Source organism: Ovis canadensis, chromosome 17 (genome assembly GCF_042477335.2).
Source record: "Ovis canadensis isolate MfBH-ARS-UI-01 breed Bighorn chromosome 17, ARS-UI_OviCan_v2, whole genome shotgun sequence".
In the NCBI taxonomy this organism is placed as follows: Eukaryota; Metazoa; Chordata; class Mammalia; order Artiodactyla; family Bovidae; genus Ovis; species Ovis canadensis.
This window is the reverse complement of record NC_091261.1, coordinates 3,842,131-3,911,990: the sequence shown is the minus strand read 5'-3', so window position 1 is coordinate 3,911,990 and position 69,860 is coordinate 3,842,131.

The window sequence follows — 69,860 nt, the reverse complement described above, 5'->3', positions numbered from 1 at the left end:
CTTTCCTGTGGAGAGCGCCTCCTCTTGAGATGCGACGGGAACGCCGGGAATTCTTTCCCTACGAAACAGGGAAAGGATCCCTCATCTCGAGCTAGGAGGCGGAAACGGGGCTCCCCTGGATGTGTGCTGGACCCACGTGCTTCCTCTAGAGTGGAGACGGGTATGTCGGGGAACTTCTTGAGTTGCAGCAAGGGTGTGAAGGACCCTTTGGAAGTTCCAGTGGTTAGACGTGATTAGCCTCGAGAAGCCTCAGCGGAAATGGGCCTCATCTCGCCTGGAGGGCAAAACCTCCTGGATTTCCTCGAGTTGCTGCAGGTGCTCTCGACTTACGACGGGGACCTCAGGGACCCGCTTTGGTGGCCTCAGGAAAGGCCAGTCCCCATGCGAGTTCCTCGGGGGCCTCTCGGGATTCCTCTCCCGTCGATGCCGGGGCCTAAGACCTTGTGTGGAGTCGGGGCCGGAACCTGAGGATTCCTCTCCAGTGCTGACATGGTTCTTGGGGTACTTCTGGAGTCTCCCCAGGGGAGTCAGTCCTCGTCTCGAATGCGGTCATGCACTTGCCCTTTCCTCCAGAGCGGTAGCAGCAGTGTCACGCAGTCCGCCGCGTGGATCAAAGGATCTATGGTTTTCCCTCGAGTCTTTCCCACGAGGCTTTCCCACGAGGCTTTCCCACAGGGCTGTCCCACGTGCACACGTGGTGGGAGTCGATCCTCGGCTTGAACGTCAAGGCAGTGCAGGGAAAACAGGTTCCTCTGGAATGGACTGACACATCTGGGGGACTCTTGGAATGGTGGCACGACCCTGGAGTTCCTCTCGCCTTTCCTGTGGAGAGCGCCTCCTCTTGAGATGCGACGGGAACGCCGGGAATTCTTTCCCTACGAAACAGGGAAAGGATCCCTCATCTCGAGCTAGGAGGCGGAAACGGGGCTCCCCTGGATGTGTGCGGGACCCACGTGCTTCCTCTCGAGTGGAGACGGGTATGTCGGGGAACTTCTTGAGTTGCAGCAAGGTTGTGAAGGACCCTTTGGAAGTTCCAGTCGTTAGACGTGATTAGCCTCGAGAAGCCTCAGCGGAAATGGGCCTCATCTCGCCTGGAGGGCAAAACCTCCTTGATTTCCTCGAGTTGCTGCAGGTGCTCTCGACTTACGACGGGGACCTCAGGGACCCGCTCTGGTGGTCTCAGGAAAGGCCAGTCCCCATGCGAGTTCCTCGGGGGCCTATGGGGATTCATCTCCCGTCGATGCCGGGTCCTAAGTCCATGTGTGGAGTCGGGGCCGGAACCTGAGGATTCCTCTCCAGTGCTGACATGGATCCTGGGGTACTTCTGGAGTCTCCCCAGGGGAGTCAGTCTTCGTCTCGAATGCCGGCATGCACTTGCGCTTTCCTCCAGAGCGGTAGCAGCAGTGTCACGCAGTCCGCCGCGTGGATCAAAGGATCTATGGTTTTCCCTCGAGTCTTTTCCACGAGGCTTTCCCACGAGGCTTTCCCACAGGGCTGTCCCACGTGCACACGTGATGGGAGTCGATCCTTGGCTTGAACGTCAAGGCAGTGCAGGGAAAACAGGTTCCTCTGGAATGGACTGACACATCTGGGGGACTCTTGGAATGGTGGCACGACCCTGGAGTTCCTCTCGCCTTTCCTGTGGAGAGCGCCTCCTCTTGAGATGCGACGGGAACGTCGGGAATTCATTCCCTACGAAACAGGGAAAGGATCCCTCATCTCGAGCTAGGAGGCGGAAACGGAGCTCCCCTGGATGTGGGCGGGACACCACGTGCTTCCATTCTAGTGGAGACGGGTATGTCGGGGAACTTCTTGAGTTGCAGCAATGGTGTGAAGGACCCTTTGGAAGTTCCAGTGGTTAGATGTGATTGGCCTCGAGAAGCCTCAGCGGAAATGGGCCTCATCTCGCCTGGAGGGCAAAACCTCCTGGATTTTCTCGAGTTGCGGCAGGTGCTCTCGACTTACGACGGGGACCTCAGGGACCCGCTCTGGTGGCCTCAGGAAAGGCCAGTCCCCATGCGAGTTCCTCGGGGGCCTCTCGGGATTCCTCTCCTGTCGATGCCGGGGCCTAAGACCTTGTGTGGAGTCGGGGCCGGAACCTGAGGATTCCTCTCCAGTGCTGACATGGATCTTGGGGTACTTCTGGAGTCTCCCCAGGGGAGTCAGTCCTCGTCTCGAATGCGGGCATGCACTTGCGCTTTCCTCCAGAGCGGTAGCAGCAGTGCCACGCAGTCCGCCGCGTGGATCAAAGGATCTATGGTTTTCCCTCGAGTCTTTCCCACGAGGCTTTCCCACGAGGCTTTCCCACAGGGCTGTCCCACGTGCACACGTGGTGGGAGTCGATCCTCGGCTTGAACGTCAAGGCAGTGCAGGGAAAACAGGTTCCTCTGGAATGGACTGACACATCTGGGGGACTCTTGGAATGGTGGCACGACCCTGGAGTTCCTCTCGCCTTTCCTGTGGAGAGCGCCTCCTCTTGAGATGCGACGGGAACGCCGGGAATTCTTTCCCTACGAAACAGGGAAAGGATCCCTCATCTCGAGCTAGGAGGCGGAAACGGGGCTCCCCTGGATGTGTGCGGGACCCCACGTGCTTCCTCTCGAGTGGAGACGGGTATGTCGGGGAACTTCTTGAGTTGCAGCAAGGGTGTGAAGGACCCTTTGGAAGTTCCAGTGGTTAGATGTGATTGGCCTCGAGAAGCCTCAGCGGAAATGGGCCTCATCTCGCCTGGAGGGCAAAACCTCCTGGATTTTCTCGAGTTGCGGCAGGTGCTCTCGACTTACGACGGGGACCTCAGGGACCCGCTCTGGTGGCCTCAGGAAAGGCCAGTCCCCATGCGAGTTCCTCGGGGGCCTCTGGGGATTCCTCTCCCGTCGATGCCGGAGCACACGTCCTTGTGTGGAGTCGGGGCCGGAACCTGAGGATTCCTCTCCAGTGCTGACATGGATCTTGGGGTACTTCTGGAGTCTCCCCAGGGGAGTCAGTCCTCGTCTCTAATGCAGGAATGCACTTGCGCTTTCCTCCAGAGCGGTAGCAGCAGTGTCACGCAGTCCGCCGCATGGATCATAGGATCTATGGTTTTCCCTCGAATCTTTCCCACGAGGCTTTCCCACGAGGCTTTCCCACAGGGCTGTCCCACGTGCACACGTGGTGGGAGTCGATCCTCGGCTTGAACGTCAAGGCAGTGCAGGGAAAACAGGTTCCTCTGGAATGGACTGACACATCTGGGGGACTCTTGGAATGGTGGCACGACCCTGGAGTTCCTCTCGCCTTTCCTGTGGAGAGCGCCTCCTCTTGAGATGCGACGGGAACGCCGGGAATTCTTTCCCTACGAAACAGGGAAAGGATCCCTCATCTCGAGCTAGTTGGCGGAAACGGGGCTCCCCTGGATGTGTGCGGGACCCCACGTGCTTCCTCTCGAGTGGAGACGGGTATGTCGGGGAACTTCTTGAGTTGCAGCAAGGGTGTGAAGGACCCTTTGGAAGTTCCAGTGGTTAGATGTGATTGGCCTCGAGAAGCCTCAGCGGAAATGGGCCTCATCTCGCCTGGAGGGCAAAACCTCCTGGATTTTCTCGAGTTGCGGCAGGTGCTCTCGACTTACGACGGGGACCTCAGGGACCCGCTCTGGTGGCCTCAGGAAAGGCCAGTCCCCATGCGAGTTCCTCGGGGGCCTCTCGGGATTCCTCTCCCGTCGATGCCGGGGCCTAAGACCTTGTGTGGAGTCGGGGCCGGAACCTGAGGATTCCTCTCCAGTGCTGACATGGATCTTGGGGTACTTCTGGAGTCTCACCAGGGGAGTCAGTCCTCGTCTCGAATGCGGGCATGCACTTGCGCTTTCCTCCAGAGCGGTAGCAGCAGTGTCACGCAGTCCGCCGCGTGGTTCAAAGGATCTATGGTTTTCCCTCGAGTCTTTCACACGAGGCGTTCCCACGAGGCTTTCCCACAGGGCTGTCCCAAGTGCACACGTGGTGGGAGTCGATCCTCGGCTTGAACGTCAAGGCAGTGCAGGGAAAACAGGTTCCTCTGGAATGGACTGGCACATCTGGGGGACTCTTGGAATGGTGTCACGACCCTGGAGTTCCTCTCGCCTTTCCTGTGGAGCGCGCCACCTCTTGAGATGCGACGGGAACGCCGGGAATTCTTTCCCTACGAAACAGGGAAAGGATCACTCATCTCGAGCTAGGAGGCGGAAACGGGGCTCCCCTGGATGTGTGCGGGACCCCACGTGCTTCCTCTCGAGTGGAGACGGGTATGTCGGGGAACTTCTTGAGTTGCAGCAAGGGTGTGAAGGACCCTTTGGAAGTTTCAGTGGTTAGACGTGATTGGCCTCGAGAAGCCTCAGCGGAAATGGGCCTCATCTCGCCTGGAGGGCAAAACCTCCTGGATTTTCTCGAGTTGCGGCAGGTGCTCTCGACTTCCGACGGGGACCTCAGGGACCCGCTCTGGTGGCCTCAGGAAAGGCCAGTCCCCAAACGAGTTCCTCGGGGGCCTCTGGGGATTCCTCTCCCGTCGATGCCAGGGCCTAAGTCCTTGTGTGGAGTCGGGGCCGGACCCTGAGGATTCCTCTCCAGTGCTGACATGGATCTTGGGGTACTTCTGGAGTCTCCCCAGGGGAGTCAGTCCTCGTCTCTAATGCAGGAATGCACTTGCGCTTTCCTCCAGAGCGGTAGCAGCAGTGTCACGCAGTCCGCCGCGTGGATCAAAGGATCTATGGTTTTCCCTCGAGTCTTTAACACGAGGCTTTCCCACGAGGCTTTCCCACAGGGCTGAAACACGTGCACACGTGGTGGGAGTCGATCCTCGGCTTGAACGTCAAGGCAGTGCAGGGAAAACAGGTTCCTCTGGAATGGACTGACACATCTGGGGGACTCTTGGAATGGTGGCACGACCCTGGGGTTCCTCTCCCCTTTCCTGTGGAGAGCGCCTCCTCTTGAGATGCGACGGGAACGCCGGGAATTCTTTCCCTACGAAACAGGGAAAGGATCCCTCATCTCGAGCTAGGAGGCGGAAACGGGTCTCCCCTGGATGTGTGCGGGACCCCACGTGCTTCCTCTCGAGTGGAGACGGGTATGTCGGGGAAGTTCCTGAGTTGCAGCAAGGGTGTGAAGGACCCTTTGGAAGTTCCAGTGGTTAGACGTGATTAGCCTCAAGAAGCCTCAGCGGAAATGGGCCTCATCTCGCCTGGAGGGCAAAACCTCCTGGATTTTTTCGAGTTGCGGCAGGTGCTCTCGACTTACGACGGGGACCTCAGGGACCCGCTCTGGTGGCCTCAGGAAAGGCCAGTCCCCATGCGAGTTCCTCGGGGGCCTCTGGGGATTCCTCTCCCGTCGATGCCGGAGCACACGTCCTTGTGTGGAGTCGGGGCCGGAACCTGAGGATTCCTCTCCAGTGCTGACATGGATCTTGGGGTACTTCTGGAGTCTCCCCAGGGGAGTCAGTCCTCATCTCGTTTGCGGGCATGCACTTGAGCTTTCCTCCAGAGCGGTAGCAGCAGTGTCACGCAGTCCGCCGCATGGATCAAAGGATCTATGTTTTTCCCTCGAATCTTTCCCACGAGGCTTTCCCACGAGGCTTTCCCACAGGGCTGTCCCACGTGCACACGTGGTGGGAGTCGATCCTCGGCTTGAACGTCAAGGCAGTGCAGGGAAAACAGTTTCCTCTGGAATGGACTGACACATCTGGGGGACTCTTGGAATGGTGGCACGACCCTGGAGTTCCTCTCGCCTTTCCTGTGGAGAGCGCCTCCTCTTGAAATGCGACGGGAACGCCGGGAATTCTTTCCCTACGAAACAGGGAAAGGATCCCTCATCTCGAGCTAGGAGGCGGAAACGGGGCTCCCCTGGATGTGTGCGGGACACCACGTGATTCCTCTCGAGTGGAGACGGGTATGTCGGGGAACTTCTTGAGTTGCAGCAAGGGTGTGAAGGACCCTTTGGAAGTTCCAGTGGTTAGATGTGATTGGCCTCGAGAAGCCTCAGCGGAAATGGGCCTCATCTCGCCTGGAGGGCAAAACCTCCTGGATTTTCTCGAGTTGCGGCAGGTGCTCTCGACTTACGACGGGGACCTCAGGGACCCGCTCTGGTGGCCTCAGGAAAGGCCAGTCCCCATGCGAGTTCCTCGGGGGCCTCTCGGGATTCCTCTCCCGTCGATGCCGTGGCATAAGACCTTGTGTGGAGTCGGGCCCGGAACCTGAGGATTCCTCTCCAGTGCTGACATGGATCTTGGGGTACTTCTGGAGTCTCCCCAGGCGAGTCAGTCCTCGTCTCGAATGCGGGCATGCACTTGCGCTTTCCTCCAGAGCGGTAGCAGCAGTGTCACGCAGTCCGCCGCGTGGATCAAAGGATCTATGTTTTTCCCTCGAGTATTTCCCACGAGGCTTTCCCACGAGGCTTTCCCACAGGGCTGTCCCACGTGCACACGTGGTGGGAGTCGATCCTCGGCTTAAACGTCAAGGCAGTGCAGGGAAAACAGGTTCCTCTGGAATGGACTGACACATCTGGGGGACTCTTGGAATGGTGTCACGACCCTGGAGTTCCTCTCGCCTTTCCTGTGGAGAGCGCCTCTTCTTGAGATGCGACGGGAACGCCGGGAATTCTTTCCCTACGAAACAGGGAAAGGATCCCTCATCTCGAGCTAGGAGGCGGAAACGGGGCTCCCCTGGATGTGTGCGGGACCCACGTGCTTCCTCTCGAGTGGAGACGGGTATGTCGGGGAACTTCTTGAGTTGCAGCAAGGGTGTGAAGGACCCTTTGGAAGTTCCGGTGGTTAGACGTGATTACCTCGAGAAGCCTCAGCGGAAATGGGCCTCATCTCGCCTGGAGGGCAAAACCTCCTGGATTTTCTCGAGTTGCGGCAGGTGCTCTCGACTTACGACGGGGACCTCAGGGACCCGCTCTGGTGGCCTCAGGAAAGGCCAGTCCCCATGCGAGTTCCTCGGGGGCCTCTCGGGATTCCTCTCCCGTCGATGCCGGGGCCTAAGACCTTGTGTGGAGTCGGGGCCGGAACCTGAGGATTCCTCTCCAGTGCTGACATGGATCTTGGGGTACTTCTGGAGTCTCCCCAGGGGAGTCAGTCCTCATCTCGAATGCGGACATGCACTTGCGCTTTCCTCCAGAGCGGTAGCAGCAGTGTCACGCAGTCCGCCGCGTGGATCAAAGGATCTATGGTTTTCCCTCGAGTCTTTCCCACGAGGCTTTCCCACGAGGCTTTCCCACAGGGCTGTCCCACGTGCACACGTGGTGGGAGTCGATCCTCGGCTTGAACGTCAAGGCAGTGCAGGGAAAACAGGTTCCTCTGGAATGGACTGACACATCTGGGGGACTCTTGGAATGGTGTCTCGACCCTGGAGTTCCTATCGCCTTTCCTGTGGAGAGCGCCTCCTCTTGAGATGCGACGGGAACGCCGGGAATTCTTTCCCTACGAAACAGGGAAAGGATCCCTCATCTCGAGCTAGGAGGCGGAAACGGGGCTCCCCTGGATGTGTGCGGGACCCACGTGCTTCCTCTCGCGTGGAGACGGGTATGTCGGGGAACTTCTTGAGTTGCAGCAAGGGTGTGAAGGACCCTTTGGAAGTTCCAGTGGTTAGATGTGATTGGCCTCGAGAAGCCTCAGCGGAAATGGGCCTCATCTCGCCTGGAGGGCAAAACCTCCTGGATTTTCTCGAGTTGCGGCAGGTGCTCTCGACTTACGACGGGGACCTCAGGGACCCGCTCTGGTGGCCTCAGGAAAGGCCAGTCCCCATGCGAGTTCCTCGGGGGCCTCTGGGGATTCCTCTCCCGTCGATGCCGGAGCACACGTCCTTGTGTGGAGTCGGGGCCGGAACCTGAGGATTCCTCTCCAGTGCTGACATGGATCTTGGGGTACTTCTGGAGTCTCCCCAGGGGAGTCAGTCCTCGTCTCTAATGCAGGAATGCACTTGCGCTTTCCTCCAGAGCGGTAGCAGCAGTGTCACGCAGTCCGCCGCATGGATCATAGGATCTATGGTTTTCCCTCGAATCTTTCCCACGAGGCTTTCCCACGAGGCTTTCCCACAGGGCTGTCCCACGTGCACACGTGGTGGGAGTCGATCCTCGGCTTGAACGTCAAGGCAGTGCAGGGAAAACAGGTTCCTCTGGAATGGACTGACACATCTGGGGGACTCTTGGAATGGTGGCACGACCCTGGAGTTCCTCTCGCCTTTCCTGTGGAGAGCGCCTCCTCTTGAGATGCGACGGGAACGCCGGGAATTCTTTCCCTACGAAACAGGGAAAGGATCCCTCATCTCGAGCTAGGAGGCGGAAACGGGGCTCCCCTGGATGTGTGCGGGACCCCACGTGCTTCCTCTCGAGTAGAGACGGGTATGTCGGGGAACTTCTTGAGTTGCAGCAAGGGTGTGAAGGACCCTTTGGAAGTTCCAGTGGTTAGATGTGATTGGCCTCGAGAAGCCTCAGCGGAAATGGGCCTCATCTCGCCTGGAGGGCAAAACCTCCTGGATTTTCTCGAGTTGCGGCAGGTGCTCTCGACTTACGACGGGGACCTCAGGGACCCGCTCTGGTGGCCTCAGGAAAGGCCAGTCCCCATGCGAGTTCCTCGGGGGCCTCTCGGGATTCCTCTCCCGTCGATGCCGGGGCCTAAGACCTTGTGTGGAGTCGGGGCCGGAACCTGAGGATTCCTCTCCAGTGCTGACATGGATCTTGGGGTACTTCTGGAGTCTCACCAGGGGAGTCAGTCCTCGTCTCGAATGCGGGCATGCACTTGCGCTTTCCTCCAGAGCGGTAGCAGCAGTGTCACGCAGTCCGCCGCGTGGTTCAAAGGATCTATGGTTTTCCCTCGAGTCTTTCACACGAGGCGTTCCCACGAGGCTTTCCCACAGGGCTGTCCCAAGTGCACACGTGGTGGGAGTCGATCCTCGGCTTGAACGTCAAGGCAGTGCAGGGAAAACAGGTTCCTCTGGAATGGACTGGCACATCTGGGGGACTCTTGGAATGGTGTCACGACCCTGGAGTTCCTCTCGCCTTTCCTGTGGAGCGCGCCACCTCTTGAGATGCGACGGGAACGCCGGGAATTCTTTCCCTACGAAACAGGGAAAGGATCACTCATCTCGAGCTAGGAGGCGGAAACGGGGCTCCCCTGGATGTGTGCGGGACCCCACGTGCTTCCTCTCGAGTGGAGACGGGTATGTCGGGGAACTTCTTGAGTTGCAGCAAGGGTGTGAAGGACCCTTTGGAAGTTTCAGTGGTTAGACGTGATTGGCCTCGAGAAGCCTCAGCGGAAATGGGCCTCATCTCGCCTGGAGGGCAAAACCTCCTGGATTTTCTCGAGTTGCGGCAGGTGCTCTCGACTTCCGACGGGGACCTCAGGGACCCGCTCTGGTGGCCTCAGGAAAGGCCAGTCCCCAAACGAGTTCCTCGGGGGCCTCTGGGGATTCCTCTCCCGTCGATGCCAGGGCCTAAGTCCTTGTGTGGAGTCGGGGCCGGACCCTGAGGATTCCTCTCCAGTGCTGACATGGATCTTGGGGTACTTCTGGAGTCTCCCCAGGGGAGTCAGTCCTCGTCTCTAATGCAGGAATGCACTTGCGCTTTCCTCCAGAGCGGTAGCAGCAGTGTCACGCAGTCCGCCGCGTGGATCAAAGGATCTATGGTTTTCCCTCGAGTCTTTAACACGAGGCTTTCCCACGAGGCTTTCCCACAGGGCTGAAACACGTGCACACGTGGTGGGAGTCGATCCTCGGCTTGAACGTCAAGGCAGTGCAGGGAAAACAGGTTCCTCTGGAATGGACTGACACATCTGGGGGACTCTTGGAATGGTGGCACGACCCTGGGGTTCCTCTCCCCTTTCCTGTGGAGAGCGCCTCCTCTTGAGATGCGACGGGAACGCCGGGAATTCTTTCCCTACGAAACAGGGAAAGGATCCCTCATCTCGAGCTAGGAGGCGGAAACGGGTCTCCCCTGGATGTGTGCGGGACCCCACGTGCTTCCTCTCGAGTGGAGACGGGTATGTCGGGGAAGTTCCTGAGTTGCAGCAAGGGTGTGAAGGACCCTTTGGAAGTTCCAGTGGTTAGACGTGATTAGCCTCAAGAAGCCTCAGCGGAAATGGGCCTCATCTCGCCTGGAGGGCAAAACCTCCTGGATTTTTTCGAGTTGCGGCAGGTGCTCTCGACTTACGACGGGGACCTCAGGGACCCGCTCTGGTGGCCTCAGGAAAGGCCAGTCCCCATGCGAGTTCCTCGGGGGCCTCTGGGGATTCCTCTCCCGTCGATGCCGGAGCACACGTCCTTGTGTGGAGTCGGGGCCGGAACCTGAGGATTCCTCTCCAGTGCTGACATGGATCTTGGGGTACTTCTGGAGTCTCCCCAGGGGAGTCAGTCCTCATCTCGTTTGCGGGCATGCACTTGAGCTTTCCTCCAGAGCGGTAGCAGCAGTGTCACGCAGTCCGCCGCATGGATCAAAGGATCTATGTTTTTCCCTCGAATCTTTCCCACGAGGCTTTCCCACGAGGCTTTCCCACAGGGCTGTCCCACGTGCACACGTGGTGGGAGTCGATCCTCGGCTTGAACGTCAAGGCAGTGCAGGGAAAACAGTTTCCTCTGGAATGGACTGACACATCTGGGGGACTCTTGGAATGGTGGCACGACCCTGGAGTTCCTCTCGCCTTTCCTGTGGAGAGCGCCTCCTCTTGAAATGCGACGGGAACGCCGGGAATTCTTTCCCTACGAAACAGGGAAAGGATCCCTCATCTCGAGCTAGGAGGCGGAAACGGGGATCCCCTGGATGTGTGCGGGACACCACGTGATTCCTCTCGAGTGGAGACGGGTATGTCGGGGAACTTCTTGAGTTGCAGCAAGGGTGTGAAGGACCCTTTGGAAGTTCCAGTGGTTAGATGTGATTGGCCTCGAGAAGCCTCAGCGGAAATGGGCCTCATCTCGCCTGGAGGGCAAAACCTCCTGGATTTTCTCGAGTTGCGGCAGGTGCTCTCGACTTACGACGGGGACCTCAGGGACCCGCTCTGGTGGCCTCAGGAAAGGCCAGTCCCCATGCGAGTTCCTCGGGGGCCTCTCGGGATTCCTCTCCCGTCGATGCCGTGGCATAAGACCTTGTGTGGAGTCGGGCCCGGAACCTGAGGATTCCTCTCCAGTGCTGACATGGATCTTGGGGTACTTCTGGAGTCTCCCCAGGCGAGTCAGTCCTCGTCTCGAATGCGGGCATGCACTTGCGCTTTCCTCCAGAGCGGTAGCAGCAGTGTCACGCAGTCCGCCGCGTGGATCAAAGGATCTATGTTTTTCCCTCGAGTATTTCCCACGAGGCTTTCCCACGAGGCTTTCCCACAGGGCTGTCCCACGTGCACACGTGGTGGGAGTCGATCCTCGGCTTAAACGTCAAGGCAGTGCAGGGAAAACAGGTTCCTCTGGAATGGACTGACACATCTGGGGGACTCTTGGAATGGTGTCACGACCCTGGAGTTCCTCTCGCCTTTCCTGTGGAGAGCGCCTCTTCTTGAGATGCGACGGGAACGCCGGGAATTCTTTCCCTACGAAACAGGGAAAGGATCCCTCATCTCGAGCTAGGAGGCGGAAACGGGGCTCCCCTGGATGTGTGCGGGACCCACGTGCTTCCTCTCGAGTGGAGACGGGTATGTCGGGGAACTTCTTGAGTTGCAGCAAGGGTGTGAAGGACCCTTTGGAAGTTCCGGTGGTTAGACGTGATTACCTCGAGAAGCCTCAGCGGAAATGGGCCTCATCTCGCCTGGAGGGCAAAACCTCCTGGATTTTCTCGAGTTGCGGCAGGTGCTCTCGACTTACGACGGGGACCTCAGGGACCCGCTCTGGTGGCCTCAGGAAAGGCCAGTCCCCATGCGAGTTCCTCGGGGGCCTCTCGGGATTCCTCTCCCGTCGATGCCGGGGCCTAAGACCTTGTGTGGAGTCGGGGCCGGAACCTGAGGATTCCTCTCCAGTGCTGACATGGATCTTGGGGTACTTCTGGAGTCTCCCCAGGGGAGTCAGTCCTCATCTCGAATGCGGACATGCACTTGCGCTTTCCTCCAGAGCGGTAGCAGCAGTGTCACGCAGTCCGCCGCGTGGATCAAAGGATCTATGGTTTTCCCTCGAGTCTTTCCCACGAGGCTTTCCCACGAGGCTTTCCCACAGGGCTGTCCCACGTGCACACGTGGTGGGAGTCGATCCTCGGCTTGAACGTCAAGGCAGTGCAGGGAAAACAGGTTCCTCTGGAATGGACTGACACATCTGGGGGACTCTTGGAATGGTGTCTCGACCCTGGAGTTCCTATCGCCTTTCCTGTGGAGAGCGCCTCCTCTTGAGATGCGACGGGAACGCCGGGAATTCTTTCCCTACGAAACAGGGAAAGGATCCCTCATCTCGAGCTAGGAGGCGGAAACGGGGCTCCCCTGGATGTGTGCGGGACCCACGTGCTTCCTCTCGCGTGGAGACGGGTATGTCGGGGAACTTCTTGAGTTGCAGCAAGGGTGTGAAGGACCCTTTGGAAGTTCCAGTGGTTAGATGTGATTGGCCTCGAGAAGCCTCAGCGGAAATGGGCCTCATCTCGCCTGGAGGGCAAAACCTCCTGGATTTTCTCGAGTTGCGGCAGGTGCTCTCGACTTACGACGGGGACCTCAGGGACCCGCTCTGGTGGCCTCAGGAAAGGCCAGTCCCCATGCGAGTTCCTCGGGGGCCTCTCGGGATTCCTCTCCCGTCGATGCCGGGGCCTAAGACCTTGTGTGGAGTCGGGGCCGGAACCTGAGGATTCCTCTCCAGTGCTGACATGGATCTTGGGGTACTTCTGGAGTCTCCCCAGGGGAGTCAGTCCTCGTCTCGAATGCGGGCATGCACTTGCGCTTTCCTCCAGAGCGGTAGCAGCAGTGTCACGCAGCCCGCCGCGTGGATCAAAGGATCTATGGTTTTCCCTCGAGTCTTTCCCACGAGGCTTTCCCACGAGGCTTTCCCACAGGGCTGTCCCAAGTGCACACGTGGTGGGAGTCGATCCTCGGCTTGAACGTCAAGGCAGTGCAGGGAAAACAGGTTCCTCTGGAATGGACTGGCACATCTGGGGGACTCTTGGAATGGTGTCACGACCCTGGAGTTCCTCTCGTCTTTCCTGTGGAGCGCGCCACCTCTTGAGATGCGACGGGAACGCCGGGAAATCTTTCCCTACGAAACAGGGAAAGGATCACTCATCTCGAGCTAGGAGGCGGAAACGGGGCTCCCCTGGATGTGTGCGGGACCCCACGTGCTTCCTCTCGAGTGGAGACGGGTATGTCGGGGAACTTCTTGAGTTGCAGCAAGGGTGTGAAGGACCCTTTGGAAGTTTCAGTGGTTAGACGTGATTGGCCTCGAGAAGCCTCAGCGGAAATGGGCCTCATCTCGCCTGGAGGGCAAAACCTCCTGGATTTTCTCGAGTTGCGGCAGGTGCTCTCGACTTCCGACGGGGACCTCAGGGACCCGCTCTGGTGGCCTCAGGAAAGGCCAGTCCCCAAGCGAGTTCCTCGGGGGCCTCTGGGGATTCCTCTCCCGTCGATGCCAGGGCCTAAGTCCTTGTGTGGAGTCGGGGCCGGACCCTGAGGATTCCTCTCCAGTGCTGACATGGATCTTGGGGTACTTCTGGAGTCTCCCCAGGGGAGTCAGTCCTCGTCTCTAATGCAGGAATGCACTTGCGCTTTCCTCCAGAGCGGTAGCAGCAGTGTCACGCAGTCCGCCGCGTGGATCAAAGGATCTATGGTTTTCCCTCGAGTCTTTAACACGAGGCTTTCCCACGAGGCTTTCCCACAGGGCTGTCCCACGTGCACACGTGGTGGGAGTCGATCCTCGGCTTGAACGTCAAGGCAGTGCAGGGAAAACAGGTTCCTCTGGAATGGACTGACACATCTGGGGGTCTCTTGGAATGGTGGCACGACCCTGGAGTTCCTCTCCCCTTTCCTGTGGAGAGCGCCTCCTCTTGAGATGCGACGGGAACGCCGGGAATTCTTTCCCTACGAAACAGGGAAAGGATCCCTCATCTCGAGCTAGGAGGCGGAAACGGGTCTCCCCTGGATGTGTGCGGGACCCCACGTGCTTCCTCTCGAGTGGAGACGGGTATGTCGGGGAAGTTCTTGAGTTGCAGCAAGGGTGTGAAGGAACCTTTGGAAGTTCCAGTGGTTAGACGTGATTAGCCTCAAGAAGCCTCAGCGGAAATGGGCCTCATCTCGCCTGGAGGGCAAAACCTCCTGGATTTTCTCGAGTTGCGGCAGGTGCTCTCGACTTACGATGGGGACCTCAGGGACCCGCTCTGGTGGCCTCAGGAAAGGCCAGTCCCCATGCGAGTTCCTCGGGGGCCTCTGGGGATTCCTCTCCCGTCGATGCCGGAGCACACGTCCTTGTGTGGAGTCGGGGTCGGAACCTGAGGATTCCTCTCCAGTGCTGACATGGATCTTGGGGTACTTCTGGAGTCTCCCCAGGGGAGTCAGTCCTCGTCTCGAATGCGGGCATGCACTTGCGCTTTCCTCCAGAGCGGTAGCAGCAGTGTCACGCAGTCCGCCGCGTGGATCAAAGGATCTATGGTTTTCCCTCGAGTATTTCCCACGAGGCTTTCCCACGAGGCTTTCCCACAGGGCTGTCCCACGTGCACACGTGGTGGGAGTCGATCCTCGGCTTAAACGTCAAGGCAGTGCAGGGAAAACAGGTTCCTCTGGAATGGACTGACACATCTGGGGGACTCTTGGAATGGTGTCTCGAAACTGGAGTTCCTATCGCCTTTCCTGTGGAGAGCGCCTCCTCTTGAGATGCGACGGGAACGCCGGGAATTCTTTCCCTACGAAACAGGGAAAGGATCCCTCATCTCGAGCTAGGAGGCGGAAACGGGGCTCCCCTGGATGTGTGCGGGACCCACGTGCTTCCTCTCGAGTGGAGACGGGTATGTCGGGGAACTTCTTGAGTTGCAGCAAGGGTGTGAAGGACCCTTTGGAAGTTCCAGTGGTTAGACGTGATTAGCCTCGAGAAGCTTCAGCGGAAATGGGCCTCATCTCGCCTGGAGGGCAAAACCTCCTGGATTTTCTCGAGTTGCGGCAGGTGCTCTCGACTTACGACGGGGACCTCAGGGACCCGCTCTGGTGGCCTCAGGAAAGGCCAGTCCCCATGCGAGTTCCTCGGGGGCCTCTCGGGATTCCTCTCCCTTGGATGCCGGGGCCTAAGACCTTGTGTGGAGTCGGGGCCGGAACCTGAGGATTCCTCTCCAGTGCTGACATGGATCTTGGGGTACTTCTGGAGTCTCCCGAGGGGAGTCAGTCCTCATCTCGAATGCGGACATGCACTTGCGCTTTCCTCCAGAGCGGTAGCAGCAGTGTCACGCAGTCCGCCGCGTGGATCAAAGGATCTATGGTTTTCCCTCGAGTCTTTCCCACGAGGCTTTCCCACGAGGCTTTCCCACAGGGCTGTCCCACGTGCACACGTGGTGGGAGTGGATCCTCGGCTTGAACGTCAAGGCAGTGCAGGGAAAACAGGTTCCTCTGGAATGGACTGACACATCTGGGGGACTCTTGGAATGGTGTCTCGACCCTGGAGTTCCTATCGCCTTTCCTGTGGAGAGCGCCTCCTCTTGAGATGCGACGGGAACGCCGGGAATTCTTTCCCTACGAAACAGGGAAAGGATCCCTCATCTCGAGCTAGGAGGCGGAAACGGGGCTCCCCTGGATGTGTGCGGGACCCACGTGCTTCCTCTCGCGTGGAGACGGATATGTCGGGGAACTTCTTGAGTTGCAGCAAGGGTGTGAAGGACCCTTTGGAAGTTCCAGTGGTTAGATGTGATTGGCCTCGAGAAGCCTCAGCGGAAATGGGCCTCATCTCGCCTGGAGGGCAAAACCTCCTGGATTTTTTTGAGTTGCGGTAGGTGCTCTCGACTTACGCCGGGGACCTCAGGGACCCGCTCTGGTGGCCTCAGGAAAGGCCAGTCCCCATGCGAGTTCCTCGGGGGCCTCTGGGGATTCCTCTCCGTCGATGCCGGGGCCTAAGACCTTGTGTGGAGTCGGGGCCGGAACCTGAGGATTCCTCTCCAGTGCTGACATGGATCTTGGGGTACTCTGGAGTCTCCCCAGGGGAGTCAGTCCTCGTCTCGAATGCGGGCATGCACTGGCGCTTTCCTCCAGAGCGGTAGCAGCAGTGTAACGCAGTCCGCCGCGTGGATCAAAGGATCTATGTTTTTCCCTCGAGTCTTTCCCACGAGGCTTTCCCACAGGGCTGTCCCACGTGCACACGTGGTGGGAGTCGATCCTCGGCTTGAACGTCAAGGCAGTGCAGGGAAAACAGGTTCCTCTGGAATGGACTGACACATCTGGGGGTCTCTTGGAATGGTGGCACGACCCTGGAGTTCCTCTCCCCTTTCCTGTGGAGAGCGCCTCCTCTTGAGATGCGACGGGAACGCCGGGAATTCTTTCCCTACGAAACAGGGAAAGGATCCCTCATCTCGAGCTAGGAGGCGGAAACGGGTCTCCCCTGGATGTGTGCGGGACCCCACGTGCTTCCTCTCGAGTGGAGACGGGTATGTCGGGGAAGTTCTTGAGTTGCAGCAAGGGTGTGAAGGACCCTTTGGAAGTTCCAGTGGTTAGACGTGATTAGCCTCGAGAAGCCTCAGCGGAAATGGGCCTCATCTCGCCTGGAGGGCAAAACCTCCTGGATTTTTTCGAGTTGCGGCAGGTGCTCTCGACTTACGACGGGGACCTCAGGGACCCGCTCTGGTGGCCTCAGGAAAGGCCAGTCCCCATGCGAGTTCCTCGGGGGCCTCTGGGGATTCCTCTCCCGTCGATGCCGGAGCACACGTCCTTGTGTGGAGTCGGGGCCGGAACCTGAGGATTCCTCTCCAGTGCTGACATGGATTTTGGGGTACTTCTGGAGTCTCCCCAGGGGAGTCAGTCCTCGTCTCGTTTGCGGGCATGCACTTGCGCTTTCCTCCAGAGCGGTAGCAGCAGTGTCACGCAGTCCGCCGCATGGATCAAAGGATCTATGTTTTTCCCTCGAATCTTTCCCACGAGGCTTTCCCACGAGGCTTCCCACAGGGCTGTCCCACGTGCACACGTGGTGGGAGTCGATCCTCGGCTTGAACGTCAAGGCAGTGCAGGGAAAACAGTTTCCTCTGGAATGGACTGACACATCTGGGGGACTCTTGGAATGGTGGCACGACCCTGGAGTTCCTCTCGCCTTTCCTGTGGAGAGCGCCTCCTCTTGAAATGCGACGGGAACGCCGGGAATTCTTTCCCTACGAAACAGGGAAAGGATCCCTCATCTCGAGCTAGGAGGCGGAAACGGGGCTCCCCTGGATGTGTGCGGGACACCACGTGATTCCTCTCGAGTGGAGACGGGTATGTCGGGGAACTTCTTGAGTTGCAGCAAGGGTGTGAAGGACCCTTTGGAAGTTCCAGTGGTTAGATGTGATTGGCCTCGAGAAGCCTCAGCGGAAATGGGCCTCATCTCGCCTGGAGGGCAAAACCTCCTGGATTTTCTCGAGTTGCGGCAGGTGCTCTCGACTTACGACGGGGACCTCAGGGACCCGCTCTGGTAGCCTCAGGAAAGGCCAGTCCCCATGCGAGTTCCTCGGGGGCCTCTCGGGATTCCTCTCCCGTCGATGCCGTGGCATAAGACCTTGTGTGGAGTCGGGGCCGGAACCTGAGGATTCCTCTCCAGTGCTGACATGGATCTTGGGGTACTTCTGGAGTCTCCCCAGGGGAGTCAGTCCTCGTCTCTAATGCAGGAATGCACTTGCGCTTTCCTCCAGAGCGGTAGCAGCAGTGTCACGCAGTCCGCCGCGTGGATCAAAGGATCTATGGTTTTCCCTCGAGTCTTTCCCACGAGGCTTTCCCACGAGGCTTTCCCACAGGGCTGTCCCACGTGCACACGTGGTGGGAGTCGATCCTCGGCTTGAACGTCAAGGCAGTGCAGGGAAAACAGGTTCCTCTGGAATGGACTGACACATCTGGGGGTCTCTTGGAATGGTGGCACGACCCTGGAGTTCCTCTCCCCTTTCCTGTGGAGAGCGCCTCCTCTTGAGATGCGACGGGAACGCCGGGAATTCTTTCCCTACGAAACAGGGAAAGGATCCCTCATCTCGAGCTAGGAGGCGGAAACGGGTCTCCCCTGGATGTGTGCGGGACCCCACGTGCTTCCTCTCGAGTGGAGACGGGTATGTCGGGGAAGTTCTTGAGTTGCAGCAAGGGTGTGAAGGACCCTTTGGAAGTTCCAGTGGTTAGACGTGATTAGCCTCGAGAAGCCTCAGCGGAAATGGGCCTCATCTCGCCTGGAGGGCAAAACCTCCTGGATTTTTTCGAGTTGCGGCAGGTGCTCTCGACTTACGACGGGGACCTCAGGGACCCGCTCTGGTGGCCTCAGGAAAGGCCAGTCCCCATGCGAGTTCCTCGGGGGCCTCTGGGGATTCCTCTCCCGTCGATGCCGGAGCACACGTCCTTGTGTGGAGTCGGGGCCGGAACCTGAGGATTCCTCTCCAGTGCTGACATGGATTTTGGGGTACTTCTGGAGTCTCCCCAGGGGAGTCAGTCCTCGTCTCGTTTGCGGGCATGCACTTGCGCTTTCCTCCAGAGGGGTAGCAGCAGTGTCACGCAGTCCGCCGCATGGATCAAAGGATCTATGTTTTTCCCTCGAATCTTTCCCACGAGGCTTTCCCACGAGGCTTTCCCACAGGGCTGTCCCACGTGCACACGTGGTGGGAGTCGATCCTCGGCTTGAACGTCAAGGCAGTGCAGGGAAAACAGTTTCCTCTGGAATGGACTGACACATCTGGGGGACTCTTGGAATGGTGGCACGACCCTGGAGTTCCTCTCGCCTTTCCTGTGGAGAGCGCCTCCTCTTGAAATGCGACAGGAACGCCGGGAATTCTTTCCCTACGAAACAGGGAAAGGATCCCTCATCTCGAGCTAGGAGGCGGAAACGGGGCTCCCCTGGATGTGTGCGGGACCCCACGTGCTTCCTCTCGAGTGGAGACGGGTATGTCGGGGAACTTCTTGAGTTGCAGCAAGGGTGTGAAGGACCCTTTGGAAGTTCCAGTGGTTAGACGTGATTAGCCTCGAGAAGCCTCAGCGGAAATGGGCCTCATCTCGCCTGGAGGGCAAAACCTCCTGGATTTTCTCGAGTTGCGGCAGGTGCTCTCGACTTACGACGGGGAACTCAGGGACCCGCTCTGGTGGCCTCAGGAAAGGCCAGTCCCCATGCGAGTTCCTCGGGGGCCTCTCGGGATTCCTCTCCCGTCGATGCCGGGGCCTAAGACCTTGTGTGGAGTCGGGGCCGGAACCTGAGGATTCCTCTCCAGTGCTGACATGGATGTTGGGGTACTTCTGGAGTCTCCCCAGGGGAGTCAGTCCTCGTCTCGAATGCGGGCATGCACTTGCGCTTTCCTCCAGAGCGGTAGCAGCAGTGTCACGCAGTCCGCCGCGTGGATCAAAGGATCTATGGTTTTCCCTCGAGTCTTTCCCACGAGGCTTTCCCACGAGGCTTTCCCACAGGGCTGTCCCACGTGCACACGTGGTGGGAGTCGATCCTCGGCTTGAACGTCAAGGCAGTGCAGGGAAAACAGGTTCCTCGGGAATGGACTGACACATCTGGGGGACTCGTGGAATGGTGGCACGACCCTAGAGTTCCTCTCGCCTTTCCTGTGGAGAGCGCCTCCTCTTGAGATGTGACGGGAACGCCGGGAAATCTTTCCCTACGAAACAGGGAAAGGATCCCTCATCTCGAGCTAGGAGGCGGAAACGGGGCTCCCCTGGATGTGTGCGGGACCCACGTGCTTCCTCTCGAGTGGAGACGGGTATGTCGGGGAACTTCTTGAGTTGCAGCAAGGGTGTGAAGGACCCTTTGGAAGTTCCAGTGGTTAGACGTGATTAGCCTCGAGAAGCCTCAGCGGAAATTGGCCTCATCCCGCCTGGAGGGCAAAACCTCCTGGATTTTCTCGAGTTGCGGCAGGTGCTCTCGACTTACGACGGGGACCTCAGGGACCCGCTCTGGTGGCCTCAGGAAAGGCCAGTCCCCATGCGAGTTCCTCGGGGGCGTCTCGGGATTCCTCTCCCGTCGATGCCGGGGCCTAAGACCTTGTGTGGAGTCGGGGCCGGAACCTGAGGATTCCTCTCCAGTGCTGACATGGATCTTGGGGTACTTCTGGAGTCTCCCCAGGGGAGTCAGTCCTCGTCTCGAATGCGGGCATGCACTTGCGCTTTCCTCCAGAGCGGTAGCAGCAGTGTCACGCAGTGCGCCGCGTGGATCAAAGGATCTATGGTTTTCCCTCGAGTCTTTCCCACGAGGCTTTCCCACGAGGCTTTCCCACAGGGCTGTCCCACGTGCACACGTGGTGGGAGTCGATCCTCGGCTTGAACGTCAAGGCAGTGCAGGGAAAACAGTTTCCTCTGGAATGGACTGACACATCTGGGGGACTCTTAGAATGGTGGCACGACCCTGGAGTTCCTCTCGCCTTTCCTGTGGAGAGCGCCTCCTCTTGAAATGCGACGGGAACGCCGGGAATTCTTTCCCTACGAAACAGGGAAAGGATCCCTCATCTCGAGCTAGGAGGCGGAAACGGGGCTCCCCTGGATGTGTGCGGGACACCACGTGATTCCTCTCGAGTGGAGACGGGTATGTCGGGGAACTTCTTGAGTTGCAGCAAGGGTGTGAAGGACCCTTTGGAAGTTCCAGTGGTTAGATGTGATTGGCCTCGAGAAGCCTTAGCGGAAATGGGCCTCATCTCGCCTGGAGGGCAAAACCTCTTGGATTTTCTCGAGTTGCGGCAGGTGCTCTCGACTTACGACGGGGACCTCAGGGACCCGCTCTGGTAGCCTCAGGAAAGGCCAGTCCCCATGCGAGTTCCTCGGGGGCCTCTCGGTATTCCTCTCCCGTCGATGCCGTGGCATAAGACCTTGTGTGGAGTCGGGGCCGGAACCTGAGGATTCCTCTCCAGTGCTGACATGGATCTTGGGGTACTTCTGGAGTCTCCCCAGGGGAGTCAGTCCTCGTCTCGAATGCGGGCATGCACTTGCGCTTTCCTCCAGAGCGGTAGCTGCAGTGTCACGCAGTCCGCCGAGTGGATCAAAGGATCTATGGTTTTCCCTCGAGTCTTTCCCACGAGGCTTTCCCACGAGGCTTTCCCACAGGGCTGTCCCACGTGCACACGTGGTGGGAGTCGATCCTCGGCTTAAACGTCAAGGCAGTGCAGGGAAAACAGGTTCCTCTGGAATGGACTGACACATCTGGGGGACTCTTGGAATGGTGTCTCGACACTGAAGTTCCTATCGCCTTTCCTGTGGAGAGCGCCTCCTCTTGAGATGCGACGGGAACGCCGGGAATTCTTTCCCTACGAAACAGGGAAAGGATCCCTCATCTCGAGCTAGGAGGCGGAAACGGGGCTCCCCTGGATGTGTGCGGGACCCACGTTCTTCCTCTCGAGTGGAGACGTGTATGTCGGGGAACTTCTTGAGTTGCAGCAAGGGTGTGAAGGACCCTTGGAAGTTCCAGTGGTTAGACGTGATTAGCCTCGAGAAGCCTCAGCGGAAATGGGCCTCATCTCGCCTGGAGGGCAAAACCTCCTGGATTTTCTCGAGTTGCGTCAGGTGCTCTCGACTTACGACGGGGACCTCAGGGACCCGCTCTGGTGGCCTCAGGAAAGGCCAGTCCCCATGCGAGTTCCTCGGGGGCCTCTCGGGATTCCTCTCCCGTCGATGCCGGGGCCTAAGACCTTGTGTGGAGTCGGGGCCGGAACCTGAGGATTCCTCTCCAGTGCTGACATGGATCTTGGGGTACTTCTGGAGTCTCCCCAGGGGAGTCAGTCCTCGTCTCGAATGCGGGCATGCACTTGCGCTTTCCTCCAGAGCGGTAGCAGCAGTGTCACGCAGTCCGCCGCGTGGATCAAAGGATGTTTGGTTTTCCCTCGAGTCTTTCCCACGAGGCTTTCCCACGAGGCTTTCTCACAGGGCTGTCCCACGTGCACACGTGGTGGGAGTCGATCCTCGGCTTGAACGTGAAGGCAGTGCAGGGAAAACAGGTTCCTCTGGAATGGACTGACACATCTGGGGGACTCTTGGAATGGTGGCACGACCCTGGAGTTCCTCTCGCCTTTCCTGTGGAGAGCGCCTCCTCTTGAGATGCGACGGGAACGCCGGGAATTCTTTCCCTACGAAACAGGGAAAGGATCCCTCATCTCGAGCTAGGAGGCGGAAACGGAGCTCCCCTGGATGTGTGCGGGACCCACGTGCTTCCTCTCGCGTGGAGACATGTATGTCGGGGAACTTCTTGAGTTGCAGCAAGGGTGTGAAGGACCCTTTGGAAGTTCCAGTGGTTAGATGTGATTGGCCTCGAGAAGCCTCAGCGGAAATGGGCCTCATCTCGCCTGGAGGGCAAAACCTCCTGGATTTTTTTGAGTTGCGGTAGGTGCTCTCGACTTACGACGGGGACCTCAGGGACCCGCTCTGGTGGCCTCAGGAAAGGCCAGTCCCCATGCGAGTTCCTCGGGTGCCTCTGGGGATTCCTCTCCGTCGATGCCGGGGCCTAAGACCTTGTGTGGAGTCGGGGCCGGAACCTGAGGATTCCTCTCCAGTGCTGACATGGATCTTGGGGTACTTCTGGAGTCTCCCCAGGGGAGTCAGTCCTCGTCTCGAATGCGGGCATGCACTTGCGCTTTCCTCCAGAGCGGTAGCAGCAGTGTCACGCAGTCCGCCGCGTGGATCAAAGGATCTATGGTTTTCCCTCGAGTCTTTCCCACGAGGCTTTCCCACGAGGCTTTCCCAAAGGGCTGTCCCACGTGCACACGTGGTGGGAGTAGATCCTCGGCTTGAACGTCAAGGCAGTGCAGGGAAAACAGGTTCCTCTGGAATGGACTGACACATCTGGGGGACTCTTGGAATGGTGTCTCGACCCTGGAGTTCCTCTCGCCTTTCCTGTGGAGAGCGCCTCCTCTTGAGATGCGACGGGAACGCCGGGAATTCTTTCCCTACGAAACAGGGAAAGGATCCCTCATCTCGAGCTAGGATGCGGAAACGGGGCTCCCCTGGATGTGTGCGGGACCCCACGTGCTTCCTCTCGAGTGGAGACGGGTATGTCGGGGACCTTCTTGAGTTGCAGCAAGGGTGTGAAGGACCCTTTGGAAGTTCCAGTGGTTAGACGTGATTAGCCTCGAGAAGCCTCAGCGGAAATTGGCCTCATCTCGCCTGGAGGGCAAAACCTCCTGGATTTTCTCGAGTTGCGGCAGGTGCTCTCGACTTACGACGGGGACCTCAGGGACCCGCTCTGGTGGCCTCAGGAAAGGCCAGTCCCCATGCGAGTTCCTCGGGGGCCTCTCGGGATTCCTCTCCCGTCGATGCCGGGGCCTAAGACCTTGTGTGGAGTCGGGGCCGGAACCTGAGGATTCCTCTCCAGTGCTGACATGGATCTTGGGGTACTTCTGGAGTCTCCCCAGGGGAGTCAGTCCTCGTCTCGAATGCGGGTATGCACTTGCGCTTTCCTCCAGAGCGGTAGCAGCAGTGTCACGCAGTCCGCCGCGTGGATCAAAGGATCTATGGTTTTCCCTCGAGTATTTCCCACGAGGCTTTCCCACGAGGCTTTCCCACAGGGCTGTCCCACGTGCACACGTGGTGGGAGTCGATCCTCGGCTTGAACGTCAAGGCAGTGCAGGGAAAACAGGTTCCTCTGGAATGGACTGACACATCTGGGGGACTCTTGGAATGGTGTCTCGACCCTGGAGTTCCTCTCGCCTTTCCTGTGGAGCGGGCCTCCTCTTGAGATGCGAGGGGAACGCCTGGAATTCTTTCCCTACGAAACAGGGAAAGGATCCCTCATTTCGAACTAGGAGGCGTAAACGGGGCTCCCCTGGATGTGTGCGGGACCCACGTGCTTCCTCTCGAGTGCAGACGGGTATGTCGGGGAACTTCTTGAGTTGCAGCAAGGGTGTGAAGGACCCTTTGGAAGTTCCAGTGGTTAGATGTGATTGGCCTCGAGAAGCCTCAGCGGAAATGGGCCTCATCTCGCCTGGAGGGCAAAACCTCCTGGATTTTTTTGAGTTGCGGTAGGTGCTCTCCACTTACGACGGGGACCTCAGGGACCCGCTCTGGTGGCCTCAGGAAAGGCCAGTCCCCATGCGAGTTCCTCGGGGGCCTCTGGGGATTCCTCTCCCTTCGATGCCGGGGCCTAAGACCTTGTGTGGAGTCGGGGCCGGAACCTGAGGATTCCTCTCCAGTGCTGACATGGATCTTGGGGTACTTCTGGAGTCTCCCCAGGGGAGTCAGTCCTCGTCTCGAATGCGGGCATGCACTTGCGCTTTCCTCCAGAGCGGTAGCAGCAGTGTAACGCAGTCCGCCGCGTGGATCAAAGGATCTATGGTTTTCCCTCGAGTCTTTCCCACGAGGTTTTCCCACGAGGCTTTCCCACAGGGCTGTCCCACGTGCACACGTGGTGGGAGTCGATCCTCGGCTTGAACGTCAAGGCAGTGCAGGGAAAAAAGGTTCCTCGGGAATGGACTGACACATCTGGGGGACTCGTGGAATGGTGGCACGACCCTAGAGTTCCTCTCGCCTTTCCTGTGGAGAGCGCCTCCTCTTGAGATGCGACGGGAACGCCGGGAAATCTTTCCCTACGAAACAGGGAAAGGATCCCTCATCTCGAGCTAGGAGGCGGAAACGGGGCTCCCCTGGATGTGTGCGGGACCCACGTGCTTCCTCTCGAGTGGAGACGGGTATGTCGGGGAACTTCTTGAGTTGCAGCAAGGGTGTGAAGGACCCTTTGGAAGTTCCAGTCGTTAGACGTGATTAGCCTCGAGAAGCCTCAGCGGAAATTGGCCTCATCTCGCCTGGAGGGCAAAACCTCCTGGATTTTCTCGAGTTGCGGCAGGTGCTCTCGACTTACGACGGGGACCTCAGGGACCCGCTCTGGTGGCCTCAGGAAAGGCCAGTCCCCATGCGAGTTCCTCGGGGGCCTCTCGGGATTCCTCTCCCGTCGATGCCGGGGCCTAAGACCTTGTGTGGAGTCGGGGCCGGAACCTGAGGATTCCTCTCCAGTGCTGACATGGATCTTGGGGTACTTCTGGAGTCTCCCCAGGGGAGTCAGTCCTCGTCTCGAATGCGGGCATGCATTTGCGCTTTCCTCCAGAGCGGTAGCAGCAGTGTCACGCAGTCCGCCGCGTGGATCAAAGGATCTATGTTTTTCCCTCGAGTCTTTCCCACGAGGCTTTCCCACGAGGCTTTCCCACAGGGCTGTCCCACGTGCACACGTGGTGGGAGTCGATCCTCGGTTTGAACGTCAAGTGCAGGGAAAACACGTTCCTCTGGAATGGACTGACACATCTGGGGGACTCTTGGAATGGTGGCACGACCCTGGAGTTCCTCTCGCATTTCCTGTGGAGAGCGCCTCCTCTTGAGATGCGACGGGAACGCCGGGAATTCTTTCCCTACGAAACAGGGAAAGGATCCCTCATCTCGAGCTAGGAGGCGGAAACGGGTCTCCCCTGGATGTGTGCGGGACCCCACGTGCTTCCTCTCGAGTGGAGATGGGTATGTCGGGGAACTTCTTGAGTTGCAGCAATGGTGTGAAGGACCCTTTGGAAGTTCCAGTGGTTAGATGTGATTGGCCTCGAGAAGCAACAGCGGAAATGTGCCAAATCTCGCCTGGAGGGCAAAACCTCCTGGATTTTCTCGAGTTGCGGCAGGTGCTCTCGAATTACGACGGGGACCTCAGGGACCCGCTCTGGTGGCCTCAGGAAAGGCCAGTCCCCATGCGAGTTCCTCGGGGGCCTCTCGTGATTCCTCTTCCGTCGATGCCGGGGCCTAAGACCTTGTGTGGAGTCGGGGCCGGAACCTGAGGATTCCTCTCCAGTGCTGACATGGATCTTGGGGTACGTCTGAGTCTCCCCAAGGGCGTCAGTCCTCGTCTCGAATGCGGGCATGCATTGCCCTTTCCTCCAGAGCGTAGCAGCAGTGTCACGCAGTCCGCAGCATGGATCAAAGGATCTATGGTTTTCCCTCGAGTCTTTCCCACGAGGCTTTCCCACGAGGCTTTCCCACAGGGCTTTCCCACGTGCACACGTGGTGGGAGTCGATCCTCGGCTTGAACGTCAAGGCAGTGCAGGGAAAACAGGTTCCTCTGGAATGGACTGACACATCTGAGGGACTCTTGGAATGGTGGCACGACCCTGGAGTTCCTCTCGCCTTTCCTGTGGAGAGCGCCTCCTCTTGAGATGCGACGGGAACGCCGGGAATTCTTTCCCTACGAAACAGGGAAAGGATCCCTCATCTCGAGCTAGGAGGCGGAAACGGGGCTCCCCTGCATGTGTGCGGGACCCCACGTGCTTCCTCTCGAGTGGAGACGGGTATGTCGGGGAACTTCTTGAGTTGCAGCAAGGGTGTGAAGGACCCTTTGGAAGTTCCAGTGGTTAGATGTGATTGGCCTCGAGAAGCCTCAGCAGAAATGGGCATCATCTCGCCTGGAGGGCAAAACCTCCTGGATTTTCTCGAGTTGCGGCAGGTGCTCTCGACTTACGACGGGGACCTCAGGGACCCGCTCTGGTGGCCTCAGGAAAGGCCAGTCCCCATGCGAGTTACTCGCTGGCCTTTCGGGATTCCTCTCCCGTCGATGCCGGGGCCTAAGACCTTGTATAGAGTCGGGGCCGGAACCTGAGGATTCCTCTCCAGTGCTGACATGGAACTTGGGGTACTTCTGGAGTCTCCCCAGGGGAGTCAGTCCTCGTCTCGAATGCGGGCATGCACTTGCGCTTTCCTCCAGGGCGGTAGCAGCAGTGTCACGCAGTCCGCCGCGTGGATCAAAGGATCTATGGTTTTCCCTCGAGTCTTTCCCACGAGGCTTTCCCACGAGGCTTTCCCACAGGGCTGTCCCACGTGCACACGTGGTGGGAGTCGATCCTCGGCTTGAACGTCAAGGCAGTGCAGGGAAAACAGGTTCCCCTGGAATGGACTGACACATCTGGGGGACTCTTGGAATGGTGGCACGACCCTTCAGTTCCTCTCGCCTTTCCTGTGGAGAGCGCCTCCTCTTGAGATGCGACGGGAACGCCGGGAATTCTTTCCCTACGAAACAGGGAAAGGATCCCTCATCTCGAGCTAGGAGGCGGAAACGGGGCTCCCCTGGATGTGTGCGGGACCCACGTTCTTCCTCTCGAGTGGAGACGGGTATGTCGGGGAACTTCTTGAGTTGCAGCAAGGGTGTGAAGGACCCTTTGGAAGTTCCAGTGGTTAGACGTGATTAGCCTCGAGAAGCCTCAGCGGAAATGGGCCTCATCTCGCCTGGAGGGCAAAACCTCCTGGATTTTCTCGAGTTGCGGCAGGTGCTCTCGACTTACGACGGGGACCTCAGGGACCCGTTCTGGTGGCCTCAGGAAAGGCCAGTCCCCATGCGAGTTCCTCGGGGGCCTCTGGGGATTCCTCTCCCTTCGATGCCGGGGCCTAAGTCCTTGTGTGGAGTCGGGGTCTGAACCTGAGGATTCCTCTCCAGTGCTGACTTGGATCTTGGGGTACTTCTGGAGTCTCCCCAGGGGAGTCAGTCTTCGTCTCGAATGCGGGCATGCACTTGCGCTTTCCTCCAGAGCGGTAGCAGCAGTGTCACGCAGTCCGCCGCGTGAATCAAAGGATCTATGGTTTTCCCTCGAGTCTTTTCCACGAGGCTTTACCACGAGGCTTTCCCACAGGGCTGTCCCACGTGCACACGTGGTGGGAGTCGATCCTTGGCTTGAACGTCAAGGCAGTGCAGGGAAAACAGGTTCCTCTGGAATGGACTGACACATCTGTGGGACTCTTGGAATGGTGGCACGACCCTGGAGTTCCTCTCGCCTTTCCTGAGGAGAGCGCCTCCCCTTGAGATGCGACGGGAACGCCGGGAATTCTTTCCCTACGAAACAGGGAAAGGATCCCTCATCTCGAGCTAGGAGTCGGAAACGGAGCTCCCCTGTATGTGGGCGGGACACCACGTGCTTCCTCTCGAGTGGAGACGGGTATGTCGGGGAACTTCTTGAGTTGCAGCAAGGGTGTGAAGGACCCTTTGGAAGTTCCAGTGGTTAGACGTGATTAGCCTCGAGAAGCCTCAGCGGAAATGGGCCTCATCTCGCCTGGAGGGCAAAACCTCCTGGATTTTCTCGAGTTGCGGCAGGTGCTCTCGACTTACGACTGGAACCTCAGGGACCCGCTCTGGTGGCCTCAGGAAAGGCCAGTCCCCATGCGAGTTCCTCTGGGGATTCCCCTCCCGTCGATGCCGGGGCCTAAGACCTTGTGTGAAGTCGGGGCCGGAACCTGAGGATTCCTCTCCAGTGCTGACATGGATCTTGGGGTACTTCTGGAGTCTCCCCAGGGGAGTCAGTCCTCGTCTCGAATGTGGGCATGCACTTGCGCTTTTCTCCAGAGCGGTAGCAGCAGTGTCACGCAGTCCGCCGCGTGGATCAAAGGATCTATGGTTTTCCCTCGAGTCTTTCCCACGAGGCTTTCCCACGAGGCTTTCCCACAGGGCTGTCCCACGTGCACACGTGGTGGGAGTCGATCCTCGGCTTGAACGTCAAGGCAGTGCAGGGAAAACAGGTTCCTCTGGAATGGACTGACACATCTGGGGAACTCTTGGTATGGTGGCATGACCCTGGAGTTCCTCTCGCCTTTCCTGTGGAGAGCGCCTCCTCTTGAGATGCGACGGGAACGCCGGGCATTCTTTCCCTACGAAACAGGGAAAGGATCCCTCATCTCGAGCTAGGAGGCGGAAACGGGGCTCCCCTGGATGTGTGCGGGACACCACGTGCTTCCTCTCGAGTGCAGACGGGTATGTCGGGGAACTTCTTGAGTTGCAGCAAGGGTGTGAAGGACCCTTTGGAAGTTCCAGTGGTTAGATGTGATTGGCCTCGAGAAGCCTCAGCGGAAATGGGCCTCATCTCGCCTGGAGGGCAAAACCTCCTGGATTTTCTCGAGTTGCGGCAGGTGCTCTCGACTTACGACGGGGACCTCAGGGACCCGCTCTGGTGGCCTCAGGAAAGGCCAGTCCCCATGCGAGTTCCTCGGGGGCCTCTCGGGATTCCTCTCCCGTCGATGCCGGGGCCTAAGACCTTGTGTGGAGTCGGGGCCGGAACCTGAGGATTCCTCTCCAGTGCTGACATGGATCTTGGGGTACTTCTGGAGTCTCCCCAGGGGAGTCAGTCCTCGTCTCGAATGCGGGCATGCACTTGCGCTTTCCTCCAGAGCGGTAGCAGCAGTGTCACGCATTCCGCCGCGTGGATCAAAGGATCTATGGTTTTCCCTCGAGTCTTTCCCACGAGGCTTTCCCACGAGGCTTTCCCACAGGGCTGTCCCACGTGCACACGTGGTGGGAGTCGATCCTCGGTTTGAACGTCAAGTGCAGGGAAAATACGTTCCTCTGGAATGGACTGACACATCTGGGGGACTCTTGGAATGGTGGCACGACCCTGGAGTTCCTCTCGCATTTCCTGTGGAGAGCGCCTCCTCTTGAGATGCGACGGGAACGCCGGGAATTCTTTCCCTACGAAACAGGGAAAGGATCCCTCATCTCGAGCTAGGAGGCGGAAACGGGTCTCCCCTGGATGTGTGCGGGACCCCACGTGCTTCCTCTCGAGTGGAGATGGGTATGTCGGGGAACTTCTTGAGTTGCAGCAATGGTGTGAAGGACCCTTTAGAAGTTCCAGTGGTTAGATGTGATTGGCCTCGAGAAGCAACAGCGGAAATGGGCCTCATCTCGCCTGGAGGGCAAAACCTCCTGGATTTTCTCGAGTTGCGGCAGGTGCTCTAGACTTACGACGGGGACCTCAGGGACCCGCTCTGGTGGCCTCAGGAAAGGCCAGTCCCCATGCGAGTTCCTCGGGGGCCTCTGGGGTTTCCTCTCCCGTCGATGCCGGGGCCTAAGTCCTTGTGTGGAGTCGGGGTCGGAACGTGAGGATTCCTCTCCAGTGCTGACATGGATCTTGGGGTACTTCTGGAGTCTCCCCAGTGGAGTCAGTCTTCGTCTCGAATGCGGGCATGCACTTGCGCTTTCCTCCAGAGCGGTAGCAGCAGTGTCACGCAGTCCGCCGCGTGGATCAAAGGATCTTTGGTTTTCCCTCGAGTCTTTTCCACGAGGCTTTCCCACGAGGCTTTCCCAAAGGGCTGTCCCACGTGCACACGTGGTGGGAGTCGATCCTTGGATTGAACATCAAGGCAGTGCAGGGAAAACAGGTTCCTCTGGAATGGACTGACATATCTGGGGGACTCTTGGAATGGTGTCACGACCCTGGAGTTCCTCTCGCCTTTCCTGTGGAGAGCGCCTCCTCTTGAGATGCGACGGGAACGCCGGGAATTCTTTCCCTACGAAACAGGGAAAGGATCCCTCATCTCGAGCTAGGAGTCGGAAACGGAGCTCCCCTGGATGTGGGCGGGACACCACGTGCTTCCTCTCGAGTGGAGACGGGTATGTCGGGGAACTTCTTGAGTTGCAGCAAGGGTGTGAAGGACCCTTTGGAAGTTCCAGTGGTTAGATGTGATTGGCCTCGAGAAGCCTCATCGGAAATGGGCCTCATCTCGCCTGGAGGGCAAAACCTCCTGGATTTTCTCGAGTTGCGGCAGGTGCTCTCGACTTACGACGGGGACCTCAGGGAACCGCTCTGGTGGACTCACGAAAGGCCAGTCCCCATGCGAGTTCCTCGGGGGCCTCTCGGGATTCCTCTCCCGTCGATGCCGGGGCCTAAGACCTTGTGTGGAGTCGGGGCCGGAACCTGAGGATTCCTCTCCAGTGCTGACATGGATCTTGGGGTACTTCTGGAGTCTCCCCAGGGGAGTCAGTCCTCGTCTCGAATGCGGGCATGCACTTGCGCTTTCCTCCAGACCGGTAGCAGCAGTGTCACGCATTCCGCCACGTGGATCAAAGGATCTATGGTTTTCCCTCGAGTCTTTCCCACGAAGCTTTCCCACGAGGCTTTCCCACAGGGCTGTCCCACGTGCACACGTGGTGGGAGTCGATCCTCGGCTTGAACGTCAAGGCAGTTCAGGGAAAAGAGGTTCCTCTGGAATGGACTGACACATCTGGGGGTCTCTTGGAATGGTGGCACGACCCTGGAGTTCCTCTCGCCTTTCCTGTGGAGAGCGCCTCCTCTTGAGATGCGACGGGAACGCCGGGAATTCTTTCCCTACGAAACAGGGAAAGGATCCCTCATCTCGAGCTAGGAGGCGGAAACGGGGCTCCCCTGGATGTGTGCGGGACCCACGTTCTTCCTCTCGAGTGGAGACGGGTATGTCGGGGAACTTCTTGAGTTGCAGCATGGGTGTGAAGGACCCTTTGGAAGTTCCAGTGGTTAGACGTGATTAGCCTCGAGAAGCCTCAGCAGAAATGGCCCTCATCTCGCCTGGAGGGCAAAACCTCCTGGATTTTCTCGAGTTGCGGCAGGTGCTCTCGACTTACGACGGGGACCTCAGGGACCCGCTCTGGTGGCCTCAGGAAAGGCCAGTCCCCATGCGAGTTCCTCGGGGGCCTCTGGGGTTTCCTCTCCCGTCGATGCCGGGGCCTAAGTCCTTGTGTGGAGTCGGGGTCGGAACGTGAGGATTCCTCTCCAGTGCTGACATGGATCTTGGGGTACTTCTGGAGTCTCCCCAGGGGAGTCAGTCTTCGTCTCGAATGGGGGCATGCACTTGCGCTTTCCTCCAGACCGGTAGCAGCAGTGTCACGCAGTCCGCCGCGTGGATCAAAGGATCTATGGTTTTCCCTCGAGTCTTTTCCACGAGGCTTTCCCACGAGGCTTTCCCACAGGGCTGTCCCACGTGCACACGTGGTGGGAGTCGATCCTCGGCTTGAACGTCAAGGCAGTGCAGGGAAAACAGGTTCCTCTGGAATGGACTGACACATCTGGGGGACTCTTGGAATGGTGGCACGACCCTGGAGTTCCTCTCGCCTTTCCTGTGGAGAGCGCCTCCTCTTGAGATGCGACGGGAACGCCGGGAATTCTTTCCCTACGAAACAGGGAAAGGATCCCTCATCTCGAGCTAGGAGTCGGAAACGGAGCTCCCCTGGATGTGGGCGGGACACCACGTGCTTCCTCTCGAGTGGAGACGGGTATGTCGGGGAACTTCTTGAGTTGCAGCAATGGTGTGAAGGACCCTTTGGAAGTTCCAGTGGTTAGATGTGATTGGCCTCGAGAAGCCTCATCGGAAATGGGCCTCATCTCGCCTGGAGGGCAAAACCTCCTGGATTTTCTCGAGTTGCGGCAGGTGCTCTCGACTTACGACGGGGACCTCAGGGAACCGATCTGGTGGCCTCAGGAAAGGCCAGTCCCCATGCGAGTTCCTCGGGGGTCTCTGGGGTTTCCTCTCCCGTCGATGCCGGGGCCTAAGTCCTTGTGTGGAGTCGGGGTCGGAACGTGAGGATTCCTCTCCAGTGCTGACATGGATCTTGGGGTACTTCTGGAGTCTCCCCAGGGGAGTCAGTCTTCGTCTCGAATGCGGGCATGCACTTGCGCTTTCCTCCAGAGCGGTAGCAGCAGTGTCACGCAGTCCGTCGCGTGGATCAAAGGATCTTTGGTTTTCCCTCGAGTCTTTTCCACGAGGCTTTCCCACGAGGCTTTCCCACAGGGCTGTCCCACGTGCACACGTGGTGGGAGTCGCTCCTTGGATTGAACGTCAAGGCAGTGCAGGGAAAACAGGTTCCTCTGGAATGGACTGACACATCTGGGGGACTCTTGGAATGGTGGCACGACCCTGGAGTTCCTCTCGCCTTTCCTGTGGAGAGCGCCTCCTCTTGAGATGCGACGGGAACGCCGGGAATTCTTTCCCTACGAAACAGGGAAAGGATCCCTCATCTCGAGCTAGGAGGCGGAAACGGGGCTCCCCTGGATGTGTGCGGGACCCACGTGCTTCCTCTCGAGTGGAGACGGGTAGGTCGGGGAACTTCTTGAGTTGCAGCAAGGGTGTGAAGGACCCTTTGGAAGTTCCAGTGGTTAGACGTGATTAGCCTCGAGAAGCCTCAGCGGAAATGGGCCTCATCTCGCCTGGAGGGCAAAACCTCCTGGATTTTCTCGAGTTGCGGCAGGTGCTCTCGACTTACGACGGGGACCTCAGGGACCCGCTCTGGTGGCCTCAGGAAAGGCCAGTCCACATGCGAGTTCCTCGGGGGCATCTGGGGATTCCTCTCCCGTCGTTGCCGGGGCCTAAGTCCTTGTGTGGAGTTGGGGCCGGAACCTGAGGATTCCTCTCCAGTGCTGACATGGATCTTGGGGTACTTCTGGAGTCTCCCCAGGGGAGTCAGTCCTCGTGTCGAATGCGGGCATGCACTTGCGCTTTCCTCCAGAGCGGTAGCAGCAGTGTCACGCAGTCCGCCGCGTGAATCAAAGGATCTATGGTTTTCCCTCGAGTCTTTCTAACGAGGCTTTCCCACGAGGCTTTCCCTCAGGGCTGTCCCACGTGCACACGTGGTGGGAGTCGATCCTCGGCTTGAACGTCCAGGCAGTGCAGGGAAAACAGGTTCCTCTGGAATGGACTGACACAACTGGGGGACTCTTGGAATGGTGGCACGACCCTTCAGTTTCTCTCGCCTTTCCTATGGAGAGCGCCTCCTCTTGAGATGCGACGGGAACGCCGGGAATTCTTTCCCTACGAAACAGGGAAAGGATCCCTCATCTCGAGGTAGGAGGCGGAACCGGGGCTCCCCTGGATGTGTGTGGGACCCACGTGCTTCCTCTCGAGTGGAGACGGGTAGGTCGGGAAACTTCTTGAGTTGCAGCAAGGGTGTGAAGGACCCTTTGGAAGTTCCAGTGGTTAGACGTGATTAGCCTCGAGAAGCCTCAGCGGAAATGGGCCTCATCTCGCCTGGAGGGCAAAACCTCCTGGATTTTCTCGAGTTGCGGCAGGTGCTCTCGACTTACGACGGGGACCTCAGGGACCCGCTCTGTTGGCCTCAGGAAAGGCCAGTCCCCATGCGAGTTCCTCGGGGGCATCTGGGGATTCCTCTCCCGTCGTTGCCGGGGCCTTATTCCTTGTGTGGAGTCGGGGCCGGAACCTGAGGATTCCTCTCCAGTGCTCACATGGATCTTGGGGTATTTCTGGAGTCTCCCCAGGGGAGTCAGTCTTCGTCTCGAATGCGGGCATGCACTTGCGCTTTCCTCCAGAGCGGTAGCAGCAGTGTCACGCAGTCCGCCGCGTGGATCAAAGGATCTATGGTTTTCCCTCGAGTCTTTTCCACGAGGCTTTCCCACGAGGCTTTCCCACAGGGCTGTCCCACGTGCACACGTGGTGGGAGTCGATCCTCGGCTTGAACGTCAAGGCAGTGCAGGGAAAACAGGTTCCTCTGGAATGGACTGACACATCTGGGGGACTCTTGGAATGGTGTCACGACCCTGGAGTTCCTCTCGCCTTTCCTGTGGAGAGCGCCTCCTCTTGAGATGCGACGGGAACGCCGGGAATTCTTTGCCTACGAAACATGGAAAGGATCCCTCATCTCGAGCTACGAGGCGGAAACGGGGCTCCCCTGGATGTGTGCGGGACCCCACGTGCTTCCTCTCGAGTGCAGACGGGTATGTCGGGGAGCTTCTTGAGTTGCAGCAAGGGTGTGAAGGACCCTTTGGAAGTTCCAGTGGTTAGATGTGATTAGCCTCGAGAAGCCTCAGCGGAAATGGGCCTCATCTCGCCTGGAGGGCAAAACCTCCTGGATTTTCTCGAGTTGCGGCAGGTGCTCTCGACTTACGACGGGGACCTCAGGGACCCGCTCTGGTGGCCTCAGGAAAGGCCAGTCCCCATGCGAGTTCCTCGGGGGCGTCTCGGGATTCCTCTCCCGTCGATGCCGGGGCCTAAGACCTTGTGTGGAGTCGGGGTCGGAACCTGAGGATTCCTCTCCAGTGCTGACATGGATCTTGGGGTACGTCTGGAGTCTCCCCAGGGGAGTCAGTCCTCGTCTCGAATGCGGGTATGCACTTGCGCTTTCCTCCAGAGCGGTAGCAGCAGTGTCATGCAGTCCGCCGCATGGATCAAAGGATCTATGGTTTTCCCTCGAGTCTTTCCCACGAGGCTTTCCCACGAGGCTTTCCCACAGGGCTGTCCCACGTGCACACGTGGTGGGAGTCGATCCTCGGCTTGAACGTCAAGGCAGTGCAGGGAAAACAGGTTCCTCTGGAATGGACTGACACATCTGGGGACTCTTGGAATGGTGGCACGACCCTGGAGTTCCTCTCGCCTTTCCTGTGGAGAGCGCCTCCTCTTGAGATGCGACGGGAACGCCGGGAATTCTTTCCCTACGAAACAAGGAAAGGTTCCCTCATCTCGAGCTAGGAGGCGGAAACGGGGCTCCCCTGGATGTGTGCGGGACCCACGTGCTTCCTCTCGAGTGGAGACGGGTATGTCGGGGAACTTCTTGAGTTGCAGCAAGGGTGTGAAGGACCCTTTGGAAGTTCCAGTGGTTAGACGTGATTAGCCTCGAGAAGCCTCAGCGGAAATGGGCCTCATCTCACCTGGAGGGCAAAACCTCCTGGATTTTCTCGAGTTGCGGCAGGTGCTCTCGACTTACGACGGGGACCTCAGGGACCCGCTCTGGTGGCCTCAGGAAAGGCCAGTCCCCATGCGAGTTCCTCGGGGGCCTCTGGGGTTTCCTCTCCCGTCGATGCCGGGGCCTAAGTCCTTGTGTGGAGTCGGGGTCGGAACGTGAGGATTCCTCTCCAGTGCTGACATGGATCTTGGGGTAATTCTGGAGTCTCCCCAGGGGAGTCAGTCTTCGTCTCGAATGCGGGCATGCACTTGCGCTTTCCTCCAGAGCGGTAGCAGCAGTGTCACGCAGTCCGCTGCGTGGATCAAAGGATCTTTGGTTTTCCCTCGAGTCTTTTCCACGAGGCTTTCCCACGAGGCTTTCCCACAGTGCTGTCCCACGTGTACACGTGGTGGGATTCGATCCTTGGATTGAACGTCAAGGCAGTGCAGGGAAAACAGGTTCCTCTGGAATGGACTGACACATCTGGGGAACTCTTGGAATGGTGGCACGACCCTGGAGTTCCTCTAGCCTTTCCTGTGGAGAGCGCCTCCTCTTGAGATGCGACGGGAACGCCGGGAATTCTTTCCCTACGAAACAGGGAAAGGATCCCTCATCTCGAGCTATGAGTCGGAAACGGAGCTCCCCTGGATGTGGGCGGGACACCACGTGCTTCCTCTCAAGTGGAGACGGGTATGTCGGGGAACTTCTTGAGTTGCAGCAATGGTGTGAAGGACCCTTTGGAAGTTCCAGTGGTTAGATGTGATTGGCCTCGAGAAGCCTCATCGGAAATGGGCCTCATCTCGCCTGGAGGGCAAAACCTCCTGGATTTTCTCGAGTTGCGGCAGGTGCTCTCGACTTACGACGGGGACCTCAGGGAACCGCTCTGGTGGCCTCAGGAAAGGCCAGTCCCCATGCGAGTTCCTCGGGGGCCTCTCGGGATTCCTCTCCCGTCGATGCCGGGGCCTAAGACCTTGTGTGGAGTCGGGGCCGGAACCTGAGGATTCCTCTCCAGTGCTGACATGGATCTTGGGGTACTTCTGGAGTCTCCCCAGGGGAGTCAGTCCTCGTGTCGAATGCGGGCATGCACTTGCGCTTTCCTCCAGAGCGGTAGCAGCAGTGTCACGCAGTCCGCCGCGTGAATCAAAGGATGTATGGTTTTCCCTCGAGTCTTTCCCACGAGGCTTTCCCACGAGGCTTTCCCTCAGGGCTGTCCCACGTGCACACGTGGTGGGACTCGATCCTCGGCTTGAACGTCCAGGCAGTGCAGGGAAAACAGGTTCCTCTGGAATGGACTGACACATCTGGGGGACTCTTGGAATGGTGGCACGACCCTTCAGTTTCTCTCGCCTTTCCTATGGAGAGCGCCTCCTCTTGAGATGCGACGGGAACGCCGGGAATTCTTTCCCTACGAAACAGGGAAAGGATCCCTCATCTCGAGCTAGGAGGCGGAAACGGGGCTCCCCTGGATGTGTGTGGGACCCACGTGCTTCCTCTCGAGTGGAGACGGGTAGGTCGGGGAACTTCTTGAGTTGCAGCAAGGGTGTGAAGGACCCTTTGGAAGTTCCAGTGGTTAGACGTGATTAGCCTCGAGAAGCCTCAGCGGAAATGGGCCTCATCTCGCCTGGAGGGCAAAACCTCCTGGATTTTCTCGAGTTGCGGCAGGTGCTCTCGACTTACGACGGGGACCTCAGGGACCCGCTCTGGTCGCCTCAGGAAAGGCCAGTCCCCATGCGAGTTCCTCGGGGGCATCTGGGGATTCCTCTCCCGTCGTTGCCGGGGCCTTATTCCTTGTGTGGAGTCGGGGCCGGAACCTGAGGATTCCTCTCCAGTGCTGACATGGATCTTGGGGTACTTCTGGAGTCTCCCCAGGGGAGTCAGTCTTCGTCTCGAATGCGGGCATGCACTTGCGCTTTCCTCCAGAGCGGTAGCAGCAGTGTCACGCAGTCCGCCGCGTGGATCAAAGGATCTATGGTTTTCCCTCGAGTCTTTCCCACGAGGCTTTCCCACAGGGCTGTCCCACGTGCACACGTGGTGGGAGTCGATCCTCCGCTTTAACGGCAAGGCAGTGCAGGGAAAATAGGTTCCCCTGGAATGGACTGACACATCTGGGGGACTCTTGGAATGGTGTCACGACCCTGGAGTTCCTCTCGCCTTTCCTGTGGAGAGCGCCTCCTCTTGAGATGCGACGGGAACGCCGGGAATTCTTTCCCTACGAAACAGGGAAAGGATCCCTCATCTCGAGCTAGGAGGCGGAAACGGGGCTCCCCTGGATGTGTGCGGGACCCCACGTGCTTCCTCTCGAGTGGAGACGGGTATGTCGGGGAACTTCTTGAGTTGCAGCAATGGTGTGAAGGACCCTTTGGAAGTTCCAGTGGTTAGATGTGATTGGCCTCGAGAAGCCTCAGCGGAAATGGGCCTCATCTCGCCTGGAGGGCAAAACCTTCTGGATTTTCTCGAGTTGCGGCAGGTGCTCTCGACTTACGACGGGGACCTCAGGTACCCGCTCTGGTGGCCTCAGGAAAGGCCAGTCCCGATGCGAGTTCCTCGGGGGCCTCTCGGTATTCCTCTCCCGTCGATGCCGGGGCCTAAGACCTTGTGTGGAGTCGGGGCCGGAACCTGAGGATTCCTCTCCAGTGCTGACATGGATCTTGGGGTACTTCTGGAGTCTCCCCAGGGGAGTCAGTCCTCGTCTCGAATGCGGGCATGCACTTGCGCTTTCCTCCAGAACGGTAGCAGCAGTGTCACGCAGTCCGCCCAATGGATCAAAGGATCTATGGTTTTCCCTCGAGTCTTTTCCACGAGGCTTTCCCACGAGGCTTTCCCACAGGGCTGTCCCACGTGCACACGTGGTGGGAGTCGATCCTCGGATTGAACGTCAAGGCAGTGCAGGGAAAACAGGTTCCTCTGGAATGGACTGACACATCTGGGGGACTCTTGGAATGGTGGCACGACCCTGGAGTTCCTCTCGCCTTTCCTTTGGAGAGCGCCTCCTCTTGAGATGCGACGGGAACGCCGGGAATTCTTTCCCTACCAAACAGGGAAAGGATCCCTCATCTCGAGCTAGGAGGCGGAAACGGGGCTCCCCTGGATGTGTGCGGGACCCACGTGCTTCCTCTCGAGTGGAGACGGGTATGTCGGGGAACTTCTTGAGTTGCAGCAAGGGTGTGAAGGACCCTTTGGAAGTTCCAGTGGTTAGACGTGATTTGCCTCGAGAAGCCTCAGCGGAAATGGGCCTCATCGCGCCTGGAGGGCAAAACCTCCTGGATTTTCTCGAGTTGCGGCAGGTGCTCTCGACTTACGACGGGGACCTCAGGGACCCGCTCTGGTGGCCTCAGGAAAGGCCAGTCCCCATGCGAGTTCCTCGGGGGCCTCTCGGGATTCCTCTCCCGTCGATGCCGGGGCCTAAGACCTTGTGTGGAGTTGGGGCCGGAACCTGAGGATTCCTCTCCAGTGCTGACATGGATCTTGGGGTACTTCTGGAGTCTCCCCAGGGGAGTCAGTCCTCGTCTCGAATGCGGGCATGCACTTGCGCTTTCCTCCAGAGCGGTAGCAGCAGTGTCACGCAGTCCGCCGCGTGGATCAAAGGATCTATGGTTTTCCCTCGAGTCTTTCCCACGAGGCTTACCCACGACGCTTTCCCATAGGGCTGTCCCACGTGCACACGTGGTGGGAGTCGATCCTCGGCTTGAACGTCAAGGCAGTGCAGGGAAAACAGGTTCCTCTGGAATGGACTGACACATCTGGGGGACTCTTGGAATGGTGGCACGACCCTTCAGTTCCTCTCGCCTTTCCTGTGGAGAGCGCCTCCTCTTGAGATGCGCCGGGAACGCCGGGAATTCTTTTCCTACGAAACAGGGAAAGGATCCCGCATCTCGAGCTAGGAGGCAGAAACGGGGCTCCCCTGGATGTGTGCGGGACCCACGTTCTTCCTCTCGAGTGGAGACGGGTATGTCGGGGAACTTCTTGAGTTGCAGCAAGGGTGTGAAGGACCCTTTGGAAGTTCCAGTGGTTAGACGTGATTAGCCTCGAGAAGCCTCAGCGGAAATGGGCCTCATCTCGCCTGGAGGGCAAAACCTCCTGGATTTTCTCGAGTTGCGGCAGGTGCTCTCGACCTACGACGGGGACCTCAGGGACCCGCTCTGGTGGCCTCAGGAAAGGCCAGTCCCCATGCGAGTTCCTCGGGGGCCTCTGGGGTTTCCTCTCCCGTCGATGCCCGGGCCTAAGTCCTTGTGTGGAGTCGGGGTCGGAACGTGAGGATTCCTCTCCAGTGCTGACATGGATCTTGGGGTACTTCTGGAGTCTCCCCAGGGGAGTCAGTCTTCGTCTCGAATGCGGGCATGCACTTGCGCTTTCCTCCAGAGCGGTAGCAGCAGTGTCACGCAGTCCGCTGCGTGGATCAAAGGATCTTTGGTTTTCCCTCGAGTCTTTTCCACGAGGCTTTCCCACGAGGCTTTCCCACAGGGCTGTCCCACGTGTACACGTGGTGGGATTCGATCCTTGGATTGAACGTCAAGGCAGTGCAGGGAAAACAGGTTCCTCTGGAATGGACTGACACATCTGGGGAACTCTTGGAATGGTGGCACGACCCTGGAGTTCCTCTAGCCTTTCCTGTGGAGAGCGCCTCCTCTTGAGATGCGACGGGAACGCCGGGAATTCTTTCCCTACGAAACAGGGAAAGGATCCCTCATCTCGAGCTAGGAGTCGGAAACGGAGCTCCCCTGGATGTGGGCGGGACACCACGTGCTTCCTCTCAAGTGGAGACGGGTATGTCGGGGAACTTCTTGAGTTGCAGCAATGGTGTGAAGGACCCTTTGGAAGTTCCAGTGGTTAGATGTGATTGGCCTCGAGAAGCCTCATCGGAAATGGGCCTCATCTCGCCTGGAGGGCAAAACCTCCTGGATTTTCTCGAGTTGCGGCAGGTGCTCTCGACTTACGACGGGGACCTCAGGGAACCGCTCTGGTGGCCTCAGGAAAGGCCAGTCCCCATGCGAGTTCCTCGGGGGCCTCTCGGGATTCCTCTCCCGTCGATGCCGGGGCCTAAGACCTTGTGTGGAGTCGGGGCCGGAACCTGAGGATTCCTCTCCAGTGCTGACATGGATCTTGGGGTACTTCTGGAGTCTCCCCAGGGGAGTCAGTCCTCGTGTCGAATGCGGGCATGCACTTGCGCTTTCCTCCAGAGCGGTAGCAGCAGTGTCACGCAGTCCGCCGCGTGAATCAAAGGATCTATGGTTTTCCCTCGAGTCTTTCCCACGAGGCTTTCCCACGAGGCTTTCCCTCAGGGCTGTCCCACGTGCACACGTGGTGGGACTCGATCCTCGGCTTGAACGTCCAGGCAGTGCAGGGAAAACAGGTTCCTCTGGAATGGACTGACACATCTGGGGGACTCTTGGAATGGTGGCACGACCCTTCAGTTTCTCTCGCTTTTCCTATGGAGAGCGCCTCCTCTTGAGATGCGATGGGAACGCCGGGAATTCTTTTCCTACGAAACAGGGAAAGGATCCCTCATCTCGAGCTAGGAGGCGGAAACGGGGCTCCCCTGGATGTGTGTGGGACCCACGTGCTTCCTCTCGAGTGGAGACGGGTAGGTCGGGGAACTTCTTGAGTTGCAGCAAGGGTGTGAAGGACCCTTTGGAAGTTCCAGTGGTTAGACGTGATTAGCCTCGAGAAGCCTCAGCGGAAATGGGCCTCATCTCGCCTGGAGGGCAAAACCTCCTGGATTTTCTCGAGTTGCGGCAGGTGCTCTCGACTTACGACGGGGACCTCAGGGACCCGCTCTGGTCGCCTCAGGAAAGGCCAGTCCCCATGCGAGTTCCTCGGGGGCATCTGGGGATTCCTCTCCCGTCGTTGCCGGGGCCTTATTCCTTGTGTGGAGTCGGGGCCGGAACCTGAGGATTCCTCTCCAGTGCTGACATGGATCCTGGGGTACTTCTGGAGTCTCCCCAGGGGAGTCAGTCTTCGTCTCGAATGCCGGCATGCACTTGCGCTTTCCTCCAGAGCGGTAGCAGCAGTGTCACGCAGTCCGCCGCGTGGATCAAAGGATCTATGGTTTTCCCTCGAGTCTTTTCCACGAGGCTTTCCCACGAGGCTTTCCCACAGGGCTGTCCCACGTGCACACGTGATGGGAGTCGATCCTTGGCTTGAACGTCAAGGCAGTGCAGGGAAAACAGGTTCCTCTGGAATGGACTGACACATCTGGGGGACTCTTGGAATGGTGGCACGACCCTGGAGTTCCTCTCGCCTTTCCTGTGGAGAGAGCCTCCTCTTGAGATGCGACGGGAACGCCGGGAATTCATTCCCTACGAAACAGGGAAAGGATCCCTCATCTCGAGCTAGGAGGCGGAAACGGAGCTCCCCTGGATGTGGGCGGGACACCACGTGCTTCCATTCTAGTGGAGACGGGTATGTCGGGGAACTTCTTGAGTTGCAGCAATGGTGTGAAGGACCCTTTGGAAGTTCCAGTGGTTAGATGTGATTGGCCTCAAGAAGCCTCAGCGGAAATGGGCCTCATCTCGCCTGGAGGGCAAAACCTCCTGGATTTTCTCGAGTTGCGGCAGGTGCTCTCGACTTACGACGGGGACCTCAGGGACCCGCTCTGGTGGCCTCAGGAAAGGCCAGTCCCCATGCGAGTTCCGCGGGGGCCTCTCGGGATTCCTCTCCTGTCGATGCCGGGGCCTAAGACCTTGTGTGGAGTCGGGGCCGGAACCTGAGGATTCCTCTCCAGTGCTGACATGGATCTTGGGGTACTTCTGGAGTCTCCCCAGGGGAGTCAGTCCTCGTCTCGAATGCGGGCATGCACTTGCGCTTTCCTCCAGAGCGGTAGCAGCAGTGCCACGCAGTCCGCCGCGTGGATCAAAGGATCTATGGTTTTCCCTCGAGTCTTTCCCACGAGGCTTTCCCACGAGGCTTTCCCACAGGGCTGTCCCACGTGCACACGTGGTGGGAGTCGATCCTCGGCTTGAACGTCAAGGCAGTGCAGGGAAAACAGGTTCCTCTGGAATGGACTGACACATCTGGGGGACTCTTGGAATGGTGGCACGACCCTGGAGTTCCTCTCGCCTTTCCTGTGGAGAGCGCCACCTCTTGAGATGCGACGGGAACGCCGGGAATTCTTTCCCTACGAAACAGGGAAAGGATCACTCATCTCGAGCTAGGAGGCGGAAACGGGGCTCCCCTGGATGTGTGCGGGACCCCACGTGCTTCCTCTCGAGTGGAGACGGGTATGTCGGGGAACTTCTTGAGTTGCAGCAAGGGTGTGAAGGACCCTTTGGAAGTTTCAGTGGTTAGACGTGATTGGCCTCGAGAAGCCTCAGCGGAAATGGGCCTCATCTCGCCTGGAGGGCAAAACCTCCTGGATTTTCTCGAGTTGCGGCAGGTGCTCTCGACTTCCGACGGGGACCTCAGGGACCCGCTCTGGTGGCCTAGGAAAGGCCAGTCCCCAAGCGAGTTCCTCGGGGGCCTCTGGGGATTCCTCTCCCGTCGATGCCAGGGCCTAAGTCCTTGTGTGGAGTCGGGCCCGGACCCTGAGGATTCCTCTCCAGTGCTGACATGGATCTTGGGGTACTTCTGGAGTCTCCCCAGGGGAGTCAGTCCTCGTCTCTAATGCAGGAATGCACTTGCGCTTTCCTCCAGAGCGGTAGCAGCAGTGTCACGCAGTCCGCCGCGTGGATCAAAGGATCTATGGTTTTCCCTCGAGTCTTTAAGACGAGGCTTTCCCACGAGGCTTTCCCACAGGGCTGTCCCACGTGCACACGTGGTGGGAGTCGATCCTCGGCTTGAACGTCAAGGCAGTGCAGGGAAAACAGGTTCCTCTGGAATGGACTGACACATCTGGGGGACTCTTGGAATGGTGGCACGACCCTGGGGTTCCTCTCCCCTTTCCTGTGGAGAGCGCCTCCTCTTGAGATGCGACGGGAACGCCGGGAATTCTTTCCCTACGAAACCGGGAAAGGATCCCTCATCTCGAGCTAGGAGGCGGAAACGGGTCTCCCCTGGATGTGTGCGGGACCCCACGTGCTTCCTCTCGAGTGGAGACGGGTATGTCGGGGAAGTTCTTGAGTTGCAGCAAGGGTGTGAAGGACCCTTTGGAAGTTCCAGTGGTTAGACGTGATTAGCCTCGAGAAGCCTCAGCGGAAATGGGCCTCATCTCGCCTGGAGGGCAAAACCTCCTGGATTTTTTCGAGTTGCGGCAGGTGCTCTCAACTTACGACGGGGACCTCAGGGACCCGCTCTGGTGGCCTCAGGAAAGGCCAGTCCCCATGCGAGTTCCTCGGGGGCCTCTGGGGATTCCTCTCCCGTCGATGCCGGAGCACACGTCCTTGTGTGGAGTCGGGGCCGGAACCTGAGGATTCCTCTCCAGTGCTGACATGGATCTTGGGGTACTTCTGGAGTCTCCCCAGGGGAGTCAGTCCTCGTCTCGTTTGTGGGCATGCACTTGAGCTTTCCTCCAGAGCGGTAGCAGCAGTGTCACGCAGTCCGCCGCATGGATCAAAGGATCTATGTTTTTCCCTCGAATCTTTCCCACGAGGCTTTCCCACGAGGCTTTCCCACAGGGCTGTCCCACGTGCACACGTGGTGGGAGTCGATCCTCGGCTTGAACGTCAAGGCAGTGCAGGGAAAACAGTTTCCTCTGGAATGGACTGACACATCTGGGGGACTCTTGGAATGGTGGCACGACCCTGGAGTTCCTCTCGCCTTTCCTGTGGAGAGCGCCTCCTCTTGAAATGCGACGGGAACGCCGGGAATTCTTTCCCTACGAAACAGGGAAAGGATCCCTCATCTCGAGCTAGGAGTCGGAAACGGAGCTCCCCTGGATGTGGGCGGGACACCACGTGCTTCCTCTCAAGTGGAGACGGGTATGTCGGGGAACTTCTTGAGTTGCAGCAATGGTGTGAAGGACCCTTTGGAAGTTCCAGTGGTTAGATGTGATTGGCCTCGAGAAGCCTCATCGGAAATGGGCCTCATCTCGCCTGGAGGGCAAAACCTCCTGGATTTTCTCGAGTTGCGGCAGGTGCTCTCGACTTACGACGGGGACCTCAGGTACCCGCTCTGGTGGCCTCAGGAAAGGCCAGTCCCCATGCGAGTTCCTCGGGGGCCTCTCGGGATTCCTCTCCCGTCGATGCCGGGGCCTAAGACCTTGTGTGGAGTCGGGGCCGGAACCTGAGGATTCCTCTCCAGTGCTGACATGGATCTTGGGGTACTTCTGGAGTCTCCCCAGGGGAGTCAGTCCTCGTGTCGAATGCGGGCATGCACTTGCGCTTTCCTCCAGAGCGGTAGCAGCAGTGTCACGCAGTCCGCCGCGTGAATCAAAGGATCTATGGTTTTCCCTCGAGTCTTTCCCACGAGGCTTTCCCACGAGGCTTTCCCTCAGGGCTGTCCCACGTGCACACGTGGTGGGACTCGATCCTCGGCTTGAACGTCCAGGCAGTGCAGGGAAAACAGGTTCCTCTGGAATGGACTGACACATCTGGGGGACTCTTGGAATGGTGGCACGACCCTTCAGTTTCTCTCGCCTTTCCTATGGAGAGCGCCTCCTCTTGAGATGCGACGGGAACGCCGGGAATTCTTTCCCTACGAAACAGGGAAAGGATCCCTCATCTCGAGCTAGGAGGCGGAAACGGGGCTCCCCTGGATGTGTGTGGGACCCACGTGCTTCCTCTCGAGTGGAGACGGGTAGGTCGGGGAACTTCTTGAGTTGCAGCAAGGGTGTGAAGGACCCTTTGGAAGTTCCAGTGGTTAGACGTGATTAGCCTCGAGAAGCCTCAGCGGAAATGGGCCTCATCTCGCCTGGAGGGCAAAACCTCCTGGATTTTCTCGAGTTGCGGCAGGTGCTCTCGACTTACGACGGGGACCTCAGGGACCCGCTCTGGTGGCCTCAGGAAAGGCCAGTCCCCATGCGAGTTCTTCGGGGGCATCTGGGGATTCCTCTCCCGTCGTTGCCGGGGCCTTATTCCTTGTGTGGAGTCGGGGCCGGAACCTGAGGATTCCTGTCCAGTGCTGACATGGATCTTGGGGTACTTCTGGAGTCTCCCCAGGGGAGTCAGTCTTCGTCTCGAATGCGGGCATGCACTTGCGCTTTCCTCCAGAGCGGTAGCAGCAGTGTCACGCAGTCCGCCGCGTGGATCAAAGGATCTATGGTTTTCCCTCGAGTCTTTCCCACGAGGCTTTCCCACAGGGCTGTCCCACGTGCACACGTGGTGGGAGTCGATCCTCCGCTTTAACGTCAAGGCAGTGCAGGGAAAATAGGTTCCTCTGGAATGGACTGACACATCTGGGGGACTCTTGGAATGGTGTCACGACCCTGGAGTTCCTCTCGCCTTTCCTGTGGAGAGCGCCTCCTCTTGAGATGCGACGGGAACGCCGGGAATTCTTTCCCTACGAAACAGGGAAAGGATCCCTCATCTCGAGCTAGGAGGCGGAAACGGGGCTCCCCTGGATGTGTGCGGGACCCCACGTGCTTCCTCTCGAGTGGAGACGGGTATGTCGGGGAACTTCTTGAGTTGCAGCAATGGTGTGAAGGAACCTTTGGAAGTTCCAGTGGTTAGATGTGATTGGCCTCGAGAAGCCTCAGCGGAAATGGGCCTCATCTCGCCTGGAGGGCAAAACCTTCTGGATTTTCTCGAGTTGCGGCAGGTGCTCTCGACTTACGACGGGGACCTCAGGTACCCGCTCTGGTGGCCTCAGGAAAGGCCAGTCCCGATGCGAGTTCCTCGGGGGCCTCTCGGTATTCCTCTCCCGTCGATGCCGGGGCCTAAGACCTTGTGTGGAGTCGGGGCCGGAACCTGAGGATTCCTCTCCAGTGCTGACATGGATCTTGGGGTACTTCTGGAGTCTCCCCAGGGGAGTCAGTCCTCGTCTCGAATGCGGGCATGCACTTGCGCTTTCCTCCAGAACGGTAGCAGCAGTGTCACGCAGTCCGCCCAATGGATCAAAGGATCTATGGTTTTCCCTCGAGTCTTTTCCACGAGGCTTTCCCACGAGGCTTTCCCACAGGGCTGTCCCACGTGCACACGTGGTGGGAGTCGATCCTCGGATTGAACGTCAAGGCAGTGCAGGGAAAACAGGTTCCTCTGGAATGGACTGACACATCTGGGGGACTCTTGGAATGGTGGCACGACCCTGGAGTTCCTCTCGCCTTTCCTTTGGAGAGCGCCTCCTCTTGAGATGCGACGGGAACGCCGGGAATTCTTTCCCTACCAAACAGGGAAAGGATCCCTCATCTCGAGCTAGGAGGCGGAAACGGGGCTCCCCTGGATGTGTGCGGGACCCACGTGCTTCCTCTCGAGTGGAGACGGGTATGTCGGGGAACTTCTTGAGTTGCAGCAAGGGTGTGAAGGACCCTTTGGAAGTTCCAGTGGTTAGACGTGATTTGCCTCGAGAAGCCTCAGCGGAAATGGGCCTCATCGCGCCTGGAGGGCAAAACCTCCTGGATTTTCTCGAGTTGCGGCAGGTGCTCTCGACTTACGACGGGGACCTCAGGGACCCGCTCTGGTGGCCTCAGGAAAGGCCAGTCCCCATGCGAGTTCCTCGGGGGCCTCTCGGGATTCCTCTCCCGTCGATGCCGGGGCCTAAGACCTTGTGTGGAGTTGGGGCCGGAACCTGAGGATTCCTCTCCAGTGCTGACATGGATCTTGGGGTACTTCTGGAGTCTCCCCAGGGGAGTCAGTCCTCGTCTCGAATGCGGGCATGCACTTGCGCTTTCCTCCAGAGCGGTAGCAGCAGTGTCACGCAGTCCGCCGCGTGGATCAAAGGATCTATGGTTTTCCCTCGAGTCTTTCCCACGAGGCTTACCCACGACGCTTTCCCATAGGGCTGTCCCACGTGCACACGTGGTGGGAGTCGATCCTCGGCTTGAACGTCAAGGCAGTGCAGGGAAAACAGGTTCCTCTGGAATGGACTGACACATCTGGGGGACTCTTGGAATGGTGGCACGACCCTTCAGTTCCTCTCGCCTTTCCTGTGGAGAGCGCCTCCTCTTGAGATGCGCCGGGAACGCCGGGAATTCTTTTCCTACGAAACAGGGAAAGGATCCCGCATCTCGAGCTAGGAGGCAGAAACGGGGCTCCCCTGGATGTGTGCGGGACCCACGTTCTTCCTCTCGAGTGGAGACGGGTATGTCGGGGAACTTCTTGAGTTGCAGCAAGGGTGTGAAGGACCCTTTGGAAGTTCCAGTGGTTAGACGTGATTAGCCTCGAGAAGCCTCAGCGGAAATGGGCCTCATCTCGCCTGGAGGGCAAAACCTCCTGGATTTTCTCGAGTTGCGGCAGGTGCTCTCGACCTACGACGGGGACCTCAGGGACCCGCTCTGGTGGCCTCAGGAAAGGCCAGTCCCCATGCGAGTTCCTCGGGGGCCTATGGGGATTCATCTCCCGTCGATGCCGGGTCCTAAGTCCTTGTGTGGAGTCGGGGCCGGAACCTGAGGATTCCTCTCCAGTGCTGACATGGATCCTGGGGTACTTCTGGAGTCTCCCCAGGGGAGTCAGTCTTCGTCTCGAATGCCGGCATGCACTTGCGCTTTCCTCCAGAGCGGTAGCAGCAGTGTCACGCAGTCCGCCGCGTGGATCAAAGGATCTATGGTTTTCCCTCGAGTCTTTTCCACGAGGCTTTCCCACGAGGCTTTCCCACAGGGCTGTCCCACGTGCACACGTGATGGGAGTCGATCCTTGGCTTGAACGTCAAGGCAGTGCAGGGAAAACTGGTTCCTCTGGAATGGACTGACACATCTGGGGGACTCTTGGAATGGTGGCACGACCCTGGAGTTCCTCTCGCCTTTCCTGTGGAGAGCGCCTCCTCTTGAGATGCGACGGGAACGCCGGGAATTCATTCCCTACGAAACAGGGAAAGGATCCCTCATCTCGAGCTAGGAGGCGGAAACGGAGCTCCCCTGGATGTGGGCGGGACACCACGTGCTTCCATTCTAGTGGAGACGGGTATGTCGGGGAACTTCTTGAGTTGCAGCAATGGTGTGAAGGACCCTTTGGAAGTTCCAGTGGTTAGATGTGATTGGCCTCGAGAAGCCTCAGCGGAAATGGGCCTCATCTCGCCTGGAGGGCAAAACCTGCTGGATTTTCTCGAGTTGCGGCAGGTGCTCTCGACTTACGACGGGGACCTCAGGGACCCGCTCTGGTGGCCTCAGGAAAGGCCAGTCCCCATGCGAGTTCCTCGGGGGCCTATGGGGATTCCTCTCCCGTCGATGCCGGGACCTAAGACCTTGTGTGGAGTCGGGGCCGGAACCTGAGGATTCCTCTCCAGTGCTGACATGGATCTTGGGGTACTTCTGGAGTCTCCCCAGGGGAGTCAGTCCTCGTCTCGAATGCGGGCATGCACTTGCGCTTTCCTCCAGAGCGGTAGCAGCAGTGTCACGCAGTCCGCCGCGTGGATCAAAGGATCTATGGTTTTCCCTCGAGTCTTTCCCACGAGGCTTTCCCACGAGGCTTTCCCACAGGGCTGTCCCACGTGCACACGTGGTGGGAGTCGATCCTCGGCTTGAACGTCAAGGCAGTGCAGGGAAAACAGTTTCCTCTGGAATGGACTGACACATCTGGGGGACTCTTGGAATGGTGGCACGACCCTGGAGTTCCTCTCGCCTTTCCTGTGGAGAGCGCCTCCTCTTGAAATGCGACGGGAACGCCGGGAATTCTTTCCCTACGAAACAGGGAAAGGATCCCTCATCTCGAGCTAGGAGGCGGAAACGGGGCTCCCCTGGATGTGTGCGGGACACCGCGTGATTCCTCTCGAGTGGAGACGGGTATGTCGGGGAACTTCTTGAGTTGCAGCAAGGGTGTGAAGGACCCTTTGGAAGTTCCAGTGGTTAGATGTGATTGGCCTCGAGAAGCCTCAGCGGAAATGGACCTCATCTCGCCTGGAGGGCAAAACCTCCTGGATTTTCTCGAGTTGCGGCAGGCGCTCTCGACTTACGACGGGGACCTCAGGGACCCGCTCTGGTAGCCTCAGGAAAGGCCAGTCCCCATGCGAGTTCCTCGGGGGCCTCTCGGGATTCCTCTCCCGTCGATGCCGTGGCATAAGACCTTGTGTGGAGTCGGGGCCGGAACCTGAGGATTCCTCTCCAGTGCTGACATGGATCTTGGGGTACTTCTGGAGTCTCCCCAGGGGAGTCAGTCCTCGTCTCTAATGCAGGAATGCACTTGCGCTTTCCTCCAGAGCGGTAGCAGCAGTGTCACGCAGTCCGCCGCGTGGATCAAAGGATCTATGGTTTTCCCTCGAGTCTTTCCCACGAGGCTTTCCCACGAGGCTTTCCCACAGGGCTGTCCCACGTGCACACGTGGTGGGAGTCGATCCTCGGCTTGAACGTCAAGGCAGTGCAGGGAAAACAGGTTCCTCTGGAATGGACTGACACATCTGGGGGTCTCTTGGAATGGTGGCACGAGCCTGGAGTTCCTCTCCCCTTTCCTGTGGAGAGCGCCTCCTCTTGAGATGCGACGGGAACGCCGGGAATTCTTTCCCTACCAAACAGGGAAAGGATCCCTCATCTCGAGCTAGGAGGCGGAAACGGGTCTCCCCTGGATGTGTGCGGGACCCCACGTGCTTCCTCTCGAGTGGAGACGGGTAAGTCGGGGAAGTTCTTGAGTTGCAGCAAGGGTGTGAAGGACCCTTTGGAAGTTCCAGTGGTTAGACGTGATTAGCCTCAAGAAGCCTCAGCGGAAATGGGCCTCATCTCGCCTGGAGGGCAAAACCTCCTGGATTTTTTCGAGTTGCGGCAGGTGCTCTCGACTTACGACGGGGACCTCAGGGACCCGCTCTGGTGGCCTCAGGAAAGGCCAGTCCCCAGGCGAGTTCCTCGGGGGCCTCTGGGGATTCCTCTCCCTTCGATGCCGGGGCCTAAGACCTTGTGTGGAGTCGGGGCCGGAACCTGAGGATTCCTCTCCAGTGCTGACATGGATCTTGGGGTACTTCTGGAGTCTCCCCAGGGGAGTCAGTCCTCGTCTCGAATGCGGGCATGCACTTGCGCTTTCCTCCAGAGCGGTAGCAGCAGTGTCACGCAGTCCGCCGCGTGGATCAAAGGATCTATGGTTTTCCCTCGAGTCTTTCCCACGAGGCTTTCCCACGAGGCTTTCCCACAGGGCTGTCCCACGTGCACACGTGGTGGGAGTCGATCCTCGGCTTGAACGTCAAGGCAGTGCAGGGAAAACAGGTTCCTCGGGAATGGACTGACACATCTGGGGGACTCGTGGAATGGTGGCACGACCCTAGAGTTCCTCTCGCCTTTCCTGTGGAGAGCGCCTCCTCTTGAGATGCGACGGGAACGCCGGGAAATCTTTCCCTACGAAACAGGGAAAGGATCCCTCATCTCGAGCTAGGAGGCGGAAACGGGGCTCCCCTGGATGTGTGCGGGACCCACGTGCTTCCTCTCGAGTGGAGACGGGTATGTCGGGGAACTTCTTGAGTTGCAGCAAGGGTGTGAAGGACCCTTTGGAAGTTCCAGTGGTTAGACGTGATTAGCCTCGAGAAGCCTCAGCGGAAATTGGCCTCATCTCGCCTGGAGGGCAAAACCTCCTGGATTTTCTCGAGTTGCGGCAGGTGCTCTCGACTTACGACGGGGACCTCAGGGACCCGCTCTGGTGGCCTCAGGAAAGGCCAGTCCCCATGCGAGTTCCTCGGGGGCCTCTCGGGATTCCTCTCCCGTCGATGCCGGGGCCTAAGACCTTGTGTGGAGTCGGGGCCGGAACCTGAGGATTCCTCTCCAGTGCTGACATGGATCTTGGGGTACTTCTGAAGTCTCCCCAGGGGAGTCAGTCCTCGTCTCGAATGCGGGCATGCACTTGCGCTTTCCTCCAGAGCGGTAGCAGCAGTGTCACGCAGTCCGCCGCGTGGATCAAAGGATCTATGGTTTTCCCTCGAGTCTTTCCCACGAGGCTTTCCCACGAGGCTTTCCCACAGGGCTGTCCCACGTGCACACGTGGTGGGAGTCGATCCTCGGCTTGAACGTCAAGGCAGTGCAGGGAAAACAGGTTCCTCTGGAATGGACTGACACATCTGGGGGACTCTTGGAATGGTGTCACGACCCTGGAGTTCCTCTCGCCTTTCCTGTGGAGAGCGCCTCCTCTTGAGATGCGACGGGAACGCCGGGAATTCTTTCCCTACGAAACAGGGAAAGGATCCCTCATCTCGAGCTAGGAGGCGGAAACGGGTCTCCCCTGGATGTATGCGGGACCCCACGTGCTTCCTCTCGAGTGGAGACGGGTATGTCGGGGAACTTCTTGAGTTGCAGCAATGGTGTGAAGGACCCTTTGAAAGTTCCAGTGGTTAGATGTGATTGGCCTCGAGAAGCCTCAGCGGAAATGGGCCTCATATCGCCTGGAGGGCAAAACCTCCTGGATTTTCTCGAGTTGCGGCAGGTGCTCTCGAATTACGACGGGGACCTCAGGGACCCGCTCTGGTGGCCTCAGGAAAGGCCAGTCCCCATGCGAGTTCCTCGGGGGCCTCTCGGGATTCCTCTCCCGTCGATGCCGGGGCCTAAGACCTTGTGTGGAGTCGGGGCCGGAACCTGAGGATTCCTCTCCAGTGCTGACATGGATCTTGGGGTACTTCTGGAGTCTCCCCAGGGGAGTCAGTCCTCGTCTCGAATGCGGGCATGCACTTGCGCTTTCCTCCAGAGCGGTAGCAGCAGTGTCACGCAGTCCGCCGCGTGGATCAAAGGATGTTTGGTTTTCCCTCGAGTCTTTCCCACGAGGCTTTCCCACGAGGCTGTCTCACGTGCACACGTGGTGTGAGTCGATCCTCGGCTTGAACGTCAAGGCAGTGCAGGGAAAACAGGTTCCTCTGGAATGGACTGACACATCTGGGGGACTCTTGGAATGGTGGCACGACCCTGGAGTTCCTCTCGCCTTTCCAGTGGAGAGCGCCTCCTCTTGAGATGCGACGGGAACGCCGGGAATTCTTTCCCTACGAAACAGGGAAAGGATCACTCATCTCGAGCTAGGAGGCGGAAACGGGGCTCCCCTGGATGTGTGCGGGACACCACGTGCTTCCTCTCGAGTGGAGACGGGTATGTCGGGGAACTTCTTGAGTTGCAGCAAGGGTGTGAAAGACCCTTTGGAAGTTCCAGTGGTTAGACGTGATTAGCCTCGAGAAGCCTCAGCGGAAATGGGCCTCATCTCGCCTGGAGGGCAAAACCTCCTGGATTTTCTCGAGTTGCGGCAGGTGCTCTCGACTTACGACGGGGACCTCAGGGACCCGCTCTGGTGGCCTCAGGAAAGGCCAGTCCCCATGCGAGTTCCTCGGGGGCCTCTCGGGATTCCTCTCCCGTCGATGCCGGGGCCTAAGACCTTGTGTGGAGTCGGGGCCGGAACCTGAGGATTCCTCTCCAGTGCTGACATGGATCTTGGGGGTACTTCTGGAGTCTCCCCAGGGGAGTCAGTCCTCGTCTCGAATGCGGGCATGCACTTGCGCTTTCCTCCAGAGCGGTAGCAGCAGTGTCACGCAGTCCGCCGCGTGGATCAAAGGATCTATGGTTTTCCCTCGAGTCTTTCCCACGAGGCTTTCCCACGAGGCTTTCCCACAGGGCTGTCCCACGTGCACACGTGGTGGGAGTCGATCCTCGGTTTGAACGTCAAGTGCAGGGAAAACACGTTCCTCTGGAATGGACTGACACATCTGGGGGACTCTTGGAATGGTGGCACGACCCTGGAGTTCCTCTCGCATTTCCTGTGGAGAGCGCCTCCTCTTGAGATGCGACGGGAACGCCGGGAATTCTTTCCCTACGAAACAGGGAAAGGATCCCTCATCTCGAGCTAGGAGGCGGAAACGGGTCTCCCCTGGATGTGTGCGGGACCCCACGTGCTTCCTCTCGAGTGGAGATGGGTATGTCGGGGAACTTCTTGAGTTGCAGCAATGGTGTGAAGGACCCTTTGGAAGTTCCAGTGGTTAGATGTGATTGGCCTCGAGAAGCAACAGCGGAAATGGGCCAAATCTCGCCTGGAGGGCAAAACCTCCTGGATTTTCTCGAGTTGCGGCAGGTGCTCTCGACTTACGACGGGGACCTCAGGGAACCGCTCTGGTGGCCTCAGGAAAGGCCAGTCCCCATGCGAGTTCCTCGGGGGCCTCTCGTGATTCCTCTTCCGTCGATGCCGGTGCCTAAGACCTTGTGTGGAGTCGGGGCCGGAACCTGAGGATTCCTCTCCAGTGCTGACATGGATCTTGGGGTACGTCTGAGTCTCCCCAAGGGCGTCAGTCCTCGTCTCGAATGCGGGCATGCATTGCCCTTTCCTCCAGAGCGTAGCAGCAGTGTCACGCAGTCCGCAGCATGGATCAAAGGATCTATGGTTTTCCCTCGAGTCTTTCCCACGAGGCTTTCCCACGAGGCTTTCCCACAGGGCTTTCCCACGTGCACACGTGGTGGGAGTCGATCCTCGGCTTGAACGTCAAGGCAGTGCAGGGAAAACAGGTTCCTCTGGAATGGACTGACACATCTGGGGGACTCTTGGAATGGTGGCACGACCCTGGAGTTCCTCTCGCCTTTCCTGTGGAGAGCGCCTCCTCTTGAGATGCGACGGGAACGCCGGGAATTCTTTCCCTACGAAACAGGGAAAGGATCCCTCATCTCGAGCTAGGAGGCGGAAACGGGGCTCCCCTGGATGTGTGCGGGACCCCACGTGCTTCCTCTCGAGTGCAGACGGGTATGTCGGGGAAGTTCTTGAGTTGCAGCAAGGGTGTGAAGGACCCTTTGGAAGTTCCAGTGGTTAGATGTGATTGGCCTCGAGAAGCCTCAGCGGGAATGGGCCTCATCTCGCCTGGAGGGCAAAACCTCCTGGATTTTCTCGAGTTGCGGCAGGTGCTCTCGACTTACGACGGGGACCTCAGGGACCCGCTCTGGTGGCCTCAGGAAAGGCCAGTCCCCATGCGAGTTCCTCGGGGGCCTCTGGGGATTCCTCTCCCTTCGATGCCGGGGCCTAAGACCTTGTGTGGAGTCGGGGCCGGAACCTGAGGATTCCTCTCCAGTGCTGACATGGATCTTGGGGTACTTCTGGAGTCTCCCCAGGGGAGTCAGTCCTCGTCTCGAATGCGGGCATGCCCTTGCGCTTTCCTCCAGAGCGGTAGCAGCAGTGTAACGCAGTCCGCCGCGTGGATCAAAGGATCTATGGTTTTCCCTCGAGTCTTTCCCACGAGGCTTTCCCACGAGGCTTTCCCACAGGGCTGTCCCACGTGCACACGTGGTGGGAGTCGATCCTCGGCTTGAACGTCAAGGCAGTGCAGGGAAAACAGGTTCCTCGGGAATGGACTGACACATCTGGGGTACTCTTGGAATGGTGGCACGACCCTAGAGTTCCTCTCGCCTTTCCTGTGGAGAGCGCCTCCTCTTGAGATGCGACGGGAACGCCGGGAAATCTTTCCCTACGAAACAGGGAAAGGATCCCTCATCTCGAGCTAGGAGGCGGAAACGGGGCTCCCCTGGATGTGTGCGGGACCCACGTGCTTCCTCTCGAGTGGAGACGGGTATGTCGGGGAACTTCTTGAGTTGCAGCAAGGGTGTGAAGGACCCTTTGGAAGTTCCAGTGGTTAGACGTGATTAGCCTCGAGAAGCCTCAGCCGAAATGGGCCTCATCTCGCCTGGAGGGCAAAACCTCCTGGATTTTCTCGAGTTGCGGCAGGTGCTCTCGACTTACGACGGAGACCTCAGGGACCTGCTCTGGTGGCCTCAGGAAAGGCCAGTCCCCATGCGAGTTCCTCGGGGGCCTCTCGGGATTCCTCTCCCGTCGATGCCGGGGCCTAAGACCTTGTGTGGAGTCGGGGCCGGAACCTGAGGATTCCTCTCCAGTGCTGACATGGATCTTGGGGTACTTCTGGAGTCTCCCCAGGGGAGTCAGTCCTCATCTCGAATGCGGGCATGCACTTGCGCTTTCCTCCAGAGCGGTAGCAGCAGTGTAACGCTTCTGCCGCGTGGATCAAAGGATCTATGGTTTTCCCTCGAGTCTTTCCCACGAGGCTTTCCCACGAGGCTTTCCCACAGGGCTGTCCCACGTGCACACGTGGTGGGAGTCGATCCTCGGCTTGAACGTCAAGGCAGTGCAGGGAAAACAGGTTCCTCTGGAATGGACTGACACATTTGGGTGACTCTTGGAATGGTGTCACGACCCTGGAGTTCCTCTCGCCTTTCCTGTGGAGAGCGCCTCCTCTTGAGATGCGACGGAAACGCCGGGAATTCTTTCCCTACGAAACAGGGAAAGGATCCCTCATCTCGAGCTAGGAGGCGGAAACGGGGCTCCCCTGGATGTGTGCGGGACCCACGTGCTTCCTCTCGAGTGGAGACGGGTATGTCGGGGAACTTCTTGAGTTGAAGCAAGGGTGTGAAGGACCCTTTGGAAGTTCCAGTGGTTAGACGTGATTAGCCTCGAGAAGCCTCAGCGGAAATGGGCCTCATCTCGCCTGGAGGGCAAAACCTCCAGGATTTTCACGAGTTGCCGCAGGTGCTCTCGACTTACGACGGGGACCTCAGGGACCCGCTCTGGTGGCCTCAGGAAAGGCCAGTCCCCATGCGAGTTCCTCGGGGGTGTCTCGGGATTCCTCTCCCGTCGATGCCAGGACCTAAGACCTTGTGTGGAGTCGGGGCCGGAACCTGAGGATTCCTCTCCAGTGCTGACATGGATCTTGGGGTACTTCTGGAGTCTCCCCAGGGGAGTCAGTCCTCGTCTCGAATGCGGGCATGCACTTGCGCTTTCCTCCAGAGCGGTAGCAGCAGTGTCACGCAGTCCGCCGCGTGGATCAAAGGATCTATGGTTTTCCCTCGAGTCTTTCCCACGAGGCTTTCCCACGAGGCTTTCCCACAGGGCTGTCCCACGTGCACACGTGGTGGGAGTCGAACCTCGGCTTGAACGTCAAGGCAGTGCAGGGAAAACTGGTTCCTCTGGAATGGACTGACACATCTGGGGGACTCTTGGAATGGTGGCATGACCCTGGAGTTCCTCTCGCCTTTCCTGTGGAGAGCGCCTCCTCTTGAGATGCGACGGGAACGCCGGGAATTCTTTCCCTACGAAACAGGGAAAGGATCCCTCATCTCGAGCTAGGAGGCGGAAACGGGGCTCCCCTGGATGTGTGCGGGACACCACGTGCTTCCTCTCGAGTGGAGACGGGTATGTCGGGGAATTTCTTGAGTTGCAGCAAGGGTGTGAAGGACCCTTTGGAAGTTCCAGTGGTTAGATGTGATTGGCCTCGAGAAGCCTCTGCGGAAATGGGCCTCATCTCGCCTGGAGGGCAAAAACTCCTGGATTTTCTCAAGTTGCGGCAGGTGCTCTCGACTTACGACGGGGACCTCAGGGACCCGCTCTGGTGGCCTCAGGAAAGGCCAGTCCCCATGCGAGTTCCTCGGGGGCCTCTCGGGATTCCTCTCCCGTCGATGCCGGGGCCTAAGACCTTGTGTGGAGTCGGGGCCGGAACCTGAGGATTCCTCTCCAGTGCTGACATGGATCTTGGGGTACTTCTGGAGTCTCCCCAGGGGAGTCAGTCCTCGTCTCGAATGCGGGCATGCACTTGCACTTTCCTCCAGAGCGGTAGCAGCAGTGTCACGCAGTCCGCCGCGTGGATCAAAGGATCTATGGTTTTCCCTCGAGTCTTTCCCACGAGGCTTTCCCACGAGGCTTTCCCACAGGGCTGTCCCACGTGCACACGTGGTGGGAGTCGATCCTCGGCTTGAACGTCAAGGCAGTGCAGGGAAAACAGGTTCCTCTGGAATGGACTGACACATCTGGGGGTCTCTTGGAATGGTGGCACGACCCTGGAGTTCCTCTCGCCTTTCCTGTGGAGAGCGCCTCCTCTTGAGATGCGACGGGAACGCCGGGAATTCTTTCCCTACGAAACAGGGAAAGGATCCCTCATCTCGAGCTAGGAGGCGGAAACGGGGCTCCCCTGGATGTGTGCGGGACCCCACGTGCTTCCTCTCGAGTGGAGACGGGTATGTCGGGGAACTTCTTGAGTTGCAGCAAGGGTGTGAAGGACCCTTTGGAAGTTCCAGTGGTTAGACGTGATTGGCCTCGAGAAGCCTCAGCGGAAATGGGCCTCATCTCGCCTGGAGGGCAAAACCTCCTGGATTTTCTCGAGTTGCGGCAGGTGCTCTCGACTTACGACGGGGACCTCAGGGAACCGCTCTGGTGGCCTCAGGAAAGGCCAGTCCCCATGCGAGTTCCTCGGGGGCCTCTCGGGATTCCTCTCCCGTCGATGCCGGGGCCTAAGACCTTGTGTGGAGTCGGGGCCGGAACCTGAGGATTCCTCTCCAGTGCTGACATGGATCTTGGGGTACTTCTGGAGTCTCCCCAGGGGAGTCAGTCCTCGTCTCGAATGCGGGCATGCACTTGCGCTTTCCTCCAGAGCGGTAGCAGCAGTGTCACGCAGTCCGCCGCGTGGATCAAAGGATCTATGGTTTTCCCTCGAGTCTTTCCCACGAGGCTTTCCCACGAGGCTTTCCCACAGGGCTGTCCCACGTGCACACGTGGTGGGAGTCGATCCTCGGCTTGAACGTCAAGGCAGTGCAGGGAAAACAGGTTCCTCTGGAATGGACTGACACATCTGGGGGACTCTTGGAATGGTGGCATGACCCTGGAGTTCCTCTCACCTTTCCTGTGGAGAGCGCCTCCTCTTGAGATGCGGCGGGAACGCCGGGAATTCTTTCTCTACGAAACAGGGAAAGGATCCCTCATCTCGAGCTAGGAGGCGGAAACGGGGCTCCCCTGGATGTGTGCGGGACCCCACGTGCTTCCTCTCGAGTGGAGACGGGTATGTCGGGGAACTTCTTGAGTTGCAGCAAGGGTGTGAAGGACCCTTTGGAAGTTCCAGTGGTTAGATGTGATTGGCCTCGAGAAGCCTCAGCGGAAATGGGCCTCATCTCGCCTGGAGGGCAAAACCTCCTGGATTTTCTCAAGTTGCGGCAGGTGCTCTCGACTTACGACGGGGACCTCAGGGACCCGCTCTGGTGGCCTCAGGAAAGGCCAGTCCCCATGCGAGTTCCTCGGGGGCCTCTAGGGATTCCTCTCCCGTCGATGCCGGGGCCTAAGACCTTGTGTGGAGTCGGGGCCGGAACCTGAGGATTCCTCTCCAGTGCTGACATGGATCTTGGGGTACTTCTGGAGTCTCCCCAGGGGAGTCAGTCCTCGTCTCGAATGCGGGCATGCACTTGCGCTTTCCTCCAGAGCGGTAGCAGCAGTGTCACGCAGTCCGCCGCGTGGATCAAAGGATCTATGGTTTTCCCTCGAGTCTTTCCCACGAGGCTTTCCCACGAGGCTTTCCCACAGGGCTGTCCCACGTGCACACGTGGTGGGAGTGGATCCTCGGCTTGAACGTCAAGGCAGTGCAGGGAAAACTGGTTCCTCTGGAATGGACTGACACATCTGGGGGACTCTTGGAATGGTGTCACGACCCTGGAGTTCCTCTCGCCTTTCCTGTGGAGAGCGCCTCCTCTTGAGATGCGACGGGAACGCCGGGAATTCTTTCCCTACGAAACAGGGAAAGGATCCCTCATCTCGAGCTAGGAGGCGGAAACGGGTCTCCCCTGGATGTGTGCGGGACCCCACGTGCTTCCTCTCGAGTGGAGATGGGTATGTCGGGGAACTTCTTGAGTTGCAGCAATGGTGTGAAGGACCCTTTGGAAGTTCCAGTGGTTAGATGTGATTGGCCTCGAGAAGCAACAGCGGAAATGGGCCAAATCTCGCCTGGAGGGCAAAACCTCCTGGATTTTCTCGAGTTGCGGCAGGTGCTCTCGACTTACGACGGGGACCTCAGGGAACCGCTCTGGTGGCCTCAGGAAAGGCCAGTCCCCATGCGAGTTCCTCGGGGGCCTCTCGTGATTCCTCTTCCGTCGATGCCGGTGCCTAAGACCTTGTGTGGAGTCGGGGCCGGAACCTGAGGATTCCTCTCCAGTGCTGACATGGATCTTGGGGTACGTCTGAGTCTCCCCAAGGGCGTCAGTCCTCGTCTCGAATGCGGGCATGCATTGCCCTTTCCTCCAGAGCGTAGCAGCAGTGTCACGCAGTCCGCAGCATGGATCAAAGGATCTATGGTTTTCCCTCGAGTCTTTCCCACGAGGCTTTCCCACGAGGCTTTCCCACAGGGCTTTCCCACGTGCACACGTGGTGGGAGTCGATCCTCGGCTTGAACGTCAAGGCAGTGCAGGGAAAACAGGTTCCTCTGGAATGGACTGACACATCTGGGGGACTCTTGGAATGGTGGCACGACCCTGGAGTTCCTCTCGCCTTTCCTGTGGAGAGCGCCTCCTCTTGAGATGCGACGGGAACGCCGGGAATTCTTTCCCTACGAAACAGGGAAAGGATCCCTCATCTCGAGCTAGGAGGCGGAAACGGGGCTCCCCTGGATGTGTGCGGGACCCCACGTGCTTCCTCTCGAGTGCAGACGGGTATGTCGGGGAAGTTCTTGAGTTGCAGCAAGGGTGTGAAGGACCCTTTGGAAGTTCCAGTGGTTAGATGTGATTGGCCTCGAGAAGCCTCAGCGGGAATGGGCCTCATCTCGCCTGGAGGGCAAAACCTCCTGGATTTTCTCGAGTTGCGGCAGGTGCTCTCGACTTACGACGGGGACCTCAGGGACCCGCTCTGGTGGCCTCAGGAAAGGCCAGTCCCCATGCGAGTTCCTCGGGGGCCTCTGGGGATTCCTCTCCCTTCGATGCCGGGGCCTAAGACCTTGTGTGGAGTCGGGGCCGGAACCTGAGGATTCCTCTCCAGTGCTGACATGGATCTTGGGGTACTTCTGGAGTCTCCCCAGGGGAGTCAGTCCTCGTCTCGAATGCGGGCATGCCCTTGCGCTTTCCTCCAGAGCGGTAGCAGCAGTGTAACGCAGTCCGCCGCGTGGATCAAAGGATCTATGGTTTTCCCTCGAGTCTTTCCCACGAGGCTTTCCCACGAGGCTTTCCCACAGGGCTGTCCCACGTGCACACGTGGTGGGAGTCGATCCTCGGCTTGAACGTCAAGGCAGTGCAGGGAAAACAGGTTCCTCGGGAATGGACTGACACATCTGGGGTACTCTTGGAATGGTGGCACGATCCTAGAGTTCCTCTCGCCTTTCCTGTGGAGAGCGCCTCCTCTTGAGATGCGACGGGAACGCCGGGAAATCTTTCCCTACGAAACAGGGAAAGGATCCCTCATCTCGAGCTAGGAGGCGGAAACGGGGCTCCCCTGGATGTGTGCGGGACCCACGTGCTTCCTCTCGAGTGGAGACGGGTATGTCGGGGAACTTCTTGAGTTGCAGCAAGGGTGTGAAGGACCCTTTGGAAGTTCCAGTGGTTAGACGTGATTAGCCTCGAGAAGCCTCAGCCGAAATGGGCCTCATCTCGCCTGGAGGGCAAAACCTCCTGGATTTTCTCGAGTTGCGGCAGGTGCTCTCGACTTACGACGGAGACCTCAGGGACCTGCTCTGGTGGCCTCAGGAAAGGCCAGTCCCCATGCGAGTTCCTCGGGGGCCTCTCGGGATTCCTCTCCCGTCGATGCCGGGGCCTAAGACCTTGTGTGGAGTCGGGGCCGGAACCTGAGGATTCCTCTCCAGTGCTGACATGGATCTTGGGGTACTTCTGGAGTCTCCCCAGGGGAGTCAGTCCTCATCTCGAATGCGGGCATGCACTTGCGCTTTCCTCCAGAGCGGTAGCAGCAGTGTAACGCTTCTGCCGCGTGGATCAAAGGATCTATGGTTTTCCCTCGAGTCTTTCCCACGAGGCTTTCCCACGAGGCTTTCCCACAGGGCTGTCCCACGTGCACACGTGGTGGGAGTCGATCCTCGGCTTGAACGTCAAGGCAGTGCAGGGAAAACAGGTTCCTCTGGAATGGACTGACACATTTGGGTGACTCTTGGAATGGTGTCACGACCCTGGAGTTCCTCTCGCCTTTCCTGTGGAGAGCGCCTCCTCTTGAGATGCGACGGAAACGCCGGGAATTCTTTCCCTACGAAACAGGGAAAGGATCCCTCATCTCGAGCTAGGAGGCGGAAACGGGGCTCCCCTGGATGTGTGCGGGACCCACGTGCTTCCTCTCGAGTGGAGACGGGTATGTCGGGGAACTTCTTGAGTTGAAGCAAGGGTGTGAAGGACCCTTTGGAAGTTCCAGTGGTTAGACGTGATTAGCCTCGAGAAGCCTCAGCGGAAATGGGCCTCATCTCGCCTGGAGGGCAAAACCTCCAGGATTTTCACGAGTTGCCGCAGGTGCTCTCGACTTACGACGGGGACCTCAGGGACACGCTCTGGTGGCCTCAGGAAAGGCCAGTCCCCATGCGAGTTCCTCGGGGGCCTCTCGGGATTCCTCTCCCGTCGATGCCGGGGCCTAAGACCTTGTGTGGAGTCGGGGCCGGAACCTGAGGATTCCTCTCCAGTGCTGACATGGATCTTGGGGTACTTCTGGAGTCTCCCCAGGGGAGTCAGTCCTCGTCTCGAATGCGGGCATGCACTTGCGCTTTCATCCAGAGCGGTAGCAGCAGTGTCACGCAGTCCGCCGCGTGGATCAAAGGATCTATGGTTTTCCCTCGAGTCTTTCCCACGAGGGTTTCCCACGAGGCTTTCCCACAGGGCTGTCCCACGTGCACACGTGGTGGGAGTCGATCCTCGGCTTGAACGTCAAGGCAGTGCAGGGAAAACAGGTTCCTCTGGAATGGACTGACACATCTGGGGGACTCTTGGAATGGTGGCACGACCCTGGAGTTCCTCTCGCCTTTCCTGTGGAGAGCGCCTCCTCTTGAGATGCGACGGGAATGCCGGGAATTCTTTCCCTACGAAACAGGGAAAGGATCCCTCATCTCGAGCTAGGAGGCGGAAACGGGGCTCCCCTGGATGTGTGCGGGACCCCACGTGCTTCCTCTCGAGTGGAGACGGGTATGTCGGGGAACTTCTTGAGTTGCAGCAAGGGTGTGAAGGACCCTTTGGAAGTTCCAGTGGTTAGACGTGATTGGCCTCGAGAAGCCTCAGCGGAAATGGGCCTCATCTCGCCTGGAGGGCAAAACCTCCTGGATTTTCTCGAGTTGCGGCAGGTGCTCTCGACTTACGACGGGGACCTCAGGGAACCGCTCTGGTGGCCTCAGGAAAGGCCAGTCCCCATGCGAGTTCCTCGGGGGCCTCTTGGGATTCCTCTCCCGTCGATGCCGGGGCCTAAGACCTTGTGTGGAGTCGGGGCCGGAACCTGAGGATTCCTCTCCAGTGCTGACATGGATCTTGGGGTACTTCTGGAGTCTCCCCAGGGGAGTCAGTCCTCGTCTCGAATGCGGGCATGCACTTGCGCTTTCCTCCAGAGCGGTAGCAGCAGTGTCACGCAGTCCGCCGCGTGGATAAAAGGATCTATGGTTTTCCCTCGAGTCTTTCCCACGAGGCTTTCCCACGAGGCTTTCCCACAGGGCTGTCCCACGTGCACACGTGGTGGGAGTGGATCCTCGGCTTGAACGTCAAGGCAGTGCAGGGAAAACTGGTTCCTCTGGAATGGACTGACACATCTGGGGGACTCTTGGAATGGTGTCACGACCCTGGAGTTCCTCTCGCCTTTCCTGTGGAGAGCGCCTCCTCTTGAGATGCGACGGGAACGCCGGGAATTCTTTCCCTACGAAACAGGGCAAGGATCCCTCATCTCGAGCTAGGAGGCGGAAACGGGGCTCCCCTGGATGTGTGCGGGACCCACGTGCTTCCTCTCGAGTGGAGACGGGTATGTCGGGGAACTTCTTGAATTGCAGCAAGGGTGTGAAGGACCCTTTGGAAGTTCCAGTGGTTAGATGTGATTGGCCTCGAGAAGCCTCAGCGGAAATGGGCCTCATCTCGCCTGGAGGGCAAAACGTCCTGGATTTTCTCAAGTTGCGGCAGGTGCTCTCGACTTACGACGGGGACCTCAGGGACCCGCTCTGGTGGCCTCAGGAAAGGCCAGTCCCCATGCGAGTTCCTCGGGGGCCTCTCGGGATTCCTCTCCCGTCGATGCCGGGGCCTAAGACCTTGTGTGGAGTCGGGGCCGGAACCTGAGGATTCCTCTCCAGTGCTGACATGGATCTTGGGGTACTTCTGGAGTCTCCCCAGGGGAGTCAGTCCTCGTCTCGAATGCGGGCATGCACTTGCGCTTTCCTCCAGAGCGGTAGCAGCAGTGTCACGCAGTCCGCCGCGTGGATCAAAGGATCTATGGTTTTCCCTCGAGTCTTTCCCACGAGGCTTTCCCACGAGGCTTTCCCACAGGGCTGTCCCACGTGCACACGTGGTGGGAGTCGATCCTCGGCTTGAACGTCAAGGCAGTGCAGGGAAAACAGGTTCCTCTGGAATGGACTGACACATCTGGGGGACTCTTGGAATGGTGGCACGACCCTGGAGTTCCTCTCGCCTTTCCTGTGGAGAGCGCCTCCTCTTGAGATGCGACGGGAACGCCGGGAATTCTTTCCCTACGAAACAGGGAAAGGATCCCTCATCTCGAGCTAGGAGGCGGAAACGGGGCTCCCCTGGATGTGTGCGGGACCCCACGTGCTTCCTCTCGAGTGGAGACGGGTATGTCGGGGAACTTCTTGAGTTGCAGCAAGGGTGTGAAGGACCCTTTGGAAGTTCCAGTGGTTAGACGTGATTGGCCTCGAGAAGCCTCAGCGGAAATGGGCCTCATCTCGCCTGGAGGGCAAAACCTCCTGGATTTTCTCGAGTTGCGGCAGGTGCTCTCGACTTACGACGGGGACCTCAGGGAACCGCTCTGGTGGCCTCAGGAAAGGCCGGTCCCCATGCGAGTTCCTCGGGGGCCTCTCGGGATTCCTCTCCCGTCGATGCCGGGGCCTAAGACCTTGTGTGGAGTCGGGGCCGGAACCTGAGGATTCCTCTCCAGTGCTGACATGGATCTTGGGGTACTTCTGGAGTCTCCCCAGGGGAGTCAGTCCTCGTCTCGAATGCGGGCATGCACTTGCGCTTTCCTCCAGAGCGGTAGCAGCAGTGTCACGCAGTCCGCCGCGTGGATCCAAGGATCTATGGTTTTCCCTCGAGTCTTTCCCACGAGGCTTTCCCACGAGGCTTTCCCACAGGGCTGTCCCACGTGCACACGTGGTGGGAGTCGATCCTCGGCTTGAACGTCAAGGCAGTGCAGGGAAAACAGGTTCCTCTGGAATGGACTGACACATCTGGGGGACTCTTGGAATGGTGGCATGACCCTGGAGTTCCTCTCATCTTTCCTGTGGAGAGCGCCTCCTCTTGAGATGCGACGGGAACGCCGGGAATTCTTTCTCTACGAAACAGGGAAAGGATCCCTCATCTCGAGCTAGGAGGCGGAAACGGGGCTCCCCTGGATGTGTGCGGGACCCCACGTGCTTCCTCTCGAGTGGAGACGGGTATGTCGGGGAACTTCTTGAGTTGCAGCAAGGGTGTGAAGGACCCTTTGGAAGTTCCAGTGGTTAGATGTGATTGGCCTCGAGAAGCGTCAGCGGAAATGGGCCTCATCTCGCCTGGAGGGCAAAACCTCCTGGATTTTCTCGAGTTGCGGCAGGTGCTCTCGACTTACGACGGGGACCTCAGGGACCCGCTCTGGTGGCCTCAGGAAAGGCCAGTCCCCATGCGAGTTCCTCGGGGGCCTCTCGGGATTCCTCTCCCGTCGATGCCGGGGCCTAAGACCTTGTGTGGAGTCGGGGCCGGAACCTGAGGATTCCTCTCCAGTGCTGACATGGATCTTGGGGTACTTCTGGAGTCTCCTCAGGGGAGTCAGTCCTCATCTCGAATGCGGGCATGCACTTGCGCTTTCCTCCAGAGCGGTAGCAGCAGTGTAACGCTTCTGCCGCGTGGATCAAAGGATCTATGGTTTTCCCTCGAGTCTTTCCCACGAGGCTTTCCCACGAGGCTTTCCCACAGGGCTGTCCCACGTGCACACGTGGTGGGAGTCGATCCTCGGCTTGAACGTCAAGGCAGTGCAGGGAAAACAGGTTCCTCTGGAATGGACTGACACATCTGGGGGACTCTTGGAATGGTGTCACGACCCTGGAGTTCCTCTCGCCTTTCCTGTGGAGAGCGCCTCCTCTTGAGATGCGACGGAAACGCCGGGAATTCTTTCCCTACGAAACAGGGAAAGGATCCCTCATCTCGAGCTAGGAGGCGGAAACGGGGCTCCCCTGGATGTGTGCGGGACCCACGTGCTTCCTCTCGAGTGGAGACGGGTATGTCGGGGAACTTCTTGAGTTGCAGCAAGGGTGTGAAGGACCCTTTTTAAGTTCCAGTGGTTAGACGTGATTAGCCTCGAGAAGCCTCAGCGGAAATGGGCCTCATCTCGCCTGGAGGGCAAAACCTCCTGGATTTTCTCGAGTTGCGGCAGGTGCTCTCGACTTACGACGGGGACCTCAGGGACCCGCTCTGGTGGCCTCAGGAAAGGCCAGTCCCCATGCGAGTTCCTCGGGGGCCTCTCGGGATTCCTCTCCCGTCGATGCCGGGGCCTAAGACCTTGTGTGGAGTCGGGGCCGGAACCTGAGGATTCCTCTCCAGTGCTGACATGGATCTTGGGGTACTTCTGGAGTCTCCCCAGGGGAGTCAGTCCTCGTCTCGAATGCGGGCATGCACTTGCGCTTTCCTCCAGAGCTGTAGCAGCAGTGTCACGCAGTCCGCCGCGTGGATCAAAGGATCTATGGTTTTCCCTCGAGTCTTTCCCACGAGGCTTTCCCACGAGGCTTTCCCACAGGGCTGTCCCACGTGCACAGGTGGTGGGAGTCGATCCTCGGCTTGAACGTCAAGGCAGTGCAGGGAAAACTGGTTCCTCTGGAATGGACTGACACATCTGCGGGCCTCTTGGAATGGTGTCACGACCCTGGAGTTCCTCTCGCCTTTCCTGTGGAGAGCGCCTCCTCTTGAGATGCGACGGGAACGCCGGGAATTCTTTCCCTACGAAACAGGGAAAGGATCCCTCATCTCGAGCTAGGAGGCGGAAACGGGGCTCCCCTGGATCTGTGCGGGACCCACGTGCTTCCTCTCAAGTGTAGACGGGTATGTCGGGGAACTTCTTGAGTTGCAGCAAGGGTGTGAAGGACCCTTTGGAAGTTCCAGTGGTTAGACGTGATTAGCCTCGAGAAGCCTCAGCCGAAATGGGCATCATCTCGCCTCGAGGGCAAAACCTACTGGATTTTCTCGAGTTGCGGCAGGTGCTCTCGACTTACGACGGAGACCTCAGGGACCTGCTCTGGTGGCCTCAGAAAAGGCCAGTCCCCATGCGAGTTCCACGGGGGCCTCTCGGGATTCCTCTCCCGTCGATGCCGGGGCCTAAGACCTTGTGTGGAGTCGGGGCCGGAACCTGAGGATTCCTCTCCAGTGCTGACATGGATCTTGGGGTACTTCTGGAGTCTCCCCAGGGGAGTCAGTCCTCGTCTCGAATGCGGGCATGCACTTGCGCTTTCCTCCAGAGCGGTAGCAGCAGTGTAACGCTTCTGCCGCGTGGATCAACGGATCTATGGTTTTCCCTCGAGTCTTTCCCACGAGGCTTTCCCACGAGGCTTTCCCACAGGGCTGTCCCACGTGCTCACGTGGTGGGAGTCGATCCTCGGCTTGAACGTCAAGGCAGTGCAGGGAAAACAGGTTCCTCTGGAATGGACTGACAAATCTGGGGGACTCTTGGAATGGTGTCACGACCCTGGAGTTCCTCTCGCCTTTCCTGTGGAGAGCGCCTCCTCTTGAGATGCGACGGGAACGCCGGGAATTCTTTCCCTTCGAAACAGGGAAAGGATCCCTCATCTCGAGCTAGGAGGCGGAAACGGGGCTCCCCTGGATGTGTGTGGGACACCACGTGCTTCCTCTCGAGTGGAGACGGGTATGTCGGGGAACTTCTTGAGTTGCAGCAAGCGTGTGAAGGACCCTTTGGAAGTTCCAGTGGTTAGATGTGATTGGCCTCGAGAAGCCTCAGCGGAAATGGGCCTCATCTCGCCTGGAGGGCAAAACCTCCTGGATTTTCTCGAGTTGCGGCAGGTGCTCTCGACTTACGACGGGGACCTCAGGGACCCGCTCTGGTGGCCTCAGGAAAGGCTAGTCCCCATGCGAGTTCCTCGGGGGCCTCTCGGGATTTCTCTCCCGTCGATGCCGGGGCCTAAGACCTTGTGTGGAGTCGGGGCCGGAACTTGAGGATTCCTCTCCAGTGCTGACATGGATCTTGGGGTACTTCTGGAGTCTCCCCAGGGGAGTCAGTCCTCGTCTCGAATGCGGGCATGCACTTGCGCTTTCCTCCAGAGCGGTAGCAGCAGTGTCACGCAGTCCGCCGCGTGGATCAAAGGATCTATGGTTTTCCCTCGAGTCTTTCCCACGAGGCTTTCCCACGAGGCTTTCCCACAGGGCTGTCCCACGTGCACACGTGGTGGGAGTCGATCCTCGGCTTGAACGTCAAGGCAGTGCAGGGAAAACAGATTCCTCTGGAATGGACTGACACATCTGGGGGACTCTTGGAATGGTGGCACGACCCTGGAGTTCCTCTCGCCTTTCCTGTGGAGAGCGCCTCCTCTTGAGATGCGACGGGAACGCCGGGAATTCTTTCCCTACCAAACAGGGAAAGGATCCCTCATCTCGAGCTAGGAGGCGGAAACGGCGCTCCCCTGGATGTGTGCGGGACACCACGTGCTTCCTCTCGAGTGGAGACGGGTATGTCGGGGAACTTCTTGAGTTGCAGCAAGTGTGTGAAGGACCCTTTGGAAGTTCCAGTGGTTAGATGTGATTGGCCTCGAGAAGCCTCAGCGGAAATGGGCCTCATCTCGCCTGGAGGGCAAAACCTCCTGGATTTTCTCGAGTTGCGGCAGGTGCTCTCGACTTACGACGGGGACCTCAGGGACCCGCTCTGGTGGCCTCAGGAAAGGCCAGTCCCCATGCGAGTTCCTCGGGGGCGTCTCGGGATTCCTCTCCCGTCCATGCCGGGGCCTAAGACCTTGTGTGGAGTCGGGGCTGGAACCTGAGGATTCCTCTCCAGTGCTGACATGGATCTTGGGGTACTTCTGGAGTCTCCCCAGGGGAGTCAGTCCTCGTCTCGAATGCGGGCATGCACTTGCGCTTTCCTCCAGAGCGGTAGCAGCAGTGTCACGCAGTCCTCCGGGTGGATCAAAGGATCTATGGTTTTCCCTCGAGTCTTTCCCACGAGGCTTTCCCACGAGGCTTTCCCACAGGGCTGTCCCACGTGCACACGTGGTGGGAGTCGATCCTCCGCTTTAACGTCAAGGCAGTGCAGGGAAAACAGGTTCCTCTGGAATGGACTGACACATCCGGGGGACTCTTGGAATGGTGGCACGACCCTGGAGTTCCTCTCGCCTTTCCTGTGGAGAGCGCCTCCTCTTGAGATGCGACGGGAACGCCGGGAATTCTTTCCCTACGAAACAGGGAAAGGATCCCTCATCTCGAGCTAGGAGGCGGAAACGGGGCTCCCCTGGATGTGTGCGGGACACCACGTGCTTCCTCTCGAGTGGAGACGGGTATGTCGGGGAACTTCTTGAGTTGCAGCAAGCGTGTGAAGGACCCTTTGGAAGTTCCAGTGGTTAGATGTGATTGGCCTCGAGAAGCCTCAGCGGAAATGGGCCTCATCTCGCCTGGAGGGCAAAACCTCCTGGATTTTCTCGAGTTGCGGCAGGTGCTCTCGACTTACGACGGGGACCTCAGGGACCCGCTCTGGTGGCCTCAGGAAAGGCCAGTCCCCATGCGAGTTCCTCGGGGGCCTCTCGGGATTCCTCTCCCGTCGATGTCGGGACCTAAAACCTTGTGTGGAGTCGGGGCCGGAACCTGAGGATTCCTCTCCACTGCTGACATGGATCTTGGGGTACTTCTGGAGTCTCCCCAGGGAAGTCAGTCCTCGTCTCGAATGCGGGCATGCACTTGCGCTTTCCTCCAGAGCGGTAGCAGCAGTGTCACGCAGTCCGCCCCGTGGATCAAAGGATCTATGGTTTTCCCTCGAGTCTTTCCCACGAGGCTTTCCCACGAGGCTTTCCCACAGGGCTGTCCCACGTGCACACGTGGTGGGAGTCGATCCTCGGCTTGAACGTCAAGGCAGTGCAGGGAAAACAGGTTCCTCTGGAATGGACTGACACATCTGGGGGACTCTTGGAATGGTGGCACGACCCTGGAGTTCCTCTCGCCTTTCCTGTGGAGAGCATCTCCTCTTGAGATGCGACGGGAACGACGGGAATTCTTTCCCTACGAAACAGGGAAAGGATCCCTCATCTCGAGCCAGGGGGCGGAAACGGAGCTCCCCTGGATGTGTGCGGGACCCCACGTGCTTCCTCTCGAGTGGAGACGGGTATGTCGGGGAACTTCTTGAGTTGCAGCAATGGTGTGAAGGACCCTTTGGAAGTTCCAGTGGTTAGATGTGATTGGCCTCGAGAAGCCTCAGCGGAAATGGGCCTCATCTCGCCTGGAGGGCAAAACCTCCTGGATTTTCTCGAGTTGCGGCAGGTGCTCTCGACTTACGACGGGGACCTCAGGGAACCGCTCTGGTGGCCTCAGGAAAGGCCAGTCCCCATGCGAGTTCCACGGGGGCCTCTCGGGATTCCTCTCCCGTCGATGCCGGGGCCTAAGACCTTGTGTGGAGTCGGG